The sequence below is a fragment of the Musa acuminata genome, chromosome BXJ2-7, assembly GCF_036884655.1.
Source record: "Musa acuminata AAA Group cultivar baxijiao chromosome BXJ2-7, Cavendish_Baxijiao_AAA, whole genome shotgun sequence".
NCBI classification, from domain to species: domain Eukaryota; kingdom Viridiplantae; phylum Streptophyta; class Magnoliopsida; order Zingiberales; family Musaceae; genus Musa; species Musa acuminata.
The window spans coordinates 27,366,147-27,438,235 of NC_088344.1; the positions used below are offsets into that span (position 1 = coordinate 27,366,147).

General features: G+C 35.7%; 3 protein-coding genes across 12 annotated transcripts; all 3 read left to right on the forward strand.

Moving 5' to 3' along the window:
- The first annotated feature begins 8,416 nt into the window (after nucleotides 1-8,416).
- On the forward strand, nucleotides 8,417-11,721 carry LOC103973505 (uncharacterized). Of its 8 annotated transcripts, none has more exons than XR_010488759.1 (4): nucleotides 8,417-8,762; nucleotides 10,068-10,176; nucleotides 10,252-10,482; nucleotides 10,622-11,642. XR_010488759.1 is itself a non-coding variant. In XM_065117719.1 (4 exons), the coding sequence occupies exons 1-4, from the start codon at nucleotides 8,704-8,706 to the stop codon at nucleotides 11,013-11,015; spliced, it is 582 nt and encodes a 193-aa protein (XP_064973791.1). In that variant the 5' UTR covers nucleotides 8,417-8,703; the 3' UTR covers nucleotides 11,016-11,641. The 8 variants fall into 8 exon arrangements, 4 of the variants coding, with proteins under 4 accessions (XP_064973791.1, XP_064973790.1, XP_009386358.2 ...); XM_065117719.1 differs by lacking the exon at nucleotides 10,068-10,176 and having other exon boundaries at nucleotides 10,622-10,776; nucleotides 10,879-11,641; XM_065117718.1 differs by lacking the exon at nucleotides 10,068-10,176 and having other exon boundaries at nucleotides 10,571-10,776; nucleotides 10,879-11,639.
- Nucleotides 11,722-12,684: 963 nt separating this feature from the next.
- Nucleotides 12,685-32,542, forward strand: LOC103973506 (uncharacterized). 3 transcript variants are annotated; one of them, XM_065117721.1, is made up of 18 exons: nucleotides 12,685-14,551; nucleotides 14,853-14,924; nucleotides 15,023-15,227; nucleotides 15,311-15,425; nucleotides 19,613-19,708; nucleotides 19,827-19,908; nucleotides 19,989-20,048; nucleotides 20,131-20,183; nucleotides 20,375-20,436; nucleotides 22,983-23,193; nucleotides 23,556-23,613; nucleotides 23,724-23,780; nucleotides 23,992-24,237; nucleotides 29,585-29,649; nucleotides 29,732-29,788; nucleotides 29,942-30,035; nucleotides 31,812-31,952; nucleotides 32,031-32,542. In XM_065117721.1, exons 1-18 carry the CDS (start codon nucleotides 12,938-12,940, stop codon nucleotides 32,142-32,144), a joined length of 3,402 nt encoding a protein of 1,133 aa, XP_064973793.1. In that variant the 5' UTR covers nucleotides 12,685-12,937; the 3' UTR covers nucleotides 32,145-32,542. The 3 variants fall into 3 exon arrangements, with proteins under 3 accessions (XP_064973793.1, XP_064973792.1, XP_009386362.2); XM_009388087.3 differs by having other exon boundaries at nucleotides 12,686-14,551; nucleotides 20,270-20,436; XM_065117720.1 differs by lacking the exon at nucleotides 19,613-19,708 and having other exon boundaries at nucleotides 20,270-20,436.
- A 378-nt stretch (nucleotides 32,543-32,920) lies between these two features.
- On the forward strand, nucleotides 32,921-36,046 carry LOC135616376 (4-coumarate--CoA ligase-like 4). Its single transcript, XM_065115563.1, has 4 exons — nucleotides 32,921-34,495; nucleotides 34,572-34,639; nucleotides 34,969-35,071; nucleotides 35,921-36,046. Exons 1-4 carry the CDS (start codon nucleotides 33,104-33,106, stop codon nucleotides 36,044-36,046), a joined length of 1,689 nt encoding a protein of 562 aa, XP_064971635.1. The 5' UTR covers nucleotides 32,921-33,103.
- Nucleotides 36,047-72,089: the final 36,043 nt, after the last annotated feature.

Sequence of the window (72,089 nt, forward strand, 5' to 3'; positions counted from 1 at the left end):
GATATGGAATAAGTTTGATATGGCATAGACTCATGAAAGCTTCATTCAAGAAATACATTAAGTTCGGAAGAAAAAAATAAAATAAAATCATGCATTCGGACAATGTTTTGTCATAGCTTATCATCACTACTTACATGAGGCAAAAACATTAGTACTTTATAGTGCTCAAAGATTAAGAATCCGATGTATGATTAAAACTTCTCAAATCACAATCATGAAAGTATAACATGCTCATCATCATGAAAACTTTTAGCATCAAGGTACAACATTTCCAACATGTTATTGAAGAACACAATCTTATGTAGAATTCGTATCATGAAATTTTCAGCACCGAATCAAGGAAGTCCGAAAATGAAATAAATTCATATATTCAGACAAATCAACATTCCTAATTCTCTTCTAATAAAATTAAATTATTCTTCACTTAAAGGCTTTCTAAAAATATCGGCCAATTAATGTTTTGTATCAATAAACTCTAGGATTACATCATGATTAGTGGCATGATCTCGTATAAAGTGATGCCTAATGTCAATATGTTTTATTCTAGAGTGTTGAATGAGATTCTTTGTTAGACATATTGCACTTGTGTTATCATTTTTAATGGGGATATTTTTAAAATAAATTTTATAATCCTCTAAAGTGTTTTTCATCCACACAACTTATACACAGCATGCACTAGCTGCAATGTACTCAGCTTCGGTTGTAGATAATGCAACCGAGTTTTGTTTCTTGGATGACCAAGAAACAAATGCATGTCCCAAAAATTGACATGTTCCTGATGTGCTTTTTCTATCTAGTCTATATCCAACAAAATCCGCATCAGCATAAGCAATTATCTCAAAATTCTCGGATTTTAAATATCATAATCCTAGATTTGTGGTACCTTTAATGTATCTAAATATCCTCTTAACTGCTTTAAGATGAGATATCTTAGGATTAGATTGAAACCTAGCACAAAGACCTACACTAAACATGATATCCGGTCTTATTGCGATGAGGTATAGTAGACTTCCTATCGTACCCCTATAAGCTTTTTGATCAAAGCTTTCTCCATTTTCATCAATTTATATAACTTAATGAAGGTGCTCATAGGAGTGTTGATATCTTTTGAGCTATCCATATTAAACCTTTTTAGCAAATCTAAAATGTATTTTGTTTGACTAATAAAGATGTCATTACTTAGTTATTTAATTTGTAAGCCCAAAAAGTAAGTTAATTCTCCCATCAAACTCATTTTAAATTCAAGACTCATACTCTTAGCAAATGATTCACAAAGAGATTCATTCGTGAAACCGAAGATAATGTCATCAACATAAATTTGAACAATAAGAAAATTATTTTTAAAATTTTTGATAAATAATGTAGTATCAACATTGCCTTTAGAGAAATTATTTTCAATAAGAAATGAACCAAGTCTCCCATACTAAGCCCTTGGGGCTTATTTTAAACCATAGAGAGCTTTAGTCAATTTAAATACATGATTAGGGAGACTATTATTCTCAAATCTGGGAGGTTGTTCAACATAAACTTCTGCAGAAATAAAGTCATTAAGAAAAGCACTTTTAACATCCATTTGAAACAACTTAAAATTATTACTACTAGCATAGGCAAGGAGCCATAGGAGCGAAGGTTTCTTTGTAATCGATACATTCTTCTTAGTTAAAACCTTTGACTACTGATCTAACCTTGTTTCTAACTACGATACCAGATTCATCTTGCTTGTTTCTAAAGACCCATTTAGTACCAATAACTAAATGGTCATTTGGCCTAGGAACAAGCTTCCACATCTCATTTCTCTCAAATTGATTTTACTAATCTTGCGTTGCGATAATCCATGAATCATCTTTCATGGCTTCGTCAATACATTTAAGTTCAATTTGGGAGAGAAAAGCAGCATTGGCATAAAAATTTTTAAGAGAAGAACATATTTGAACCCCTTTAGATATGTCTCCTATGATTAGCTCCTTAGGATGAGCATCTATATACTTCTAATCCTTGGGTAAGGATATTTTGGAAGTAGATGCATCCAAGTTACTAGTTAGAGAAGGGGTTTCATTTAAATTCAAAGTATCAAAATTAACATCATCATCAAAATCATTTTTCTTAATTTCGAAAATCTCATTAAAAACAACATGAATGGATTCTTCTATAATTAAAGTTCTTTTATTGAAAATATGAAATACTTTAGAAATCGAAGAATAGCCAAGAAAAAAATCCTTCATCGGATTTAGCATCAAATTTTCCTAAGGTATCTTTTTCATTCAAAATAAAACACTTACACCTAAAAACTTTAAAATATGAAACATTGGGTTTTTTGTTGTTCCACAACTCATAAGGAGTTTTGGTGAGTAAGGGTCTTACTAGAATTCTATTCATGACATAGAATGCCGTGTTTACAACTTCGGCCCAAAAATATTTGGTTAGGCTATGTTCATTCAACATGGTTCTTGCCATTTCTTGTAAATTGCTATTCTTTCTTTCTACTACTCCATTTTGTCGAGGATTTCTTGGAGTAGAGAAGTTGTGGTTGTATCCATTTGATTCACAAAATTCTTAGAAATCACGGTTTTGAAATTCACTACCGTGATCACTTCGAATTGACGAAATCATAATCCCTTTTCATTTTGAACACGTTTACAAAACTTAGTGAAATACCTAAAGCATTCACTTTTGTGTGCCAAAAAAAAGTCCATATGTATCTACTATAATCATCTACAATGACAAAAGCGTATTTGCTACCTCCTAGACTTGATGTAGAAATTAGTCCGAACAAGTCCATATGGATCAATCACAAAGGTTTAGAGGTGCTTATTTGAGTCTTAGGTTTGAAGCTACTTTTTATTTATTTTCCTAATTGACAAGCATCACACACATTATCTTTGATGAACTTGATATGAGGAATTCCTCTTACAAGTTCTTTGGATGAAATTTGGGTAATTAGTTTCATGCTAGCATGACCTAATCTCCTATGCCAAAGCCAAGCATCGTCATTCAAAACCGAAAAACACATTTCATTACAAAGATCATTGATGTCAATGGTGTATACGTTATTTTGCTTTAATGTAATCATAGATGTGTTTTTGTGTGGTTTTTCAATAATGCAAGCATTAGATTCGAATTTAACAATATATCCTTTATCACACAATTGACTAATGCTCAAGAGGTTATGTTTTAAACCATCAACTAACAAAACATCTTCAATAAAGAAGTTGGATTTGTTACCTATGGTTCCTTTACTAATGATTTTACTCTTGTTGTTGTCTCCGAAGGTGACATATCCTTCGTCTATGCTAGTGAGCTTAGAGAATTGAGATGGATCTTCAGTCATATGTCTTGAGCATCCACTATCAAGGTACCATCTCTTGCTCCTAGCTTGTGATGGTATATGTTTCTACAAAAGAGGATGATTTTTAGATACCCATTTGATCTTGGGTGCCTCAAAGACCGATCTAAATTGCTTATCATGTTGCATGGAGTTCTTTCTTTAGGAACTCAAATCAATTTGTTTAGACTAACCTTCTTGAATGGACAATGATAAGCTCTATGTCGATGTTTGCAACAAAAGTTACATTGTTTTGGTGTGAAATATACGAGATAGGGCCTTTAATGAATGTGGTTGGATTTTGGTGAGAGCTTTTCACAAATCCAATTCCACTTCTTTTATGATTGTGACCCTTATTGGTAAGGATCATGTTCAAGGATTTGCTACCAACCTCAATTTCTTCAAGGTATCATTGAGTAGCAAGTTATCCTTTTGAATTATTTCTAAATCATGGCATTTCGTACATGGAGGTAAACTATCATTATGCTTAAGTTTTAATTTATCAAAATTACTAACAAGAGAATCGTTCTTCTTTTTTAGTATTTTCATTATATTATTTAAACATGTAATTTTCAAGAAAATTAATTCTATACTAAAAAAGAAAATGTATTATGGAAAGCATCATGTAATTTCGAAATAAATTAAGGGGGTTTTAATTACCTCATCGTTGAATGTTGGTAAGGCGTAGTTTGCCACCTCGCCTTTCTTGATTTTCTCCTCCTTTAGAAGATCTCGATTCATCCCACTTTGTGATCTTCTTGCGTTCAAAGCAAGAAGTTCTATTCTTTTTGTTCTTAAATTTTTGTTTCTTAAATTTTTTAAATTTCTTAGTGAGTAGTTCTTGTTCACCATCACTTGAGCTTATGCTCGAGTGGTCTTCAAATATTCTATGTCTCAAATCCTTCCTGTTCTTTGGAAGGTGATTTTGTTCATCATATTCATCATGTGCATTATGCATCATTTCATATGTCATCAATGAACCGATAAGTTCTTCAAGTGGAAAAATATTTAAATCTTTTGTTTCTTTTATTATCGTTACTTTTGATTCCCAAGCTTTAGAAAGTGATGGTAAAACTTTACTAACAAGTTCAAAATTCGAGAAACATTTTCCAAGAGCTTTTAAACCATTAACGACATCCGTAAAACGGGTGTACATGTCAATAATGGTTTCGCTCGGCTTCATTCGAAAAAGCTCGAAATCATGCATTAAAAAGTTGATTTTCAAATCTTTAACTCTAGAAGTGCCTTCGTGTGATTTCAAAAGTGTGTCATATGTCGAAAGTCGTTTTGATTGAATTCATTTTTATCTAAGGTGCAAATTAAGGCATTCATAGCCTTTGCATTTATAGAAAACGTCTTCTTCTCCAAATCATTCCAATGGTTCATCGGAAGAGAAGACATTTCAAATCCAATTTTGACTATATGCCATAAATCAAGATTCAATAAAAGCAAGAAAACTCTCATTCGAGTTTTTCAATAAGTGTAGTCCGTCCCATTGAAGAAGGGAGGACGAATGAGGGAGTGACCCTCTTGGTTGCCGAAAAGAGTCATTTCTCTTGGGTGTTAATCCAAGTAAGAAATAACGAGGCTTTGATACCAATTGTTAGGATCAAGAGCACTAAGAGGGGGGGGAGGGAGGGGGGGTGAATTAGTGCAGCGAAAAACTTCAACTTCATAAAATCTCTCGTACGTTGAAAATCGATTCCGACGTAAAAGTCGTTTCATGAAGATAATAACTTTGAAAGCTTACGGAAACGTATTTGAAGTAAAGTAAGGAAGGCAGTTTGCAGTTAAGATAAATAGCACAAAGGAAATGCAAACCAGATTTTAGAGTGGTTCGGTCAAACGTGACCTACATTCACTTTCGGCTTCCTCCTATGACGAGGTCACCGGCGTCCACTAGAGGCCTTCCTTCAATAGGCGAAGGCCAACCACGGGCTTAGGAGACAACCCGTACAGAATTTTCACTCCTCTCTTGAATGATCGAAACTTGGAAGAAAAGAGGGAGGAGAACTTTTAGCTTATACAACACTTTTGAGCTCTAAAAATCACAGAGTAAGATTGGATTTTCGGTGCCCTTTCATGTAGGAAAGGGTGGGGTATATATAGGCTCCGAACTGGTTTGAATTTGGAGCTCAAAAATATCATCTCCCGGATTTCCAGGGTCCTGGCGATACTACCGCCAGACTGGGCGATACGATCGCCTAACAGAGCTTGGAGACCGAGCTCTAGCGGTGCCATTGCTTGATTGGGGCGGTTCCACCGCCCAGTCTCGCTCGGAGACTGAGCCCAGGCGGTGCCACCGCCTGACTGGGGTGGCTCCACTGCCTAGTCTCACTCGGAGATTGAGCCTAGGCGGTACCACCGCCTGACAGAGGCGGTACCACCGCCCAGTCTCACTCAGAGATTGAGCTCCTAAGCGGTGCCACTGCCGGCCCTGGTGGTGCCATCGCTTGGCAGGAAATCTGGGTCTGAATGGGCTGATCCATTTGGCCCAATTTGGATCTGTCAAGGGCCCAATTGCCCTCAGATTAAGTTAATGGGATCACCTCTTATTCCTAACTTAATATTCATGCTAACTACGATATTTCTTAAGAAATTTACTGTAACTTGCTCCAGTGCGTCAATTGCTTCTTCCGGCGAGCTTCCGACGAACTTTCGACGAACATCCGACGAACCCTCGACGATGCTCCGGCTGACTTCCAGTAAACTCCTAGACTTGCGACGATCCACTTGATGAGTTCTGATGAGCTTCTTTGGCAAACTCTTGGACTTCTCGGATTTGTTCCCGCAGAACCTCCGACGACCGTCCGGACTTTCGTCGAACTCTCGAACCCCCAACTTGATCATGGTCTTGACTCCGGCGCAACTCCTATTGCACGTCTTACTTCCATCGTAGTTAATCCTGCATATGTAAAACAAACTTCGATCTAGACAATTAATACTAAGCATTAATCAAGTTGTCTGGCATGTCATTGGTCCCTCGACGCTTCGTCCGATTCTTCGGCGCATCATCCTCTCCTGTGGCCTATTGCCCAATCGGCTAGTTGACTCCATAACTCCGATATCCTTGGCACAATACCCGCTCTTCTTGGCCCGATGCCCGAGTCCATGGCCCGAAGCCTTCTATCGATACATCGACTGATTCACCAGTCCGATGTCCAATCTTCTAACATATTCCTCCGGCCCAACATGATTTTTTCTGCTTTAATTGTCTCATCCTGATCGAAGCATCCTTAATCACTCAAAACATATATTAAAACATAAATATAATTATCAATTAGTTTCATCATCAAAATACGAGATTCAACATAAAAAACTGATCCATTTTGCAGCCAATTATCAAACTAATCATGAATTATGAGTTCTTTCACAATTTATATGCAAAGAGATCAAGCATGTAAACTGATGTCAAAGAGCTTGCTTCAAGAACAGCCATATGAGATAATATACAAGTTCTTCAGCATTGCAAGTTCTGTAATCATTTTCTTTAATAACAAAGCAATCATTTCACCCTTGGAGATAATATACAAGTTCTTCAGCATTTCTACAAATCACTGAAATATATTGGCACCAGGGGACTCCCAAGCCAGCATCATATCAAAAGTTAACTGGTGGAATTCCTTATCGGCCAAATAATCTAGACTCTTGATCACCACATGAAAGGTTCTGAAACAGCAATATTCAAATAGGTCTCTTGCATATGTAGTAGGAATCTTGACACGATCAGGGAACTCACTCTCGAAAGATTGTTGCAATTTGCCTCTTGAAATGTGAAGAATCCTGCAATTGCATGGACCATTAGGTGCTTGCTGTTGTTAACATCCAAACAACATATTAACAATATTGATTTACACAATAACTAATAAGTTAATGCTGCCAATGAGTCAGATCCGATATAGATATTGATATAAATGTGACATAGATAATGACACATCTACTTACAGGCCAAAGAGTTTTAAGATTTCATTAGCAGTGGAAGAAAGTTAATCAATAAGACAGAGCATACAAGATTGCTTCTGATCTTGCATTCAAAGATCATATCATTTGATTAAATTATTGCAACGATACATGACTACTTTGAGGAATATAATGGTCAAATTTAGGATGATGGACTAGAGCATCATAAAAAGATAAAATTGTATAATGCTATTCATCGTACACCACTAATGGTTCGAGATAACAGCTTCTGAACTTCTTTTCAATTTTTTCCCATCACCATTCTAATAATACAAAAAGAATTGAAATTATATACGTACAATACTTATCAAAACAAGAAAGTTTTTAATTTTTATCCACAATCAAGTTCTGTAAAGACGGAGGGGAGGTGAGGGGAGGATATCATCAGAACAAGAGATAACATAAAATATATTAAAACAAAAAATTTCTTGATTGTTCCCTTCAAGCAAATTTAGTGTGTTCCCGTTATTCCCTTATAAGAAAGAGAGCTCTATTGATATTGTGACGAGGGAGATCCTTATATTGCATAAGAAACGAGGATAAATCACTGTATTCTTGATTTTTCTATGAAAAAGAGTAAGTTCTTGATACTTACTAAAATAATGGGCGACGATGTAGTTAGCAAAGGAGGAGTAGGCGAATAGATGCGGTGGGTGAACAAATGCGATGTAGTTAACAAGTTGGAATGAAGAGGATCGGAGGACATCGATCCTTTTCATTTTATATAAAATTAATAATTTAAAAAATAAATAAATATATTTTTATCTTTTTTCATTCATATCCTTTTTGTGCGTAATAACGAATGTAATTTTTTTAGAGAATTGAGATTAAATATTTTATTTTTATAAATATAAAATTTTTAATATTATTTTTAAAATATAAAGATCTAAATATTAATCATAATTAACTAAGATGATAACGTGGGAGGTGCAAGAACGACCATCGAGTCAACACTGGGCGATCTTAGTCAATAAGTCAACAATAAGAAAGATAGACTCCACTAATTGCACCAGCTTTTTACGGAAAATTACTAACACGCCTTTAAGCCATCGAGACCGTTCGTTTCGTGTCATTTCCCGTTCCAACGGTTCTGATGCGCGTGAGACGCCGACTTGACGCCCGCGTTTGATGGCGTCTTCCTTTCGAGGTGTTCAGTTCGGCTTCTTTCGAGCCTTTAACCTCGCATTCGCCGTCACTTTTCCAATCCCTTCCGACGGCGATTCGAGGAGCGAATTCCAGGGTTTTGTGATTCTTGTCGGGATTTTGGTTTCTGCGTTGATTTGAGCTGTTCTTATCGGACTTGACAAGTGATCGGCAGGATTTAGCGGAGTTGAGGATAGATTTTGGGAAGAAATTATCTATTCGGATTGAGAAAGAGGAAGAAGAGACGAGGGGAATTCATAATAGCGTGGAGACCGTGAATGCTGTTGCAGCGGTGTTCGTCTCTGCTGAAAGCCGGGTCCAGCAGGTCACGGTTCCGGTGAGTCGTCATACTCCTTTTTTATTCTTGTGCTCCGCGTTTCCGACTTGGCTATTCATTTTGTTTTGCTTATATCTTAGTCAGTTCAGATCTGTGAGGCATTGTTGTATGTTTCAGTTATTTTTCGTATTTTAGTGACTCTTTTGATGTGTGATAAATATTTCAAACTGGGTGATCAGTAATCCCAAAAGCGTAAGCTTTTAGGAAAAAGAGCCCACTGTTCTAACATCGCTCACGTGAAAGTAAACCCAATTGCTTGGCGCAAGCCCAAACGAAGAATGATGATGCATAAATTTTTTTTTTAACTAATTACTTGGTAAACTAAAGTGGGGCAAATACATGTTTCGAACTCAGAAGCTATGATATCATGATAAATATCTTGAATTGGATGACCAATAATTCCAAAAGATTAAGCTTTTAGGAAAGGACCCATTATGTAATAGGTTCTAATAATGTGGTTGCTAGGGTTACTTGAAGGAGAATTGTGAAATGATTTCTTTATTCTATCTTAATTTTGCTTAATTTTAAGATATTTTCATAAACTGCCCAGGGATTTTATTATGCTTTTAATAGCCTCTTCGTAGGGTATTAGTGGTTTATATGCTGTACTCATGCATTTTCCGTGCAATTTGTATTCATCTGTTCATGCACTGATATCATTGGATGGCACCGTCTAACATTGGGCATTATTGTAAGCTTGGGAACTGTCATCTGTGGAGTACATGATTGACCCTCACTCAATCTTCAGGTGGGAAATGATTTCTGTTTGCTATGTTTTGGATGCACTCACTTTTATTGTGTTCCATTTTATGACAACTTATCTTGCAAACATTTGATGGCCGTACTCGTGCTATGTTTTATTGAGTTCAGTTATAGTTATGGATCCCTTCCTGGTATTGAGCTTTGTTAGGGTTGACATCCCTTATATATTCAAGTGACATTAAACTATTTTCTAACAGGTATATATATACTGAATTAGATGGGTATCATTAATGATATGGTAAATGTAAACATTCCAATTTTTGGAAGTTTTACATTAGATTTGAGAACAGCATCTTTGTGATTAGATATGGGGACTAAAAGTCTATTGGAAGAAACAATAGTGATAGTTCATCTATGTTAAGGACGCCTCTAACCAAAACATATTGCAGGCTGTATAAAGCTGGTTCACTAATATTGTTTCTGACAATTAAAAAAAAAAACAGACCAGGAAGGAGAATGTGGGCCTTTGCTCAGTTATAAGACTACTCCAGTTGGAACTTACATGTCATGGGTTTAAGTTTCTTAAAAACAATCTGTGAGCAGGTACAAGGTTGCACATTTTTGATCATAGCCGGATGCGCTGTTTGTGGGAGCCATAAGCACTAAACAACATTTTACAAGTCTAGGAACAGATGAAGCTGAATTTATGCATGTATGTGTATTTATGTTATATAAATATCTCCTCTTTTGGGTGTCATCAACATTTATTTGTTCTTCTAACTTCCAGAGGAGAAGATGAACTGCTTGGCTCAGTGTGTATTGGTGCTTTGGGTCTCATGGAAACGGCAGGCGCATCAACCATACAGTCGTTGTTCCTGAACCTGCATTTTCTTTGTCGGATGCCCCTGCACTCAAAAATGCAAGCCATCCATCTGAACCGAGGCTTCTATATGTTGCACCTCCTTTCTCTCCGGTTTCCTTTCTGCCATCGGGTACTTCATCTGCTGGTCAATCTCCTGTATGTCCTCTATCTCTTTCTGTTCTGTTACCAAGTTTGTATTCTCCCAGCGGCCGAGTTTCACCTCCTGTCGTTTCCACCTTCACAGCCAAACCTTCGACTGCTCACTGTATCCCTCACCAGAACCCTTGCATTGCAGAACACCTTCATCTCCTGAGGTGCCAGTAGCCAAATTGTTGTTTACTTCCCTCGATACCAACTGCAAGAAGAGTGAGGTGTATAAGCTCCAATCCTACCAGTTCTATCCTGGAAGCCCAATAGGTTGCCTCATATCACCAAGCTTGGGTTGTTCAGGTACTTCATCGCCTTTCCCTGATCCCAAATTCTATTCCTGTTCTGGTGGCTACTTCCAATTGTTCCCTATTGGTGGACCACCAAAAATCTTAATTGCTGAAGGGATTGCTGCACGGCAACTTACACCAGCACATACTCAAAATGGTGGGTCACTTTTAGATCGTCGGATATCGGCAGCTGCATCAATAGAGGAGTCTGCTACCATGCCTAAGAATAATGAACACTTGGTGGATCAATGAGCATCATTTGAATAACTACACAAGAGTTTTCGTTCTGGTTGTAAATGAAAGTAGCAGATAGCAGGAGAATCAGCACTGATGATACCTGCCATGACTTGCCTGAGAAAGTACTGGCTTCTGTTTCCCTCTCTCCGGCTAAAAGAGTTCAAATTTGATGGAGGGGGTATTGTCAGAGCCTAATGTTGGTTCAGACTGGTGGGCCAGTGAGAAGGCCGCTACACAGCAACTGAGCATCTGGAAGAGTTGGAAATTCTTCCCAAGAATACATCCAGGTGTAAGCTGAAAGGTCACTTTGCCTTGCTTCATATACGTCAAGGGAGGATCCTATGTCAACTGACCACTGAGTGTCCTCATCTGAAATCCCAACGGCAAGTATCAGAACCACCTTTTAATATCTTTGCTCAAGTTACAGTGAAGCAATTCAATTGGGCTACATGAATTTGACTTTCAGAGATAGTACAGTTCATAAAGATAAGATTTCAAATGTCTCTTGATATGAACTGCATTTCATTGTAACATATTTGGTGGAATCATGGGTTCTGTTCGAGAATTTCCAAGCAGGTACCTCTATATATTTGGTTCTGATTCATCTTCTGTTTACTATTTGCCTTACAACAGCTACTGCTTGGAAATGTGTTGTTGTTTCACTTTCTCACGTTTTCACGACTCCTCCAAGGAATTCATGTTGTTGCATGGACCATACCTATTTCGCTGCCTTTAAATTATGTAAATATGTTAGATCTGTAGGTTTGGTATGTTGAATATAAAAGACATAAAACAAGTCACTTGCAGCTGTCCCACTGTGATTTTGTTATATACGCCAACACTAATGTACATGATGTCGATAAAGATAAGGTTTGATCCTAAAATCTTATTATCAACTATCATATTCTTTACCAATTAATATAGTTCAAATTCTTCCAAATTTGGATGAGTATAACTTCCGGTCCATTATGTTGGTAAATAGGTGTCTAATTTTTAACATTGTGCTTTAATAAAAATCAATATCTTAAAGAAACAATGTGCCCCACCTGGGGGGTATAACTTGGTTCCCAAGTTATAGACGTCCCGAAACGGTGCCCGCCGTGACGCCCGCAATTTGCTTTTGTCCCTCGTATCTGGGTCCCGCATGCCCTCCGTCACTCCTCCAATCGCGTGGTAGGTGGCCCAAGGGGTGAATGCAGATCGAGGAAACGTGTGGTCGATTCGATCTCCGGTTCTCCAAATCAAAAATTCCCGGGCGTTCTTTATATAATAAATATAAATATGTTCTTCCGCTTTCCATTTCAACATTTGCATCTTCCTCGTGACGCCTCCGTCCCAAAACCTTTGTCCGTCTCGTGTTACAATTTAACCCCCCACGAGGCTCCTTTCTTACTACTCATTTATCAAGATACCCACGCGCTTGGGCTCATTTTGCAGCCGGTTCACTGAACCGGCCTTCGATTAGGCTCGGCCATACCCGCAGCCTCGGTGTTGCCGTTTAACAAAACGTGGCCGATCACTTGCCTTTTGACCCGCCCGGTTTGAGCCGGTCCGGTGAGTAGATTAGTCACTCGGTATGTCGACCGGGTTCGTTTTGCCCCTTCCCATTTTATTTCGGCTCCCTGTGTCCTCGCTCCAATTGCTATTGTTATTATTTGAGGCTACTCCTATTATGATTATTATTAATGTTTTTCCTCGCCGTCCCGCTTCGTCTCCCCCCTTCCAGAGAACACGCGGCCCCTCTCTTTTCCCTATCTTCTCCCGTATATAAATCGGGGCCAAACCCTAATTTTCCCAACCCTTTGACTCCCGTTTCCCCCCTCCTCTTCTTCCTCCTCCTCATCGGCCGCCGCCGCACATACCGCCGGTGGCCCCGTGGAACCCCTCGTTTCCGCATGCCATTCCGGTAACCAATTGCCTCCCGTCCGCCGGATCCCATGGACAGCGCCGGCGGGCCCCCCGATTCGGAGGATTTCGTGCTCCGCTCCGCCGTCCGCTCTGGACTGAAGCGGGAGTTCGTCTTTGCCCTCAGGTCCCAGGCCCAGCTTCCGTCTTCCCTCGGCCGTACCCGTTCCGGCAGGTCAGCCGCCGCCCCAGCAGCTTTTCCTCCTAGAGCGACCAAGAAGCGCAGGAAATCTGGTGGGGATCTGCCGTTGAAGACGGCTGCGACCGTGACGGATGTTGTGGATTGTGACGATGAGCCTGTCACGGATGTCGTTTCATCAGCGAACCAGACCCACTTGGAAACCCTTGTGTCGGTCGATGTTTGTGGTGAATCTGCCGCGGAGGCCGCTCTTCCACGGATGAATTCTGTGGCTGCCCCAGTCATTGTGGATGGTGACGATGAGCCCACGGCGGATTTTGTTCCGTCAGCGATTTGGACCCCCTTGGCCACCCTCGTGCCGGTTGATGGTTGTGGTGAATCCGCCGCGGAGGCTGCTCCTCCACAGATAAGCCGCGTTGAAGCCCCAACCGTCGTGGATCGTGACGATGTGCCTACCGCAGATGCTGCTTCTTCTGCGAATGGTCCTGTTTTGGAAACACTAGTGTCTATTGACGGTTGTGGTGAACCTGCAGCGGAGACTGCTCCTCCACAGATGAAGCCCGTCAAAGACCCTACCGTTGTGGATCGTGACGATGAGCCCATATCGGATGCTGTTTCTTTAGCAAATGGTGGTATCTTTGAAAACCCCGTGTTGATCGATAGTAGTGGTGAATCTGCAACGGAGATTGCTGCTCCACAGGTGAAACCTATCAAAGTATTTGTCAGATCTCCCTTGAGGGGCAAAGCTGGTGGTCTGTTGAAATCTCCTAATCGTTGGGTCCAAGCGTTAGCATCTGCTGCTGATGCACCAATTGTTCTTGATGATGTTGCTGCATGCAAATCGAATGGCATCTCCCTTGATAATTGTTGTTCTGTGAAGAACCAGATAGTGATTAATTGTGATGCTGAGTTGAATGTGGATCACTTGGCATCCAAGAATCAATTAGAAAGCTCCAGAGCATCACAAATAGAGGATACAGTACAAGTATCAATTATTGAAAGCCCTCCTCCAGCGTTGACAATGAATAATGAAGAACCTTTACAGGGAACACCAACAGTAATGGACTATCAAGATGGTGGAAAGATGGAAAATAGCCTACCACAGAAGCCTGTGAGGAGGTTTACGAGGTCATTATTGAAGGTTCCTCCTGTAGAAAAGGAAGGTCCAATAGCGATTATCTCTAGTATGGAAAGTGGTCATGACAGCATTATGGATGATGACAAATTTCCAGGGAAGCCCAACAGGAGGTCTGGTATCAAGTCTGAGGAAGAAGATTCTGGATCAGATGTTGGTGCAGGCGCTAGCGGTGAGTCCACTGGATCAGAGGGAACAAAAGGTGGTGAAAACTCTGTTAATGGGTCTTTGAACTCAACCCCAAAGAATAAGATGGAACTGAAGATGTCAAAGAAGATTTCTCTGACAAAGCTACCTGGTAATGTGAGGGAATTGCTGTCAACTGGATTGCTTGAGGGATTGCCTGTCAAGTATATGACATCCAATGGAAAGGTATGCTGCAACCTCCATAAATAGAATTCACAATGTTGTCTTGGTCTTCTTTAATGTTTTTTCTTGCTGAAAGAGATTTGGAATTAATCTTCTGACACCAAAAGAATCTAAAAGCCAAATTGTACTCTTTATTAGTTCAACTGGATCCTTTTGTTCTTTCTGTATGTCTTGTGCTTTATTTTATGGTCGACTTTTTGTCTATGTTACCTTGCTGGTCACTCTATATATAGTTATTCCTGTACATTCTTTATGGACACTATGATTTTGATCAGGAATTGTCTTTATGACATTATTATTACAGCAAATTGAGCTTCACGGTGTGATTAAGGGCAATGGTATATTGTGCTCTTGTGCTACTTGTGATAGCTCGATTGTAAGTATTTTCTCTGTTATAGCTTCGTGCTAGTTAACATCGTGTTAGATCAATTTATTGTTTTTTATTTATTTATTTTTTGGATGTGTGGCATGAAGGTTGTTTCAGCATATGTGTTTGAGCAGCATGCTGGCAGCACAAAAAAGCACCCAGCGGATTTCATTTACCTGCAAAATGGTAATAGCCTCCATGATGTGGTGAAAGCATGCCATGGTGCTCCTTTAGACATGTTGGAGGCTGCAATTCAAGGTGCAATTGGTCCAGTGCCTCCAAAGAAATGCTTTACATGTCAAAAATGCAAAGGTGATGTTTTCTACTTTGAGTTTATGAATTAATTACATTCACTAAGATTATTGACATGGTTGCATGCCACCAATTTTCTGTAGTGTCATTTTCCACTTCGCGTGTTGGGAAATTTGCATGGTTATGTGACTTGTGTCTTGAATTAAAGCAACTTTCGAGAACTCCAAGCCCACTCAATGGAGTGGTCAGCTCTACCAGGTGCTTCCTTTGTCCTGTGTCAAAGATTGGTTTTGTTTCTCTAGCTTTGTCATAAAGGAATCTGATCTATAATGCTTTGGGTATGTTTTGTTAGTTTACCCATCATTTGCTGGTGGTATGTTCTTGTTACTGTTTCTACTGTTGTACAGATCATGCTTTGACATTCTCAGATACTGAACCTGTGCTGGTACCTGGTTAGACCTGTGATGGTATGTCGGCACATGCTGTGGTCCGTGCCACTGACCTAACAGGCTATTGGGCTGGTATGAATCGGTCTGAGTGAAACATAGAACCATGGTATAAACCAGTGATAACACGAGGCTCTCGGGCGTTTGCCTAGGTGCCCAGGTGAGGTGAGTTTCGAGCGCCTCGAACAGGGGTCAAGTTGGCATCTTCGATTGGGTGCTTAGGTGTGCCCCTAGGCATAGGCATAGGCATAGGCATTGGGCGGCCCAAGCATTTGTGTAGCCCGTTGAGCCTCCTCGACACCCCATGCTGCCTCCTCTGTGCTTCTCCTTTTTCCCACCCCTCTCCTTCCTTCCCACTATCTCTCTCCCTCATCCGTAGTTGCCCCGTTGATCCTCCTGTATACCCTCCTCTCTCCTCTTCCTCTGTGCTTCTCCCCCCTCCCCTCTCTCCTTTCCTCTTGTTGTCTCTCCTCTACCATCGCCCCTACTGAGTGTCCCTGACGACACCCTCCCTTTTCCCTCCTTCATGCGCCTCCCTCCTCCCCTCTCTCCTTTAATCCCTCTTTCTTCTTATCCGTCATTGCTCCCAGCCTTCCTGACAGCCTCCCTCCATCTCTCTCCCTCCTCTGTGCTTCTCCCCCGGGTAGGCCTCTGTTGCAATTAGACCATGGCTGTCATCCTCATGCCTCTCTCTACGTCTTCCCAGCAAAGCCGCCGAGCATCCTTTTTCTCTAATTCTTCTTTTTCAGCTTGTTTCTCTCCCCATCAGCCATGATCTCTCTTGAATTTAATGGTAATATTAATTTTTGTTAATTATAGCCTATGAATTTTTTAAAGGATTAAAATTTTCATTACTATTACTGTAGTTTTAACATCTTGAATCATAACAAATTTAGTTTTAGGATTGTTATTCGATTTGAACAGTGTAGTATTTTAGTACTTTAGGGATGGTTAAATGAATTTACTTAGATGTAGTAGTGGTGATATTTTGAATATGAAATAATATTAAACTCATGTATTGTTGAATTTTTATTTTAATATTTTTCCCATAATTATAATTTTTTTATAAATTTTATATTGGAAAACGTCTTGTTTTGCTCAGGTGAGTGCCTAAGCAAACACTTAGCACCTTGAGTGTTTTGGAAGCTAGGAACCTTTTAATGACTGGTGCCTTTGACAACATTGGTATAAACTAAAATATTACTTGTGACTTTTTCTTTTTCCAAATCAAGAAACACAATCAATATATTGTATTGGTATACGAGGCATATTGTGTTCCTGATAATCTTAAGTGGCTCGAGGCAGCAAGTATTTTGGCAGAAAAAATTGAAATACAAATAAGAAACATGGTACTTCAACTTCCTAACTTTTTGTTGATAATGGAGTTGCTTTAATCAACAAGTTCACAGATTTTTTGTTGATAGGCTGATTGCTAGAATTTAAACTTTGGGCAATAACTTCTTCCATTGTAAATTTGTCATATAATTTTATGTTAACTTTTGCCTTTCAATCATCTAATTTTGCTCAATCTTATTCATGAAAGTTCAATTTTGTCTCATCTTCTTTAGCACATCAAAATTTAATTATGCTCGCTTTCTGCTTGATAACATATCAATCAACTTATTTTATGAATTAGAAAACAAAATCTTGGTTTTTTTGTAGGATTTTTATTTTTTTATCTTTAGTTTTATACCTTATTTGGTCTACTTTGTTTAAATTGATGGTTGTTTGGTTTATCATAATAGTTATCACCATCAGTATTGTATACTACTTTAGGCTACTTATTTTGACTGATGGTTGTTTGGTCTGTGCATTGTATGTGTGATTAATCTTCTAATTGACTTAATTCTTAATATGTTAAGAAAAAGTAATGAGATCAATAACTTATGCTATCAACAATGAAATCAGTAGAAGTATGTTAGGAAAAGAACGCCCTTTAATGAAAAGGAAAATTTCCGACAATGATTGCACACATGGAGATAATCTATGTACAAAAGAAAACAAAAATTACAGATAAAAAAGATGGAAGTTCTGCTAATATTTTATAGTGAGTGCTGATTGCGCATGGAAAGACCCTCACATCCTAAGAAGAAAATTAAATCTTTCCTAAAAAATTAAATTGGATTGTGTCAATGGCTTGAATCTGATGCCAGGGTGGCATTGGCATCTGTGTAACTGAGGCTTCTCTCATGAAGCCTCTCATGTTATAAAATAGTATATATGCTGTCTCAAAATATAAAGGTGACATTGATATCTGTGTCACTAAGGCTTCTCCCAAGAGGCCTCTCATGTTATATAATAGTATATAATATATATGCTGCCTCATAATGTAAAGGAATAGAAAATTGATGAAATTTCATGTAAGAAACAATGATGACTCGTATGTTATATACAGTGATTTAAAAAGGCGCTCGGGCGCTCGCTTAGGCGCTCGGGCGAGGCGAGGCCCAAGCGCCTCGCTTCATTTCCAGGCGGAGCGCTTCAAAGAGGCGCCGCCTAGGCGCTCGCTCGAGCCCAGGCGCCGGGCGCTTCGGGTGAGCGCTTGGGTTAAACTAGGCAACCGAACCAGCGGTTTAGGTCTGGTTCGGTCTCCAGTGCTTTAGTTGGTTCAATCGAACTAACTAAAGCACTGATATCAGCGCGACTTCCCCAACCCTAACCCTGCTCGCTGTCATTGTTGCCGCTCGCTGCTCCCGCTCCCGCTGCTCGTTGCTGCCGCTACCGCTGCCACTGTTGCCGCTCGCCGCTCTCGCTACCGCTGCTCACTTTTATCGTTGCCGCTGCCACTGTCGCCGCTCGTCGCTCCCGCTCCCGCAGCCGCTACCGTTGCTCGCTGCTATCGCTACCTCTGTTGTCGCTCGTCACTCCCGCTCCCGCTGCTCGCTGCTACCGTTGCCGCTGCCGCTGCCACTGTCGTCACTCGCCATTGTCGCTACCGCTACCGCTCCCGCTTTTCTCAGCACCCTCGGTCTTCCCTTAACACTTTTCTCCCGCCTTTAACTGTATACTGTTAAAAGTATATAGTATACAGTATATTGTTATACTGTATACTGTTAAACTGTTAACTGTATACAGTATAACACTATTATTTTGATTTTAATACTATTAATTTTAATATTATTAATTTTTAGCTCCTCACTTTGCTCGGGCAAGCGCCTAGCGCCTCGAGCGTTTTTGGACCGTGGCGCCTTTTGGCGCCTAGCGCTTTTTAAATCACTGGTTATATATGTATATTGCTTTGAATCATATCATTTTAAATGTTCTTACTGAACTCATTGTATGTTGTACAGTGTGTTTGATGAAGATGGGTGGCATGGGTTGTAGGACATAGAGAATCCTAAGAACATATTATCAAATGGCACATGAAATGCTACTTATGCTTTCATAAATCGTTAATTCTGTAATAATGAGTTTGGTTGTAGTAATTTGTTTTTATTGGTAGGGAGATTAAGGTGAGGGATGGAGTTTGAATTTTTTTAATTTTATTTTGGGTGCCTATTGTTCCTTGTCCGTGGGTGCAATTTTGATACATGGCATAACAAACAATATGCATGAGCACATAGCTAATATGTTTATTGAATTTGTGCTTGTGTGACACAAAGTGTTTTCTGATTCTGATTCTATAACAGTCTATTCTCCTCGTGAGACAAGTTATTGTATCTTATTTGTTGATCTGAAAATTGTGTTAAGGCTTGCTTAAGCTAGGACTTCAATATAGGGTGTTCTAAGTTTGTGTTATTGTATAATGCTTCTATGAGGTTTGTATGGTTGACTGTGTTTTGTTTGTCTTACATAGACTAGAAAGCTCTGGCCTTGAAAACTAGGAGTGTCTATCTTTCTGTATGAGTTTCCCTCTTTAAGGACGTGACTTCTTCTTTACATTGGTTAGGATAAAGCGTAAAATGTTCTTACATTCCGTACTTGCATTTTGCTCCTGTTTCATCTTTTATTAAACTTCTTTTTGTATATGCTTTTTATATGACTATGGTTGTGGTTCAGGTTATCAAGGACAAGTTCCACACCAGACATGTCCAATAATTCATCTAAGAATTTATTATCAATTAAGAAAAGTAGCCTGGGAAGGTTAACCAGAAAGTTGGTACTTTAACTCCACTGAATATTATAGCTTTACTATTTATTCACAACATTCATATTATGTTTTATGCTCAATTTATGATAGATTTCTTTGTTTTCAATTTCTAATTTTTACTAGGGATCTGGGCTTGCACAAGTTGGTCTTTATGAGTGGCATCTTACCAGAGGGAACTGAAGTTGGATACTATGTTCGTGGAAAGGTTGTGCATTTTAGTGGTTAAATGTTTCTTATTATGATTTATCTAGTTGCTTATGAGGTCTGTTATAACAAATTTTGCAGAGGCTACTTGAAGGCTATATAAAAGATTCCGGAATATACTGTCGATGCTGCAATACTGTGGTTAATTATTTGCACTATCAAATTTACTAACTTCTTGGTCCCTATACTTCAAAGTTTAAACTTTGTTATCCTAACTGTGCAGGTCAGTCCTTCACAGTTTGAAGCCCATGCTGGTAGAGCTGCACGTCGAAAACCGTGAGTCAATGATAGAAGTTCCAAATTTTTTGATTAAACTCCTGCCATTTCTCTCTCCTTTATCATTTTTTATTTTTGTTCTACAGTTACAATAATATATACACTTCCAATGGAGTTTCCCTTCATGAATTGTCAGTTTCACTATCAAAAGATCGGAAATTATCAGCCACTGAGAATGATGACCTTTGCAGCATTTGTGCAGATGGTGGAGACCTACTCCTTTGTGATCTATGTCCCAGGGCCTTCCACACAGGTAGGTATTTGCTTTTGTTGGGATTTTTTAAATATATCTTAATAAGAAATACGTGCCTAAGTTATTTGAACTACAATTGATAGTTAATTAGTTGATTTGGATGATATGTAATGTACTTTGCATGACAACTATGACATCTCAGTTGCTTGGTTGAAATGTTAGGTCAGTTTCCTTTTTTTTTTGCTGGAATTACCTTGTCATGGTTACGGCCTAACATTTTTATAAACCTGGTAGATGTTTTTGAGCAAACTTATCCATACTTTTTTTCTCTTGTCATGGCTAACATTGTGCTTTACTAGGTGGACATGAGAATAGTGCTAATTTTTCAGCAGCTTGGTTGATAAATTACCATTAACTGGTGTGATGCTTCTTTAACTTGGAAGGTTGATCACACAATGTAGTAATTGCACTCAAGTAATAAGCAAGCTGGGTAGCTGTAGATTGTTACATTCAGCTTCAACATGTTATTTAGATTAATCTGATATATTAAGAAATTTGCAAAGGTTGAATTCTTGAGGCTGAATTGTTGACCAGGTTCTGCTTATTTTGATGACATTTATTTATAACATCTTAGTACAGTCCGATGTTTGTATGACCAAAATACATCATTTTATAAATTACTATACAAAATTTCTACATGGCTTGTGTGCTTTGCTTTTTTCTTTTTTACTCATTGATTTAAAAAGGCGTTTGGGTGCTTGCCTAGGTGCTTCGAGTGCCTTGTTTAAGGGCCAGGCGGCGCACTTCAATGAGAGGTGGCGTGCGCTCGAGCCTAGGCGTTGGGCGCTTTGGGCGAGCGCCCGGTTGATATAAGGCGATCGAACTGTTTAAATTTGTATTAGTTGGTTTGATTAAACCAACTAATGCGTGCAGTTTTATTAGCGCACGACCTCGACTTCCAACCCTATGCACGCTTCTCTCTCTGTTTTCGCCACCAATGATTTCTCCCTCTATATTCGCCATAGACGATTTCTCCCTCTGCCTTCACTGTTGACGGTTTCTCTTGCTGCCTTCGAGTCTTCCTCTATCACCGAACGAGTCTTCTCAGCTTCTGCTGTTGTCCGCGACACGACTCCGCTGTTGTTGCCTCCAACTGTCTACGACTCCACAGCTTCCGCTGTTGTCCACTGCTTGTGACTTAGCTTTCACTGTGACTTATCGTCGACTTCTCACTGCGACGACTTCTCACTGCGACTTCTTCGGTCTCTACTCTTCCTTATTGTTGTTAATGGTAAATATACTATTAACAGTAGATTATTAATTACTGTTCAAAATAATCTTTATTTATTAGATTAATAATATACTATTTGGATTTTAACACTGCTAATATTTGTTTTTAATTTAATATCATATTTTATTTAAATAATTATATTTATTAATTATATTATATATATTTTTTTAATTTTTTTTTTAATATTTTAGAGCATTTCGCTTCGCTGAGACGAGCGCCTAGCGCCTCGAGCGTTTTGGGACCTTAGCGCCTTTTAAATCACTGTTCTTACTAAAACTAAAAATAATTGATTGGAAAAATAGTTGATTGTTCCAAGAAAACACTGGATGGTATGATTTTGAAATGAAAAATCTTGTTAGTCTTCTAGAAGTTTCCATGTGTATCTGATTTGTTCTTGTTTGCTTCTTTCTGTCACATGCTGGCTTCATAACTAAAGTGGAAACAAGGGGGAAAGTTGGATGGTTTATGGACATCTCACAAATCTTTGTATTTTATAAAAGAAAATTTTGTATCCTTTGTTTTGATTTATATGGTTATTTATGTTATGGTGGTATCAAGGTGTCTCCTGCGACTGGTGGTTCATTCCATGCCACTGGAATAGGAGTAATGAAGAAAAATAAACAAACAATCAAACGAATAAGCCAGAAAAATATGAAATACTGTTATGGTCGTTAGAGGGAAATGAAATACTGTCATCTCTCCACGCTCCCAAGGTCTCTTGCATGTCTCTAGATCTTTTCTCTAGATCTTGTGGCAATTGGTTTTAAGTGGTCGGTGAGCGGTCATTAGAGGGAAATGAAGGGTCCTAAGTGGGGGGTCTCGTGTCTCTGTTAGTGAAGGGTTTCCAAACTTTAATCCTTAGAACCAAAGACTTGACAGTTTGATATACTGTTATGGTCAGGTTCTTGGCATATGATGTCCTGGCCTGGTCTATGTTGTGACCCCCAGTGTCGAGCCTAGGTTGTGGATCTGCTCAGTCTGTATTTCCCACTACAAACTTTGCAGGGCAACACTAGAAACCTTTATAGGATTATATTGATGTATAGTATCTTGGTACTAAACCTTTCTGCCTCAGTTAACAATATTAAGTTATTGTATTCATGCTTATTATTAACTTGTATGCTGTGAAAAGATTAAAGTAACTGAGTAATTGTTTTCCGTTTGCGTTGTATTTAAAGGGATATCAATGGTTGTTAATTAATAGGAGTTTGATTTGTGGGAATGATATCTTGCATGCAGTGATTTTTGTGCATATTTGGTTAACTAATATGGTTATGGTGTCATGCAGTTTTGATCCTTTTTATGCTTGTTGCAGGTTGTGTGGGTTTGCCTAGCATACCAGTGGGAGATTGGTACTGCCAGTATTGTATAAACCTCCATCAAAGAGAAAGGAGTGTCGCATGTAATGATAATGCAATTGCTGCTGGAAGAGTTGCTGGAGTTGATCCCATCGAGCAGATATTTAAACGAAGTATACGTATTGTCACAACATCGCAGACTGATGCTGGTGGTTGTGCATTTTGCAGGTTTGCTTTTCCACTAGACCTACTTTCCTGCTCCTTCGGCATTTTTAGACTTGCAATATCTTCTTAGTTCATAACAAACTAAGAAGATAGAAGATAGCTTTAATGCTCATATAGCTTTGTAGTTAAGGAATCAGGATTGCTGTGTTTGTGTTGGATCTGAACCGAATTTTATATGCAACAAATGTAAAGAGATTATTTCTTTCTGACTCTATCATTGTTATGCAATTACATCCATTCCTGTTGTGCTTTTGGATGTAAATTTTGTATGGGGTCAATCATGAAATAGTCAGTTACATAATTTTGATATTCTGACACATGCTTCTTTTTATTCTTCCTTTCCTAATTCTCTTTATGTTCTGCAGGAGCCATGATTTCAGTAAATCTAGATTTGATGATCGAACAGTTATGATTTGTGATCAAGTATGATTATGACTTCTTACAAAAATTTATTTTAGTATATTGTTTATTGTTCCATCTGTTCTGATTCAACTTATTTATTGAGTCCTGACTGACATTTGTAACATGTTCAGTGCGAGAAGGAATATCATGTGGGTTGTTTGAGGGAGCAAATGATGGCTGATCTGAAGGTGACACTTGGTCTTTCCCCCATACAAGGCATTTGTAGTCTTGTGATTTTAAAAGTTTAAGTAAAATATTTGACTGCCTATGGTGCCAATTGCATGATAGACAAAATAGTTATGGCATCATGTTGATGCCTAGGCCAAAAGAATGTCAGTTTTTGGCCTATTGCAGAATATACCAAAGCTGACTAGAATCAAACTTTGTCATTGATTGCAGGAACTGCCTGAAGGGGAGTGGTTCTGCTGCGATGACTGCAGTAGAATCTGGAACTCTTTGCAAGAGTTTCTTTTCCGTGGAACCCAACCGCTTCCAGAATTGAATACTGATATCATAAAGAAGAAATTGGAGAACAAGGGTGTAAATGGAGATGCTGATGTTGATATCAGATGGAGACTTTTAAGTGGAAAAACTGACACAGCAGATAGTAAACTATTACTATCAAGAGCAGTTGCCATTTTCCATGTAAGTGACCAAATGCTACTATAAATTGATACTTATTTTATTATTCGTGCCACCATATCTCCTCTTCGTAAAAGTTTAATCATGTTGAATAATATGATCTTACTAGTCTCTGAAACTCTTAGAGCTTAATACCAAGATGGTTTAAAGCAAGGTCTGCAATTTCGTATCATACCGGAGTTTCGACGTTCGTTCGGTACAGTACGAAACTGTATATCGAGCGGTATACCACTCGGTATATATATATATATATATATATATATATATATATATATAAAACTCGACGACGTCGTCTCATATATATATATATATATATATATATATATAAATTAATATATATAAAAGATTATATATATATTTATATATATATATATTTTTTAAAGGCGATGTCGCATCGCCTCATATATATATATATATATATATATATATATATATATATATATATATATATAATCCGAAAAAGGCGACGTCGTGTCGCCTCGACGACGTCGCCTTTTTCTAAAATATTTATATGTAAATATAAATAAATATATATATATATATATTATTTTATTTTATTATTATTTTTCGTTCCACTCGGTAGCGGGTGGTCCATGTATCGGTATGCCATCGGACCGGTACGTACCGTCCGTACCGGGCGGTATCATTCGGTATTGCCTACCTTGGTTTAAAGAATTGATTACTAGTTCATGTCTTGAACCCATTTTGGTAGTATGTAACTGTTGGTATGATAAGTTTGATGCCCAACACACCAAAAAATAGAAATATAAAATATACCAGCATTCCCAAGCTCTTATTTGGTATAAGGATTAGAAAGCCAAGGATCTTTGTTCAGAAGTGTTCCAGATCCTAGTTTTAGTGGGGATTGAAGTTCCACTAGAAATACATATTTTGCATTTGTTATACTTTTGAAATTCTAATCTGGGATTTTAATGTTCCATATTGTTTTTGTGTTTCAATGGGGGATTTATTGCATAATTTTTGTTTATTCTGGAATTTCCTAGCCCCTTATGCCTAGGATTTCCAAGTTCCAAGGGTATTCTTGGTACACAAAATCCCATGTTCAGATTGGCCATTATTTTTTAAATGCCTATTTCAATGTGGGGTTAAAATTGTTTTTGAGTGAGATTCTGAGATTTTGAGGAAATACTTCATTAAATTCCCAATACTAAATAGGATCTTAAAGTGAACCTGTGGAGCCTTACAGAAATTGAATTGTCCCTGATATATTTAGTGCGGTTCATCCTTTCTTGAAGAAAAGGCAGAAACATGGTAGCTCCATCCCCTTTATGATGCACCGTATTTAGTGGATTCCCTTTTATTTGCAAGTGTCATCTATTGTTATCCATTTTTTATCTTCTTTGCCATTTACCCATCTACACTAGTATATGACTTTTTTCTCTCATATAAAGAGCAACCATTATTCATCTTGTCTATTGTTTATCGGCACTAACATGTTTGGTAAGTCAAGTTAGACCACCCTTAACAGAGATTGATATTTGCTCTAATTAGTGGGTGTTTTAATCACATATTTTCACCTTCTTTGCCCACAATTTGTTTTTATATTATTCACTTTTTCATTACTGTTTCATTTTGAAAACTCATTTTCTCTCTCTTGCTATATAATGAATCCTAGGGTCTGCAAAGTGAACATTATATGAAGGCAGCTGAAATATTGTAGATTTCGTGTGGTATGTGAATGCAGGCATGTTTGTTGGTTTGCATTTGTGAAGTATAAAAGATTGTGAAACTAGCAACTTTAAAATTATCTATAACAAAATTGAAAGCAAGCTATTTAGCTATTATACTAGCTACGATATGGTAAATGGTGAACATAGGTAGATAAGTAGAAATATAGGAAAGAGTTCACGCAAGAGATTAGGTAATGAAGCAAGGAGCAAAAAAATAATGGGAAGATGAAGCCTGAGAGGAACGGGAACAAAGGTGCGGTGTTGCAGGAGCTTGAATAATTTAAAAAGAAAATAATTAAAATCTATAAGCAATGTAGTTTGGATAGAGGATGTGGAAGTAGGTGGGAAGGTGTACAGAAGATAGAATGTGTGACAGAATATGCTTCTCCATTGGGATCGGAACTATTTAGGGTTGGCTACATGGATCTTTTGTTGCTATTAGGATCAGTAAAAAGTCATATTTTTAATTAAATTTAAAATACCTAAGTTTCTATTTATAGTTTCTATTAAAGGGTTTCCTCTATCGCTCTTTGTATTACTAACATTTATTATTTTACCTCTTCTGACTACTACATCTGGAGGTCTTCTCAGCATATTCCCATACCATTTTAAATGATTTTATCTCATCTTATTCTCTTTCGAAGCGATACCTAGTTGTTCATGAATAAAAGTATTTCTTTTCCTATTTTTCTTAGTAACTCTATACATCCATCTCAATGTTTTCATCTGCACAAATATTTTTTATATGTTTTTTCTTAACTGCCCAATACTTAAATCCATAAAGTAATGCTGGTCTCACAATTGTCTTATAAAATTTTTGTTTTTAATTTTAAAGGTATTTGATGATCACACGACTCCTGATGTATTTCGCCATTTTAACCATTTTGTTTTTACTTTATGAATAATATGTTTATCGGTCTCCCTATTTTGTTTAATAATTGAATACTAAAAGCTTTTACTTAATGGGACTTCTTGTTCATCCAATTTAATTATATTCTTTTGTTTATTTCTAGAATCACTAAAATTACATTTTATATATTTAGTTTTAGTCCTACTTATTTTAAAATCTTTAGTTTTTAAGGCTTGCCTCAATAGCTCAAGTTTATCATGTAAACGATTAGTAAAGATGTCTATCATGTAAGGGACTAGTAAATTCATTTATTATTTATGTAAAAATATAGTGACTTAATATGAATTATTAGTGTAATCCTATGCTAATATGAAACTCATTAGACACTCTTTATAGTTCTAACACTAATAGCTACATTATCATACATATCTTTAATAACATCAATATAATTAGTGGATACATTTTTTATAGAAATCACCATATAAATCTTTAGGTACTTTATCATAGACTTTCTCTAAGTCAATAAAAACTATATGCAAATTTTTTTTCTCTTTGTACATTTTCATTAATTATCTTAATAAATAAATAGTTTCTATGGTTCATCTTCCAAGCATGAAACCAAATTTATTTTCGAAGATATTTGGTTCAACCTTTATCCTACTTTCGAAGTTTCGGTAACTCTTTTTTAAAATTTTGTAGTATGACTTATGATTTAATTAATCTATAATTTGAATATTTTTTTATGTCATCATTATTTTTGTAAATTGGCACTAAAAAAATTCTTTCTCTATTCATCAGGATCCTTTTGAATCTCATGGTTTTGTTAGATAAGTTAGTTAACCAAGTTACTCCCTTATCCTATAAACTTTTTAGACCTTAATAGGGATATCATTAAGCCCCACACTCTTAGCTATTTTCATCTTCTTTAATGCGTTTGTTGCTTCAGTAGTTTTAATTTTACAAATAAATATATGATTATTAAATTTACCACTATTATTTATGTTAAATCTAAGTCTTGTGTGGAATATTCATTAAATAATTTATAAAAATAATTTTTTATATTTCCTTAATCTCATTTTCATTAGCTAGTATTCTTTGATTTTCGTCTTTAATACATCTAAAATAACTTAAATCCTTATATTTTTCTTTTCATAGTGTTAGCAATTCGATATATATTTTTTTCGCATCTTTAGTACCTAATTTATTATAAAAATTATCATAAGTTTTTTTTCTTGTCATACCAACAACGTTTTTAGCCTTTTTGATAGATTTTTTATATCTTTTAAATTTTTTCTCATTTTTATAATTTTGTTAATTTTTAAATCATGATTTGTTTAGTAAAAAATATTTTTTAAACTTCCTTCAATTGCCACCAATGCTCTCTTAAGGTTGTACCTGTACTTTTAGTTTCACCAAGAATCTTTTTTGCTAAGCTTCTAGTCTTATTAGGCGTAGTTCAAATAATATTAATATTATCTTCATTTAAGTTCTAAGTCATCTATCTGTTTATCTTATTCTTAAAAGTGTGTATATTATCATCTTTAAAATTTCACCATCTAGACTAAGCAGTTGTTTTACTATTTTTTTCTTCTTCCATTTTTTATAGTAAATATCTAATACCATTAACCTATGTTGATTCGTCAAATTTTCGCTAGGTAAAACTTTACAATTCTTACAAATAACTTTATCTATCTTTCTAGTGAAAAAAAAATCTATTTAATTATAGTTGTGACCACTCTTGTAAGTAATTAAATGTTTATCTCTCTTTTTAAAGTGAGTATTTACAATTATAAGATCACAAAATCCAAAATCATACCAGCATCTTAATTTCTCTCCCCATAATCAAATTTCCCATGTACTTTATATTCATCATATGTTTTCCCTATATGACCATTCAAATTTTCTTCAATTATAAGTTTTTCGATTATAAGCATTCATTGAATGATATCATATAAGCTTTCCCAAGATTATTTTTTAGTTTCATCATCCAATTCGACTTGTGGGGCATAAACACTAATGACATTCAAAACATCTCATCTTTTCATAAATTTTAGAACTATAATTCTATTTTCAAATCTTTTTGCATCTACAACATTATTATTAAGATCCTTATCAACAACAATTCTACACCATTTCTGTGTTTAACTTTTTCAATGCACTAAATTTTAAATCTTGTACTATCAATCTCTCTATATTTTTTTCCTATTCACTTAGTCTTTTGTAAGTAAATAATATTTATTCTTCTTTTGATCATAGTGTCTATCAATTTTAATCCTTTCCTTGAAGGTGTTATTATATTCCAAGTTCCTAACTTAACTCGTTAATCTTGGACTAACTTCTTTATTCTCATTGGTCCAAAGTAAACTGAGAGAACACTTGCCTAGTTGTCACCACATCCGGGTTCTGATATTCGGGCGGCACCGTTTGCAATTCCGAACACCTAGGCGATGAAGGTTCCTCGCATCACTTGTGTGACAACCTAACTTTATATTGAAATCAGTTAAGATCCATGATCATGAGATCTGACATAGTTTTACGTTGCTTATTAGTGACCCAATGGAACCTTCCACCTTCTTCATCCAGGCTTGGGACTGACATTGACAGTGTTGATGAAAAATATTTGTTATATGATTAAAAATGACCAGCTTTCCGCTTGCATGATCTATGCTTCTACACAAGTAGTAATTGCTAGTTCAATATTGTTTCTGCTGTAGTTTTCATTGTTTTGTTTGCCTTTTTAGGTGATTTTTTCTGCACAAGAGTACAATGAAAAATATTGTTAAAATTGTTGCAATTATTTTTTCTGTAGGAGTCGTTTGATCCAATTATTGAGGCTACAACAGGTCGAGATCTTATTCCCTCCATGGTTTATGGGTATGATATTTAACTGTTTTGTTCTAATTCTGTTTTCTTAATTTCTTCTCCCTGCTAAATTTTATTGATTTCTATCTGATAGGAGAACAGTGAGAGACCAGGATTTTGGAGGAATGTTCTGCGCCGTTTTAACTGTTGGGTAAGTGTCATTTCTCTAATCTGTAATATTATAACTTTATGTTAACTAATCTGTAATATTATAGCTAATATTATAACTTACCTGAGTCATTTCTGGAGGAATGGTCTTTGTTAACTAATCTGTAATGTTATAACTTTATGTTAATTGGTGCAGGTCATCTGTTGTGTCAGCAGGAATTTTACGTGTTTTGGGAAGTGAGATTGCAGAACTACCGTTGGTTGCAACAAGCAGGGAACACCAAGGACAGGTGAGTGGATGCCACTTAAGTGCCTTTCTTTTATCTGAAAGCCTTGTAACTTGTATCTTTGATAATTTTTTAACCACTAACTTGGGGCAGTGAATCCTATCATGGATTGGAATAAATTCAAATGCTGATACTATTTTCAATTTTGAGGGGTGCTTATTGTGAGATCAGTTGTTTCAGTTAGTTGATTATGCTGCTGTTTATATTTGTGCTAATAGGTATTGTTGGTTTGCCAGGAACCAAGTACAACGTCCAGCTAATTTTTTCCGTATAGGCATTGAGGCATCTAGTGTTCTAGGATCCTGTTTCAGAAATCTACTGTTGTAGAACTACTTGAAGAAACATAAGTTTTTGGACATTTTTATAGGTGATCATTAGGGTACCAAATGCATATATTATGTGAGTGAAAGATGAACTATAAGAGAAAGCCACGGGGAAGGAGCTTGATGCACTATGCTTTATGCTCTAATCTAATCTTTAGGGTTAATATACATTTAGTAGCAATATGATGTGATAAACAACCAAAATAGATTTTACTTTCTAATGTATTTAAAAACACTTCTAAATTCGCTGGTACAATGTATTTTTAACTTAAAAACACTTTCAGGTACAATGTATTTAACTACTAAATACACAAATAAAAACTGATAATAAGCTAATAAAAACCTTTACAGTGTAGCAGAAGAAAGATGGGAACAACTTAAAAGTGCCAACTAGAACTTAATTTCTTATTCTGAATCTAGAAGCATCAATTTGCTTTTGCAGCATCATGCTCCGTATCTTCTTTGTTGGAAAGTTTTAATTGATTGACCTATAACATTCTCTATCTGGTGTACTTCAACCTCATTCAAGTAATCATTTTCCAAGTTTCTCATTTTTCACATTCGACATTGAACTTGTTATATCCCTCACAACATTTATTAGAAGGAAGATGAAAATTTTGAAGTTTTGAAGTGAATTTCAAGTTATAAAGAAACTGATAGCAGGCAATATTTTCCTCCCCGGGAATACAAAGTGTGAGAGATGAGAATGATGGTGGGAAAGAGATAGAAGTTACACATAGGAAGAAAACAGAAGATAATGAGGCCTTTTACTCTATGATTTATTATCTACTTAACTGACCTTTTCCAGTTCCAACTAGTTGCCATTCCTACCTAACTGGGACTTCTCAAAGAACATTTGCCTGACAACCTAAGGGCACATTCAAGTATGTTGAACTGACTCTATAAACATTAGACAGAAATCTGTATCATGATACCTGAAAATCTTAAAATAATTGGATAAAAATAATTGTACAAACACAGAAATTCTTTGTAGTAAAAAAATAATTGTAGAAACACAAATACTTTGTAGTCAATTAATTGTAAAATCCTAATTTAGAATACACCTAGTTGTAATTTGACTGAAACTTAACAAGAGAAATACTTTGTAATTAAATATCACTACAAACACAGTATGTTTTAATTGTATCCAAAATTGTATGGAATTAGCTCCCAGTTTTTTGTTAGTTTTTTGGGTCCATCGGGTAGCACTTCTGTCATTGTAAATATGATACCAGTGCCATGGGTCCAATTGTTATGATTTGGATTGTGTTACATGGTGTATCATGAGGCTTGCTTGTTTTGCATGGAACTTTTTGTAGCATACAAGATTTCAAGGGCATGGAAAAAGAATCTTCCCTTGCTTTTTTTTTGTATATGCAAACTTCTGAGGTCCTATGGTGCTCTTTACATGCCTTTAGAAACATTGAAATCTGACTAATTTATGTTCATCATGTAGGGTTACTTCCAGTCACTTTTTTCGTGCATCGAGAGACTGCTGGGATCTCTGAATGTGAAGCATTTTCTGCTCCCTGCAGCAGACGAGGCTGAATCCATTTGGACCAAAAAATTTGGGTTTACAAAAATAACCTTGGACCAGGTAGGTGATCGATCTCTGGTAGTAGCATGTGGAGATTTTTGGAAATAAATAACCTGTAGATGTTGATTTGCCCTGCAGCTGCATAAGTTTTTAAATGGTGCTCGAACAACAGTCTTCGAAGGGACATCTATGCTTCACAAGTCAATTCCAGCTATCCCGGTTTCCTCACAGGTGGAGCCAGCAGTGAACTGAAGGCAGTGCTGAAGCATGCAAGGCTATTTTTTGTTTGGTCATGCTGGAAAAGCCGTGGCTTTCTGCACTGTCTTTTCATATTTTTATGTACATACACAGGGTCTCCTATGTACAGGAAGGGCCACCCTTGAGCAAATTTTGAGCTGGATCAATCTTCGTATGCAAGTTCAATAGGAACCATAGGATTCCTTGAAAGGAGTAGTGAAATTTACTGCACATACGTAGAGGAAGATGATATTGAAGTGTTCCGGCATATCTTATTCTGAGTAATGTTTCTTTCTTCTTTTTTTTTTTTTTTTCCATCTCCCTCTTCCTCTCTTTCCTTCCCCTCAAGTCCTAGATTCATGTACTGTAATTGTGAGAATGTAAATTCCCAAGGGTTTTGTTATTACCACTCAGGAGAACATTTCCCACTCACAATCTGGTTTCCCATTCAAGGTGGTGAGATGGGTACGTGACTCCCCTGTCATCTGGAACGGAAATTCTATTTGGGAGTCCTGCACAGGGTGACCTTCACGGATTGCGTGTGATGGAAACATGCTGCTACCTGGTGTTTCGTGGTCTTCATGTTGACCTTCGACCTTAAACCAATATTTGGGTCATGCGGGCTTTCAGATTACTTTTTCTTCGCTGTTTGATCATTCAGATTCACTGGATTGACATGTACGCGACATGTGTGACGTCCGTGAAGCATTGATCGAATTGTTTAGATGATGGAATTAAGTTGACGCTCGAGTGAATGTTGAAAAATAAGCTTAATGCGAGATGATGGGCCACCTGCAATTTCTTGGTTCTATCGGCCGGCATAAGCAGACAGCCATAGGTCCTCAGGGCCACCTGCAACGGTTTTAACGCCCAGCTCATGTCTTCTTGTTCGATCCAAAATTCCAAATACAAACACTGGAAACATGGAGAAGACTTCTCGATAGCTAAACCTCCGCTTGTCACCAACAACAACGATGGACGCGCCTACGCTGGTCGAGCACTTGAAGCACGAGGAGGAGGATACCCGGAGCGGCTTCTGCCCTCGTTCAGGCATCTTTCGCTCCCTCCACCGCCTCGCCCCCCGCCATCGCCCTCCCTCCGACCCCTCCCTCGACGCTGCCTCCTTCGTATTCTCCCTCCTCCCCTCTCATGAATCGACCCGCCCCGTCCTCCTCGACTCCACCACTGGCCGTCGCCTCACCTTCTCCGACCTCCGCCGCTCCGCCCTCTCCCTCGCCGCTGCCCTCCACCACGCCTTCGGCCTCCGCCCTGGCGACGTCGTCCTCCTCCTCTCCCCCAACACCGTTCTATACCCCGTCATTGTCCTCGCCGTCCTTGCCACCGGCGCCGTCCTCTGCCCCGCCAGCCCCCTCCACACCCCCGCTGAGGTCGCTCGCCAGGCCCTCGACGCCGGCGCCACGCTCGCCATCGCCGCTCCCGAGGAGGCCCACAAGGCCGCCGCCGCCATCGGGGTCCCCACCCTCCTCACCGAACGGGAGCCAGGGGACCCCGACGGGCCGCCGTCCGCGGAGGAGATGATGGAGTGGGGCGACCCCTTGGAGGCGCCGCCCCCCGCTCGCGGGCAGTCCGACGTGGCGGTCGTTCTGTATTCTTCGGGTACGACGGGAGCGCCCAAGGGGGTGATGTTGACCCACGGGAACCTTATCGCGATAGTGTCGCTGCTGCGGTGGTCGGCGGAGGTGAGCGGGTCGGAGGGTGACGTCTACCTGGCTTTCGTTCCGATGTCCCACGTGTACGGCATGGCGTTCTTCGCTCTGGGGCTGCCTGCGGCGGGGGCCACCACGGTGGTAATGCGGCGCTTCGAGATGGGGGCGGCGATGCAGGCGGTGGCGCGGCACGGGGTGACGAACATCCCGGCTGTGCCACCGGTGGTGGCGGCCTTGGCGAAGTTCTCCGGCGGGTGGGACCTGTCGGGTCTGCGGAGGGTGGCGACGGGCGCGGCTGCGGTAGGGGCGGAGGCGGCGAGCGGGTTCCGGCGGCGGTACCCGTGGGTGGAGCTAAGGGAGGGGTACGGGCTGACAGAGAGCGGCGGGGCGGCGACGTTCTCGGTGGCGGCGTCGAGGCGGCCGGAGGGGAGGGGAGTGGGACAGCTGCTGCCGGGCTTCGAGGCGCGGGTGGTGGCGGCGGAGGCGGGGGAGAGGGCGGTGGGGCCCGGTGGGGTCGGGGAGCTTTGGCTGAAGGGGCCCACGGTAATGAAGGGCTACCTGGGGGACGAGGCTGCCACGGCGGAGGCGTTGCCTGGCGGTGGGTGGCTGCGCACGGGTGACTTGGTGCGCTTCGATGAGGATGGCTTCTTGTTCGTGGTGGACCGCATCAAAGAGCTCATCAAGCACAAAGGGTACCAGGTAATTGCATCGCCATGAACAGTGCGCGCGCACACACACACAAGGAACGGAAGCTGATGCATGGAATGGATTGCAGGTGACTCCATCAGAGCTGGAAGCCGTGCTTCTCGCCCATCCTCACATACTTGACGCTGCAGTAGTGCCGTGAGTCTCACACTCTTTGGTCGTAGCTATCATCGACTCTGCGGTGATCCATCATAAAACACAGATGTCCTCATAATCAGGGTCTGTCGTACCGAATCATACCGCCCAGTATGAGTGGTACGTACCGGTCTGATAGGTTATCGGTACGCGGACCATCTAGTATCGGTCCGAGTGCACTGTAACATTGTAGCAGTGCTACAATACTCGGCACACCTGGGTGTACCGCTCGTTATACCGTACCATATCGGTACCGAGCCCAGATCAAAATACTGGTATGATACGATATTGCAAACCTTGCTCATAATAGTTGTTGTTGGAGTACATTGCAGGCTGGAGGACGAAGATGTAGGTGAAGTGCCCATGGCTTATGTGGTGAGATCACCTGAGAGCCAATTGACAAGTGAGGAGATCATCCAGTTTGTGGCAGCTCAGGTTCAACTCTCTCTCTCTCTCTCTCTCTCAACATTATTAGGTCTGCAGTAATTTGGATAGATCCTGGAAGCACTTCTCCATTGACAATATAACATAACACAAATATCATCCAAGAGTGACTGCTGTAATGTCATCAGCTTCGTTTATTCTTCCTGCATTAGATGAAATCCATACTATCTCAGACCACGAAAGACTGTTGATCTCCCAGGAAAATGGAAAGCTTGTAGCCTCACTTATCATTAGATCTGAGGCTCTGGCCAGTTTCTATTTGTTGTCATTTATTTTTGCTCGTCTCCGTGTGTTCATCCACTGGAAACCAGTCACTCTTAACATTCGAGTTTCACCACGAGATCTTAAGGGTTCATTTGTCAGATTTTACAGCTTGATATCTTGCTAACATGTGACATTATAAACCAAATCGCTATGACACTGAATCAACATAGCAGCTTCATAAGGAATCATCAACACTGTTTCTTGGATGGATCTATAATTCATTCGACGATTGGTCTCTCTGTTCTTGCTGCATGTTCAACAAACAATTCCATTTGTCACTCTGAACTTGTTAGAATGCAAAATGATAAAAACTAGCTCATTTGATTATTGATATCTCTGTTCCAAGTATAATTCTCCATTATCTAAATTTCTCATCTCTCAGCTAAGCTTCTTGATGAAGTGGCTTAAGTCCCACATATAATGATGAATAATCTAAGAATGTCTTATCTTATTATCTTTAGCTTTTAGATGAGACTAAAATTTAACAACAAAACTGCACACAAATGATGAGTAAATTTGGTGCATGTTAAACTGTGGCTTCTTCTATCATGGATTGACTGTCCAAAATTTGATCAGGTGGCACCCTACAAAAAGATCAGAAGAGTTGCTTTCATAAGCACCATTCCAAGATCACCTGCAGGCAAGATCTTAAGAAAACAGTTGATGGATAAAACCCACCCTGCCATCTTGCCAAAACTGTAGCAGCTTTCTTCTTTCAGGTACAACTTCTATCTACTGCAAGCTCAGTTGAATACAAGTCTCCAACTGCTGGCATATATGATTCTTTCAAACATGACGGGCAATATCTATCGTATCGACTATTTTGGTATTCACGTATTGCGTTTGTGTTTGCTGTACTTGCCGTAAGGTAAACTTAAAAAATTAAATGATGGCTTATTCATGTTCTAAATATTTAATATATTTACAAGTCTAGAAGATATAAGTGGAACATCACAATGAGGTTATTTTTACTTTAATCCACTGAATAGATTCACAATGGTGCAATGGATTCTAAATTTCTGATAGGAGGTTACTGCTACAGGACAACCCTCAAAAATCAGAAACACTTTGCTGAAAATTCTTGCTATTAGCAGTGCCAAAGTATTAAATGACCAAAGATAACTTCAAGATCATGCAGAAGTTTTGTCCTTCGTAGTTCATGAACTGCTCCAGTAATGCAAATGCAGACATATCTTAGTTGTGCAATTGAGATTTGCCATATTCCTTAAATGTGTTGTCACCTCAGTTATTATGTATTCTTCACCAAAACACTTTCTGGTTGCCGAAGATGAACTACTTACTCTCAATTGATTACAGAACAATCATGAAATCTAGATCAAATGCTATACGGTATAAGGTCAATTAATTCGTCTTAGTTCATTTCTGAATAATTACAATTCATTACCTTTAACTTTAGCCTCAGAATCTAAAATAGCAAGCTTGGTGCATTGCTTATCACTGTAACAAAAAATTAGAGGTGCCGACTTTTGGATTTTGCGACTTGAATCTGAAGCAAACCTTCTGCACTCTGACCAGAGCTTAGAAATTTCAAGTAGTTTCTTTTCTCAGAGAGAACTTTGCTTCACAATTCCATACCCTATACCCTTCTTATGGTCAAAGAATAATACACGTGTTAGAGAAGGTGGCAGTAGTGGACTCTTGCAAATTCTGTGACATTAATGCGTAATCGACACGTTATTTATTGATTCTGTAAGCATAAAGCTATAAAGCTATATATAATGTGAAATTTTTTTGATTAAAATTAAATAATAATAAATCAGATTTATGATGTGCATCGATATCATCTAGAAATAACTTTATCAGATGTATAGGAGGGGTATCATTTTCGGATCTGAAAAACCACTATTGATTTGCAAGAAGAGCTAGAGTTTCTTTCTTCTTGTTCCTATATTTTTATAGTACCACTTTGATTGATTGATTAGAGATAAGGAGAATGAGAGAGGAACTGTAATCTCTCAATGACTGTCATGTATTTACGTCCGTCATATATCATGTGTCGAACATCATATATTGTTTAGTCTCTAGAGGTCATGTCTCTATATAGGCGAGAACAAAGGGTCTAAAATAAGTAATTAGAAAAGTTTCTCCCATCAAAAACATCTTCTAAGGAATCCTATCTTAATATGAACTTTCTTTCTATTGGCTATAACTTTCATCAAAATTTAATTAGTCTATAATATATCTTATCAATTAAACAAAGCATATAGTCTAACATTCTCGGTCCATTAATTGATAAGATATAAAAAAAATTTAAAATTAAAATAAATAAAATAAAATTTGTTTGAAAATAATTTTACCTAATTTGATTCTAAAAATTTTAAAAAGCATTTTATACATGATCATGAATTTTAAAAATTAGTCAATAAATCTAATAAACATAATAATACTATATTAAGTTCAACTATCAATATGAGTTATAATGGTTATATGTCATCGATATTATACTCCCTTCTATGTACTATAACATTGTTAATCTTTCCTAATATAGTCCATAATGACCCTTGTAATTTATCTTCTTAAGACAATCCTATTATTACATTCAACTATAATATACATAAATATAAACATAAATGTAAACAAGTTAGTAAAAATAAATAATTTTAATTAAGCAAAACAAATATCAATAATAGTAGCCACATAATATGTATCACCGTATCTTTTTTGGCTTGCTCACAAGTCTTATTCTAAGAACATATTCTATATATATTTTAGACTATAAAGCTTTAGTAAATATATCAGTAATCATCATGGCGGTGCTCAGGTTCTTAATTGGTACTTGTTGTTTTTGGACTCTTTCTCTAACTATCAAATACTTTATCTCGATGTGCTTAGAATCATTAGAGTACTTACCATTCTTAAAGTAGAAAACTATTGCTGTATTATCACAAAATATCTTCAACGGTATGACAATTGAGTCGATTACAGCCAAGTCTTGAGATAAAATTTCATAGCCACAAAGCTTGATTTATGGCCTTCAAGCATGTCATAAATTCAGCTTCCATTGTTGATGACGCAATAAGCGATTATTTTATACTTTTTCAAAAAACTATCCCTCCAACTAACATGAATATAAATCCTGAAGTAGACTTCCTACCGTTGAGGTAATTTACAAAATATCCTATCACTTCAAGTTGATATGATCTCCTGTATGTGAGTATATAATCTTTTATCCAATACAGATATCTTATTACTTTTTTTTTGTAGCTTTCCAATATTCTATTTTTGGGTTGCTTTGGAATCTACCTAGTATTACAATTACAAAACTGATATTTAATCTTAGACAGGTTTAAGTATATAATGGACTTCCAATTGTGTATGCATAAGGAATATCATTCATTTGATTCTTTTCTAAGTTATTTTTCGGGCACTGGTTTTGACTGAATTTTTCACATATAGTAATAGGTGTATTATTAGCTGAATAAAGCTACATATTAAATCTCTTCAAGTCTTACTCAATATATCCTTTCTGAGATAGTCCTAATAATTCTTGAGATCTATCCTTGAACATCTTAATGCCAATAATATAGATTGCCTCATTCATATCAATCATCTTAAAATTTTTGTTGAGAAACATCTTGGTTTCATGTAATAAACCAAGATCACTATTAGCAAACAAAATATCATTCACATAAGACTAATATAACAAACTTTCTTTCACTAACCTTTAGATATATGTACTAATCAATAGTATTTTCTTTAAATCCGAAGGAAGTAATAGTATCATAAAATTTTATATATAATTGGTTATCCAAATAATTCATATAATATGCCTCTAAAATTCTACCAGAATCGAGCTTTGGTCAATTTTGCCTATTCTTTTTTCATCCCTTCGGAAATTGATTTCAGCCAACATCCTTACTTCAGTTGAGCTTTACATTATTGCTTGAAATTCTTATATATTCTTGTCCTTCAATTATTTGTATACTTGCATCTATCATGTAAAGTTCATGTTTGTATCGCAATGTTTCATATAGGCACATGCATTCCGTTGATCCGCATGTGTTTCCGATATGTGTCAACTTTATTATTCACAATGCCCCTTTTGTACTCTGGTGTTTGTGAGATTATTTGGACCTTTGCCAGAAATGGTAAAAGGATTATCTAGACCTTTACCAAAAATGGAAAAGGGTATATGCTTAGAGCCCGCGATGCTTTGCTGGCCCCCACTGGCTTCATCCAGATGTGGATGGATGACGCTCCCAAACATGGGAGATTATGTTTGGGATCCCACTTCACCTTCTATCTATTTGATATGATATCCAGAGCTTTAGTTATACTATTCTATGTGTGCTTTGGATAATAATGAAAAGTATGCAATGTCAATGCGATGTTGAGCTTCGATTTTGCATTTGTTCTTTGATATGTTCCGAAATGTTTTAGTTGTTATTGATATACTCCGAAATGTTTCATATGTCATTGATATCCAAAATGCTCCTTACATCTTTGATATGCTTTAAAATATTTCATATGTCATGGATATGCTTCTTATGCCAATGATATGCTCAAATTAGCCCTTACTCTATTGTTATGAACAAAACATGCTTCGAACGATACAACATTATAATTCTACATTCGTCGAGTGGTTATCTTCGAACTCTTGTATCTCTGCCTTGTATTTTGAAACCTTATTTGTTCGAAAATGTCCTCTTTGCCACGGATATGTTAGTCACTTGCTGAGGTTTATATGCTCACTCTACTGTTATATTTTTTTTTTTAGGATAGCTTGTTGCTCGCTAAAATGTTTAAATTGGGCTAAGGCAGTGGAAAGCTAGAAGACTTTGGGTAAACCTTTATTGGACAATATGTTTTTGTTGTATAAGTGTACTTGGTATCTAATAGAATGTTTATCCTAAATATGAACTTATGAGTTTTGTAAAATTGTTAAAATTATGTAATGATATAAACATGTGGTTCATGTTGGTTTTGTGATTGTATAAATTCCTACAACTATGGATTTATGATGTGGTTATGGTTTAGTTGAGTAGCTTTGGATTTTATGAATCATTAAGTGATATGATGTATGATTATAAAATGCACAAGTTTTGTGAATTGTGGATTGTAAAGGTAAATTCTGACTTGAATGTTTTCTTAGTATCCTCAAATGTGTGTTTGGATCTTGGATTGTTTGTTGAATTCTAATATTATCAATTTTGAGTTAGGTTCACACCTCCTGAATGAGAATTAAATTCAGGGGGCGTAACACTTACTACTCTCACTATGCTTACGAATGTGCTCTCTAAGTTTAAACACTTTTCGATACGATTTCATCGAACAAAATTTTTAAATCGACGTAATTTTTATAAAAACACTAATTCACACCCCCCCCCCCCTTCTTAGTGCCGATATGATCCTAATAAGTGGCCGCATGTAGCACTATTGCTATAGTCGGTGCTGCTCAACCACCACCATTGCCTCGCGATCATCAAAGATCACGATACAAACAATCTCACATCACCCGCAAGTAGGTGACAAGATGGACCAGATAGGAAGTTAGATCGATAATATACATAGATCATTCTAGCATTATAAATATTTTTTTTTTTAAGAAACTAGGCTCTAATACTAATTGTAAGCATAAAATCTGTAATATACTACTATATATAACGTGAAAAAAATTTTATGCCAGGATTGAAATCAAATAACAATAGATCAAATTTTTGACACATACCTTTCGATGCCATTTAGAAAGAACTTTATCAGATCTGCAGGGGCACCATCTTTAGATTCAAAAAATTATTATCAATCTGTAAGGAGAATTAGTCTCTTCTTTTCTTCTCTTTCTATCTTTTTATAATACTTGTTAGGATTAAGAACGACACAAAAAGGGGGGGTGAATTAGTGCAGCAGATAAAAACAACAAATTTAAACAACTTTGGAAAACTTCGTGCGATGAAACTCTTAGTTCGACGAAAACATTTTGAAAAGATGTTTGACTCGAATAAATTTGTAAGTGAGTAGAGAGGAGGAGATTAGACAATTTGCAACAAAGTAAAGTAGAATGCAGCAAAAGTAAAATACGCACCAAGAAGAGAACACATCAATTTTATAGTGGTTCGATCATCCAACCTACATCCACTACCGACACCTCCTCCAATGAGATCATCGATTTCCACTATTGATCTTTCTTGAAGGGTAAAGATCAATCACCCATTTATAGAACTTTTACAAGTGGCTCACTCTCCTTTTACAAACTTTCACACTTAGAAACGATGGAGGTGAACTTTCAACTTTTGTAAGTTGTTTCACTATAGTTTCGGTTCAGTTCCGCGCGTTGATGCGGCCGAGGTTGATTGTAAGCTGTTTCACTAGAGTTGGCGAAACTCTGGAGCATCAGCCTATTATAGTTTTGATTGATACTGGTAGCACTAACAATTCTATGGACAGTGAGACTGTTGACCGATTGGCCCACCACATTGAAGACTATGACAGATTCGAAGTAAAGATCATTGATGGATAGATTTTCACTTGTGATAGCAAAGGTTCCAAGATAAAATTGATTATACAGGGCCAGAAGTTTCATGCAACGATTACTACACTAAAAGACCGACCTGTTGCTTACACTATCAAAAAGTGAAGACCATACTTACTTGATCAACGGGTTGTAATGCGTTGCAGATAGTCTATGGCTAAAGTGCTGAAAGAGAAGCTCCCCGAGATTGATGCTGCTCAGCCTTGAGGACAAGGCTGATTTGAAGAGGGAGGAACTGTTAGGACCCTTTTTCTGAGCTTTTGAATAATGTTTATTGAGTCTGTTTAGTCCAGTTGTTTATTGAGTCAGTTTGGTTCAGTTAGAGTCAAGTAGAGGTTTATTTAATATTTATTTATTATTAGAGTTCAAGTCCTGATGGACTTTGGGTGGAACTCTATAAATAGGGATGTAACTACTTCTTTTCAGTAATCTATGAAAAATACTATTCTATCTTTTGACAAACCCTAGGAGGCCGATCCCCTCAAAGTGATCAAGGAGGGCCGATTCCCTCGAAGCGATCAAGGAGGCCGATCCCCTCGAAGCGATCATTATCATCCCCATTTCTTCCGTTTCTTTGACGATAAGACTTTAGGGTCTTATCATTTGGTATCAGAGCCTACGATAAGACTTTAGGGTCTTATCATTTGGTATTAGAGCGACGATAAGACTTTAGGGTCTTATCACATTTATTTAAAAAACTCAATTTAAGGTAAAAAGTACTGATTTAGATTTAACCTTTTTTAAAATTCTTATCATATCTATTTGTCTATCTATCAATTTGAAGTTAAAATGTCCAGTGAGAGTAATCACAAGGGCACATGTATGGTTTCAAGTTCTGCACGAAATAATTGAAATGCGCAAGCTAGTAAATTCTTTGCTTCCGTTTCAAGAAACATGCAAGTTGGTAATTGTTCTTTACAATGTTGTAATTTTTTTTCCTTTACATCAATTTCTATATCATGATAAAAGATAAAGTAGCAATCTTCTTTCAATATAAAAAATTCAAATAAGATATCATTTTAGAAAAATATAGTTGTTGACTTTCACATCGTTTCATAAAAAAAATCATGAGTATTGCATGAATCATTCTAAATCATAAATATTTTAAATAATGATAGTATTAAATATCAAATTACATTACATCCTATCATGCATGATCTTTGTTAGACCTAAATTGATTGACCAATAATTTCATTTGCAAAGTATTGATTTGAGTTTTTTTTTGTGTGATTAATCAATTTGAACCGAACAAAATCAGTTTTAATTTAGAAAATATTAATTTGGTTAAGTTAAACTGATTAACTAATTCATTGAACCAGATTAATTGATTTTGAATCCGTTAAAATCAGTTTTAATTCGAGCTAAAAAATGATTTGGACTGATTGAAGTACCCTTATTATTAATTTTTTATCATTATTTTAATTTAATTTAAATTTTATTAAAATTAAATATAATTAATTATGCTTTAATCGAAACTATGGTTGTTCAAATAAAATTAGAAAATCAAATTAAATCATAACATAATTTACTTCAATTTTCAAATATATAAACGGTTTTGATTTTGATATATTTTTTGCTTAATTAATCAATTTGAATCGAACTAAATTAGTTTTAATTTAGAAGATATTAATTTGATTAAGTTCAACTAATTAACTGAATCATGTTTGAATCGATATCTATTAGATCTGTAATCGAATGTTTTATCATTAAGCTATGAACCTAAACATTTAATATTCTTTTAATTTTAATTTGAAATCTAAATTTAATTTAATTTTAAAATTTGTTAAATTTGTTTATGTTAGTCTTTCACTAACCTGATAAATGTTCAAATCGAATTAAAAAATAAAATTGAATTAAAACTAAATTTGGACCAATTTAAAGTTGATTAATCAATTTAAATCGAACTAAATTAGTTTTAATTTAGAAGATATTAATTCGATTGAGTTCAGTAGATTACTTGAAGTAGATTAAATTATTTTGAATCTATTTAAAATATTTTTTGATTTAAATTAAAAAAATAATTTTAACTAATTTTGACACCCCTACCTAAAACTAAGATTGAAGTAACCTAATTTTGATTTAAATTAAAAAGTTAATTTGAACTGATTTTAATACCCCTACCTAAAACTAAGATTGAAGTAATCTAATTTTTATTTTTATCAATATTTTAATTTTAATTTTATTAAAATTAAAAATATAATTAATTATGATTTAATCAAAACTATGAGTGTTCAAAACTGAATTTGAACCATTTGAAAGTTGATTCGATCTAAATTTATTCACTAATAGTTTGATTTTAAATGCTATAGAAATAATCTGATTAATCAATTTTAAATTTGTAACTTGATTTTGATAGATATATAAATAATTTGATTAATCAATAGTTTCGATTTTAGTATCTTTTTAAATTAATTAATTAATTTTTAAAAAAACTTAACTAGTTTTAATTGAGAAGATATTAATTCGATTGAGTTCAACTAATTAATTGAAGTATATTAATTGTTAGGATCAAGAGCACTAAGAGGGGAAGGGGGGGGGTGAATTAGTGCAGTGGAAAACTTTTGACGATTTAAAACGACGTTCGTACGATAAAAACGATTTCGATGCAAAAGTCAATTCGGAAAGTACTTCAACTTAAGATTAAGCGAAAGTAGAGTTGAAGTAAAGTAATAGAGGCAGTTTGCAGATTAAGATAGAGAACAGAATGTAAATGCAAATCGAGATTTAGAGTGGTTCGGTCAATCTTGACCTACATTCACTTTTGGCTTCCTCCTCCGATGAGGTCATCGATGTCCACTATAGGCCTTCCTTCAATAGGCGAAGGCCAATCACCTTTTACACCCATCTTCTCCTTTTACCGGGTTTAGGAGATAACCCTTACAAGAACTCACTCACTCCTCTCTAAACAGAAATCTACGTTTAAACTAGAGGAGGGATTTCTCAAGAGATTGCAGCAGCAATTCTTCACTTTTAAACTCTCTGTGCTTGTGTGCTTCAACCAGGGATTGGAGGGGTATTTATAGGCTTCAAGTTGATTCAAACTTGGAGCCTAAATTTTTTCCATCCCGGGTTCCCCGGGCACGGGCGATACCACCACCCAGTGTTAGTTTTGACTAACACTACCCTAGGCGGTACCACTGCCAAGGTCTGGTGGTACCATTGTCTGGGGGCCAGTGCTGGGCGATACCACCGCCCAGATTGGCGGTACCATCGCCTGACACAGTCTCGAAGACTATGCCACGACGATGAGTCATCTTGGGGCACTGTTTGAGCCTCTTATTGGGCCCAACATAGTTCTTACATGGACCTAGCTGGCCCCTAATTGGGTTGGCCCAAATCCAATCCCAATTACATGCTAACTACGATTCCTAAGACATATTCTAAGCTAAATAAATCCCTATGAGAATTCTTCCGATGAGCTTCCGACGATCTTCCGACGAACTCTCGGCAATGTTCCGGCGGACTCCCGCCAAGCTCTTGGACTTCACAATGATCTTCTTGGCGAGTTCAGATGAGATTCTCTGGCAAGCTCCGCGACTTCTCGGCTGGTTCCTGCAAAACTTCCAACAAACTGTCGAACTCCCAATGAGATCTCGATCTTGACTTTGGGACTTCATTTTGCTTCATGTCTTGCTATCATAGTTAATCCTGCACATATAAAACACACTTCGATATAGACAATTAATCCTAAGCATCTAATCAAGTTGTCTGGCATGTCATTGGTCCCTCGACGCTTCGTCTGATTCTTCGACGCATCGTCCTCTCTTACGGCCTATTGCCCAATCGGCCAGTTGACTCCGCAACTCTGATATCCTTGGCACAATCTCCGCTCTTCTTGGCCCGATGCCTGAATCCATGGCCCAAAGCCTTCTATCGATACGTTGACCATTCCTTCGGCCCGACGTCCAATCTTCTAACATGTTCCTCTAGCACAACATGATTCTTCTGCTTTAATTGTCTCATCCTGATCGAAGCATCCTGCGTCACTCAAAACATAGATTAAAATATAAACACATATCAAGTGGTTTCATCATCAAAATATGAGATTCAATATTAATTTATTTTAAATCCATTTAAAATAGAAATTGGAATATGAGATTTCATCATCAAAATGTGTCACTCAAATAGAAAAGTTGGAGCGCTGAATTCTTTTCTTTTTGGAATATGAGATTTACAAATTGTGTGAATGATTGTTTGAAGAATTGATGACATCTTGATTTTTTCTTGCTTTGATTGAAAATAATTCTATTCTGTCGGTTGGGGTTGAATTTTTAAAATTTACTATGGCTGTGGATGGGTAGTGTTGTGAATGGGCTACTTCCTATGATGCAAATTGCGGCGGTAAATTACTCGAAACGTTTTATCTTTTGTTGCTCGAATCTTTATTGTTTTGTTGTGAAATCATTTAGTTCCATCGGTTGGGGTTGATTAATTGAAATCATGCACAGTGGATTTGGATGGGTTTTGGTGTGGATGGGCTATAGTCTATGTTCAAATTTGTGGCTAGAGATTTCTTAAAACCTTTTTATCTTTTATTACCTCAGAATTTAACAAGTTGTTTTGATTTTTTAGTCTTATAATTTTACATCTTTTACCAGTTTTTTGTGGACCTTGCTAATTAAGATTCTATATGGGTGCTCTCTCGATTTTAGTAGTCTAATTATTGTTCATTTACAAATCAAAATAATATAATCATGTTCTAATTTACAAATTCTTGCTTGAGGTAAAGCTATAGAAAAAAGACTTACTTCCATCACAGTCTCCTAATTAGTTAATGTGGGTAGTAGCAATATTCAGCATGTTATTGGGCATATCTAAATTTATTCACCAATAGTTCAATTTTCAAACAAGAGTGGTTGGTGTAACACCTAAAGCCCACGTACTACTTGGACCTACTATGCTCGATGGGATACAACTCGACTCAGCTTGCCAACTTCACCGACCCGCCCTACGTGTGCCCTAAGCAAAAGATCAAGAGCAAGCCTATGTTATCCTCCTCTCGTCGGAGTCCCTCTCGGTTGCTGGTCGGAGAGCGGTAAAGCTGAGCCTCCCGGCACTGCAATCCACAATGAAGTGCGACCCCAAATGGTACGAGCCGAAGCTCCAACTCCACTACCACCACTTCGAGTCCTCCCTCCACCTCTTTTGCCACCAGTCCGCCCTCAGGCCCACCTCTGACCTCTCCCTAGCCAAAGATGTCGGGGACTTGGCAATGTTCCTCACCCATGTCACCCCTTTCTACCTAGATAAGCCTGCAAACTTCCCCCGACAGATGGTCAACTTTCTTATGATTTAAATTTAATTTAAATTTAATTTAAATTTAAAATTTGTTAAAATTTTTTATGCTAATCTATCGTTGAAACTATGAGTGTTCAGATCAAATTAGAAAATGAAATTAAATCAAAACTAAATTTGATACCATTCAAAGTTGGTTCGATCTTAATTGATTCACCAATAATTTCATTTGTAAAGTGTTGATTTTGTTGAATCTCGTATTTTGATGATAAAACTACTTGATATATGTTTATAATTTAATCTGCGTTTTGAGTGACACAGGATGCTTTGATCAGGATGAGACAATTAAAGCAGGAAAATCATGTTGTGCAGGAGGAACATGTCAGAAGATTGGACGTCGGGCCGGTGGATCGGTCGACGTATCGACAGAAGGCTTCGGACCGTGGACTCGGGCATCGGACCAAAAAGAGCGGGTATTGTGCCAAGGATATCGGAGTTGCGAAGTCAACTAGCCGATTGGGCAATAGGCTGCAGGAGAGGACGATGCGCCGAAGAATCGGACGAAGCATCGAGGGACCAATGACAGCTTAGGATTAATTGTCTCGATCGAAGTTTTGTTTTAAGTATGCAGGATTAACTACGATGGAAGAAAGACATGCAGCAGAAGTTGCGCCGGAGTCAAGACAATGATCACGTTGGGAGTTCGAGAGTTCGACGGAAGTTCGGACAATCGTCGGAGGTTCTGTGGGAACAAATCCGAGAAGTCCATGAGCTTGCCAAAGAAGCTCGTCGGAACTCGCCAAGTGGATCGTCGCAAGTCCAGGAGTTTGCCGGAAGTCCGCAGGAGCATCACCGACGGTTCATCGGATGATCGACGGAAGTTCGCCGGAAGCTCGCCGGAAGAAGCGATTGACGCACCGGAGCAAGTTACAGTAAATGTCTTAGGGAATATCGTAGTTAGCACAATGATTAAGTTGGAAATGGGAGGTGATCCCATTAACTTAATCTTGGGGCAATTGGTCTCCTGAAAAACCCAAATTGGGCCGAATGGATCAACCCATTTGTACCCTGATTTCTGTTGGGAGGTGCAACCGCCCTAGCCAGGAGGTAGCACCGCCTAGGCTAAGTCTCCCAGCGAGACTGGGCGGTGCAACCGCCCCAGCCAGGAGGTAGCACCGCCTGGGGCCAGTCTCCGAGCGAGACTGGGCGGTGCAACCTCCCCTGATAGGAGGTAGCACCACCTGAGCTCGGTCTTCGGGCTCTGGCAGGAGGTGCAACCGCCTCAGTCAGGCGGTGGCACCGCCTGAGCTTGGTCTTCGAGCTCTGGCAGGAGGTGCAACTGCCCCTGACAGGAGGTAGCACCGCCCAGAGGCTCAGTCTTCGAGCTCTGCCAGGCGGTGCAACCGCTCCAGTCAGGAGGTGCAACCGCCTGATCTTGGAATTCCGGGAATTGACAGTTTTAAGCTCCAAATTTGAACTGGGTTGGGGCCTATAAATACCCCACCCATTCAGCACTAAAAAAGCATAGAATACACACCAAAATCTTGATCTTTTTCTGTGATTCTTAGAGCTCAAAATTGTTGTAAAGGCCAAAAGTTCTTCTCCCTCTATTCTTCCAAGTTCTGAGTTGTAAAGAGAGGAGAGAAAATTCTGTAAGGGTTGTCTCCTAAGCCCGTCAAAAGGAGTGATACTGTAAAAGGGTGGTTGGCCTTCGCCTATTGAAGGAAGGCCTCTAGTTGACGTCGGTGACCTCGTCGGTGGAGGAAGCCAAAAGTGGAGTAGGTCAAGATTGACCGAACCACTCTAAATCTCGATTTGCATTTATTTTAAGCATATTATCTTTACTGCAAACCTCCTCTAAAGCTTACTGCTTTCTGCGCATATACGATCGGGTTTCAAGCTTTGCACTTTCCGAATCAATGTTTAGACGTAAATCTATTTTTTCGTACGATCATCATATTTCAGTTTGCGTTTACGTTTTGATTTCAATCATAACTGCAAACTGCCTTTATATCCTTGCTTAACTGCATCTCGCCTAATCAAGTGATTTACGAATCAGCATTTAGACGTAAATCAGCTTCTTCATACGAACGTCGTATTTCAGTTTGTGCTTATATTATGGTTTTCATCATAACTGTAAACTGCCTTCATAGATTGATTTTAACGTCGTCTCACTTGATCTTAAGTTAAAGTAATCTTAGAATCGGCTTTCACATCGAAATCGTTTTTATCGTTGAAAGATTTCCGCTGCACTAATTCACCCCCCCCCTCTTAGTGCTCTTGATCCTAACAATTGGTATCAGAGTGGGGTTTTTCCCATTTCGGATTTACACACGAGAGAAATGGCTCTTCATGGCTTTCAAGAGGGCTTATCAATTGTTCGTCCACCGTTGTTTAACGGATTGGACTACACTTATTGGAAAACTCGAATGAGAGTTTTCTTGATTTCTATGAATTTGGATTTATGGAATATCATTGAAAACGGTTTTCAACTTCCCTCTAAACCAATGAACGAATGGTAGGATTTGGAGAAGAAGTATTTTTCTTTAAACGCAAAGGCTATGAATGCCTTATTTTGCGCTTTGGACAAAAATGAGTTCAATCGGATTTCTACGTGCGAAACGGCTTTTGACATTTGGCGAACACTTGAAATCACGCACGAGGGAACTAGTAGAGTCAAAGACTCGAAAGTTAACATTTTATTGCATGATTTTGAGCTTTTTCGAATGCAACCAAGCGAGACTATAGGCGACATGTACACCCGTTTCACGGATGTCGTCAATAGTTTAAGAGCTCTTGGAAAATGTTTTTCGGATTTTGAACTCGTAAACAAGATTTTGCGTTCTCTTTCTAAGAAGTGGGATTCAAAAGTAACTACAATACAAGAAGCTAAAAACCTAAACAACTTACCACTTGAAGAACTAATTGGTTCGTTGATGACATATGAAATGGTGCACAATGCACATGATGAACATGATGAACAAAATCACCTTTCAAAGAATAGGAAGGATTTGGAACTCCGGACAAATGAATACCACTTGAGCGATGACTCAAGTGATGAGGATAATGATGAACTTGAACTTCGAACACTAAATCTTAATAAGTTTATTAAACAAAAATCTAAAATAAACAATAAACTTGAACGAAGGAAGAGGCCAAAGAAGAAGAACACAAAGTGGGATGAATCGAGCTCCTCTGAAGACGAGAAGAAAATCAAGACGAGGTGGCAAACTACGCCTTAATCGCTTTCAATGATGAGGTAATCGAAATCCCCCTAATTTATTTTGAAATTACTTGATGCTTTCATGATGTATTTTCTCTTTTAGTTTAGAATTAATTTTCTTAAAAATTACATGTTTTAAAAAAAATTATGTTCATGCTAAGTAATTTCAAAAATGATAATATTGTATATTTTATGATAAACAAATAAAATGATCTTGATTGAAAATATGAAATCATGGTTAAGAAGTAATAATGTGTATTACGCTGATTTCCATTGTTATTTCTTGATTTTGATTAAAAAAATCATGTTTGATTTGAAGAAATGCATAATGATGAAATTAAATATTTTGATTAACAATTTTATGCCTAAGATTTTAAGCTATACATGATGATAAGTATGTGTTATTTTCATGAGTGTATTTAAAAAACTATGGCAAAAATGTGCTCGAATGCATGAACTTGTTAAGATTATTTTTCGGACTTTCTTGATTCAATGTTCAAATCACTTAATTGCCATGATAATTTTACACTATTACATGCCTTAATAACATGTTAGAAATTATGTGTTTTTATTATCATGAGCATGTTTTATCTTCATGATTGAACTTGAAAATCTATAGCAAAATCTTGTCCGAATGCATGAAAGTGTTAATTTCATTTTCGGATTCGCTTAACAATTGGTATCCTAACAATCGGATTTTCTCATACACTTATGAAAAATATTTTTCTGAAATGGATTTGATGAAATGATTCCTGCTTATAAATTCCATCTTGAAATATGGATGATAGTGTTTTTTTTTTTGTAAAGATTTGTTTCACATACATATCTCCTATGATTCATGTGTAGAGAAAGAATTTATAAATCATAATACAATGAGATTTCTTATGCAAAAAATAAAGTGCTTTTGTGATTCTTTGCATTGTTGTCTTGTATGCTTCATGTGATAATATGAATACATGAAACACTTATGATATGATTTTTATGCAATTCCTTGTATTCATGAAATGTTTATCTTATCACCTAATAATTCTTCTTGATATTCCTTATGTGATGATAAGAATACATGAAATATTCATTAATTTGTTTTGATACAAATAAGAAGTTTCGATCATGTATGGTAGGATGTAATTTAACAAATTTGGTACCATTATGTTACAAAATAAATGATGATTAGGAATCATGCATTAATGATGATTGTATATTTTATAATTTGGCATGATGCATGCAATGATGAAATATTCATGAATTTGAAATGATGCATGCAATACTTATGACAATGATGTACATGATGTATTACATATGAAATGTATCATGAATGCTTTAAATGATGAATGTTTGGTATCATGATCAACATGTTGATAAATGCTTAAAAATTTTAATGTTTGAGTATCATGTATGATATACCCATTAATGATGATTGATTTTTCGGTATCATGCATGAAAAATAAGGTTTTTGAAATTGTGTATGTTTTAATTTGAATATATAATGATGCACAAATAAAATTGATACTTACCTTTGTCATAATCTGAAAATTAAAAGAAAAAAGGGTCTTCCCTTCTTTTTGACAATGACAAAGGGGGAGCAAGAATTTCTAGCGTGGATATCATGAAAAGAGGCAAACTAGCTAGCTTACACAATTCAAGATGAAAGCAAAAATTACACTCCTCTAAAGAGAAGATGCAAATGTAACACTTGCCAAATTGTTTGCTTGCCTCATGTAAAACATTATCTCTTGCTAGTTTGGCATTTTGCTAGCTTGCACTTTGCAAAGAAAGCAAAGATGACACTTCTCAAAAGAGAAGGAAGAGCTTGTTATCTTGAACATCACAAGCTTGCCAAACAAAAATTGTAAAAGTGCTATCTTGCCTTTCTCAAGAAGCAAAACATGCTAAACTTACACCTTGCAATGGAAGCAAAATTGCGAGCTCAAACATTGCAAAGGAAGCAAAAATTTGCTAGCTTGCAACTTGCATATTTCAAGAAGCAAGAGTTGCCTTCTTGAACATCTCTAAATTGCTAGCTTGCAAGTTCTAAAATGTTGTAACATTGCTAGCTTGCATGTTCTAAAAGTGCTATCTTGTATGCTGTAAAACTTGCATATCTAAAACTTGATAGCTTGAATGTTCTAAGCATGATGTAACATTTGCTAAATTTTCTGGCTTCAAAACTGCATGATGATAAAACTTGATATTATGTTTTTCATGCAATAAGTTAAACTAATATTCCAAACACAAGAATAGTTGGACTTCTCCTTTTTGTTGATGACAAAGGGGGAGAAGTATGATGTTATGCATAAGTTTATGCATAAGTTCATGATGACGTGTTGCAAGTATTCATGATGAATATTACAATGACTTGAATTCAGTTTGAATTCAAGGTTCTATCAATATGGCATATTGATAGGGGGAGTTTGTTTAAACTCCGGGAGTTAAGTTTAACTCCGTCATCAAGTGGTTGTCATCATCAAAAAGGGGGAGTGTTGAATCTCGTATTTTGATGATGAAACTACTTGATATATGTTTATGATTTAATCTGCGTTTTGAGTGACGTAGGATGCTTTGATCAGGATGAGACAATTAAAGCAGGAAAATCATGTTGTGCCGGAGGAACATGTCAGAAGATTGGACGTCGGGCCGGTGGATCGGTCGACGTATCGACAGAAGGCTTCGGACCGTGGACTCGAGCATCGGGCCAAGAAGAGCGGGTATTGTGCCAAGGATATCGGAGTTGCGGAGTCAACTGACCGATTGGGCAATAGTCTGCAAAGAGGACGATGCGCCGAAGAATCGGACGAAGCATCGAGGGACCAATGACATGCCGGACAACTTGGTTAATTGCTTAGGATTAATTGTCTCGATCGAAGTTTTGTTTTAAGTATGCAGGATTAACTACGATGGAAGAAAGACATGCAACGGAAGTTGCGTCGGAGTCAAGACAATGATCACGTTGGGAGTTCGAGAGTTCGACGGAAGTTCGGATAGTCATCGGAGGTTCTGCGGGAACAAATCCGAGAAGTCCATGAGCTTGCCAAAGAAGCTCGTCGGAACTTGCCAAGTGGATCGTCGCAAGTCCAGGAGTTTGCCGGAAGTTCGCAGGAGCATCACCGAGGGTTCATTGGATGATCGACGGAAGTTCGCCGGAAGCTCGCCGGAAGAAGCGATTGACGCACCGGAGCAAGTTGCAGTAAATGTCTTAGGGAATATCGTAGTTAGCACAATGATTAAGTTGGAAATGGGAGGTGATCCCATTAACTTAATCTTGGGGCAATTGGGCCCCTGAAAAACCCAAATTGGGCCGAATGGATCAACCCATTCGGACCCTGATTTCTGCTGGGAGGTGCAACCGCCCCAGCCAGGAGGTAGCACCGCCTAGGCTAAGTCTCCGAGCGAGACTGGGCGGTGCAACCGCCCCAGCCAGGAGGTAGCACCGCCTGGGCTCAATCTCCGAGCGAGATTGGGCGGTGCAACCTCCCCTGACAGGAGGTAGCACCACCAGAGCTCGGTCTTCGAGCTCTGGCAGGAGGTGCAACCGCCTCAGTCAGACCGTGGCACCGCCTGAGCTCAGTCTTCGAGCTCTGGCAGGAGGTGCAACCACCCCTGATAGGAGGTAGCACTGCCTAGAGGCTCAGTCTTCGAGCTCTGCCAGGCGATGCAACTGCTCCAGTCAGGAGGTGCAACCGCCTGATCCCGAAATTCCGGGAATTGACAGTTTTGAGCTCCAAATTTGAACTAGGTTGGGGCCTATAAATACCCCACCCATTCAGCACTAAAAAAGCACAGAATACACACCGAAATCTTGATCTTTTTCTGTGATTCTTAGAGCTCAAAATTGTTGTAAAGGCCAAAAGTTCTTCTCCCTATGTTCTTCCAAGTTCTGAGTTGTAAAGAGAGGAGAGAAAATTCTGTAAGGGTTGTCTCCTAAGCCCGTCAAAAGGAGTGATACTGTAAAAGGGTGGTTGGCCTTCGCCTATTGAAGGAAGGCCTCTAGTTGACGTCGGTGGAGGAAGCCAAAAGTGGAGTAGGTCAAGATTGACCGAACCACTCTAAATCTCGGTTTGCATTTACTTTGAGCATATTATCTTTACTGCAAACCTCCTCTAAAGCTTACTGCTTTTTACGCATATACGATCGGGTTTCAAGCTTTGCACTTTCCGAATCAGCGTTTAGACGTAAATCTATTTTTTCGTACGATCATCATATTTTAGTTTGCGTTTACATTTTGATTTCAATCATAACTGTAAACTACCTTTATATCCTTGCTTAAACTGCATCTCGCCTAATCAAATGATTTACAAATCAGCATTTAGACGTAAATCAACTTCTTCGTACGAACGTCGTATTTCAGTTTGCTCTTATATTCTGGTTTTCATCATAACTGCAAACTTCCTTCATAGATTGATTTTAATGTCATCTCGCTTGATCTTAAGTTAAAGTAATCTTAGAATCGGCTTTCACACTGAAATCGTTTTTATTGTTCGAACGTGTTTTATCGTTGAAAGATTTCTACTACACTAATTCACTCCCCCCCCCCCCCTCTTAGTGCTCTTGATCCTAACAGATTTGGAGTTTTTTTTTGTGTGTGATTAATCAATTTAAACCGAACAAAATCAGTTTTAATTTAGAAAATATTAATTTGATTAAGTTAAACTAATTAACTAATTCATTGAACATTAATTGATTTTGAATCAATTAAAATCAACTTTAATTTGAGCTAAAAAATGATTTGGACTCATTGAAGTACCCTAATTATTAAATTTTTATCATTATTTTAATTTAATTTAAAGTTTATTAAAATTAAAATATAATTAATTATGCTTTAATTAAAACTATGGTTGTTCAAATAAAATTAGAAAATCAAATTAAATCATAACATAATTTAAACCATTTCAAAGTATATAAATTTATTCAACAATAGTTCATCAAATATATAAACGGTTTTGATTTTGATATATTTTTTGCTTAATTAATCAATTTGAATCGAACTAAATTAGTTTTAATTTAGAAGATATTAATTTGATTAAGTTCAACTAATTAACTGAATCATGTTTGAATCGATAACTATTAAATCTGCAATCGAATGCTTTACTATTAAGATATGAACCAAAACATTTAATATATTTTTTATTTTAATTTAAAATTTAAATTTAATTTAATTTTAAAATTTGTTAAATTTGTTTATGTTAGTCTTTCACTAACCTGATAAATGTTCAAATCGAATTAAAAAACAAAATTGAATTAAAACTAAATTTGAACCAATTTAAAGTTGATTAATCAATTTAAATCGAACTAAATTAGTTTTAATTTAGAAGATATGAATTCGATTGAGTTCAGTAGATTACTTGAAGCAGATTAATTTATTTTGAATCCATTTAAAATATTTTTTGATTAAATAGAAAAAATAATTTTAATTAATTTTAACACCCCTACCTAAAACTACGATTGAACCTGATTTTGATTTAAATTAAAAAGTTAATTTGAACTGATTTTAATACCCCTACCTAATACTAAGATTGAAGTAATCTAATTTTTATTTTTATCAATATTTTAATTTTAATTTTATTAAAATTAAAAGTATAATTAATTATGATTTAATCAAAATTATGGGTGTTCAAAACTAAATTTGCACCATTTGAAAGTTGATTCGATCTGAATTTATTCACTAATAGTTTGATTTTAAATGCTATGGAAATAATTTGATTAATCAATTTTAAATTTGTAAGTTGATTTTGATAGATATAGAAATAATTTGATTAATCAAAAGTTTCGATTTTAGTATCTTTTTAAATTAATTAATTAATTTTAAAAAAACTAAACTAGTTATAATTTAGAAGATATTAATTCTATTGAGTTCAACTAATTAATTGAAGTATATTAATTTAATTTGAATTCATTTAAAATAATGTTGATTCAAATTAAAAAATAATTTGAACACTCCTACCTAAAATTATCATTAAAGTAGCTAATTATCAACCTTTTCTCATTATTAATTTTAATGAGAATATAATTAATTTTAAATCTATTAAAGTTTTGATAAGAACTAAAAATAATTTTAATTGATTGGAATACACTACCTTAAATTAAGATTGAAGTAACCTCATTATAAATTTTTTTCTCATGATTTTTATTTCAGTTTATATTTTATTAAAATTAAAAAATAAATAATTAAGGGTCCAATCAAATTTAAACTAATAAACATTTGATCTATAATCAAATGCTCTACTAGTGAGCTATAGACCCAACTCAATTTTATGATTTTAAATTCAAATTCAAATCTAATTTTAATTTAAAATTTATCAAAATTATTTATGTTGGTATATCACTAAATTAAAAGGGTGGATGTTAAAATCAAATTGATCAAAACATAATTTGAATCAATTCAAAATCAATCTGATCCAAATTGATTCACCAATACTTTCATTTTAAAAGCTATAAACAATTTTGATTTAGATATCTTTTTTTTTATTGATCAATTTGAATCGAATTAAATTAGTTCTAATTTAAAATATATTAATTTGATTAATTTCAATTGATTAACTTGTTACTCAACTAGATTAATTAATTTTGAATCAATTTAAATTGGTTTTAATTCGAAATAAAAAAATATTTTAACTTATTTAAACACCTTGCCTAAAACTAAGATTGAACTAACTTAATTAATAACTTTATCTGATTATTTTAATTTTAATTTTCATTTTTGATTGATTAATCAATTTAAATCAAATTTAATTAGTTTTAGTTAAAAGATATTAATTTAATTGAGTTCAACTAAATAACTAGTTAACTAAATAAATATGAACAACCTTGCCTAAAACTAATATTTAAGTAACCTAATTATCAACTTTTACTCATGATTTAAATTTAAATTTTAACCTAAATATCAATTTAAATTTTTTGTTTGATTAATCAATTTAAAATCAAACTAAATAAGTTTTAATTTATAATATATTAATTTAATTGAGTTCAACTAATTTAATAGTTAACTAAACTAGATTAATTGATTTTGAATCAATTTAAATCAGTTTTGAATGGAATAAAAAATAATTTAAACTGATTTGATTACCTTTGCCAAAAATTAGCAAAAGAGTGAAATTGAAGTGACCTACCTATTAACTTTTTCTAATGAGTTAAATTTAAATTTAAATTTTATTAAAATTAAAATAAAATTAATTAAGAGCCTAACTTGATTCAACAATGGCAGTATTTCCATTCCACTATCATATCAACTCGTCAATTTGGTGTCGGAGGTCATCGCATGAGTAATTAGAGGAAAGTAGATTACCCATTTGGGATGAATGTTCAAAAAAAATAAGGAAGAATCAATTTGATTATTTATAAATAAGAAAAATATTTTTTTATCATTTTCTTTTTTATAAGTTAATTATACATAAAAATAGCTTTAATAGACAAAAACATTATTTAGTATATTTATTTTTGTGGGAGAAAGACTGCTTTAAATGGTAGTGACCGATAACTGCTTAGGGATTTTGGGGCGGAGCGCGGGCTACTTCGATCTCTCCTTCTAGGGTTTCCAAGATGTCAATGTTGGCCACTGCTTCCGCTATCCTCCTCTCACCGGAGTTCCTCTTGGCTATCGGCCGGACAGCGAAAAAGCTAAGCCTACTGGTGCTGCAGTCCAAGATGAAGTCCCTCTCGGCTGCTGGTCGGACAGCAGTAAAGCTAAGCCTCCCGGCACTACAATCCAAGATAATGTGCGACCCCAAGTGGTACGAGCCGGAGCTCCAACTCCTCTACCACCACTTCGAGTCCTCCCTCCACCTCTTCTACCACCAGTCCGCACTCAGGCCACCTCTGACCTCTCCCTAGCTAAGGATCTCGGGGACTTGGCCATGTTCCTCAACCATGTCACCCCTTTCTACCCAGATAAGCCTGCAAACTTCCCCCGACAGATGACCGACTTTCTTGTAATTTAAATTAAATTTAAATTTAAAATTTGTTAAAATTATTTATGCTAATCTATCATCGAAACTATGCGTGTTCATATCAAATTAGAAAATGAAATTAAATCAAAGCTAAATTTGATACCATTCAAAGTTGGTTCGATCTAAATTGATTCACCAATGATTTCATTTGCAAAGTATTGATTTGAGTTTTTTTTTATGGGATTAATCAATTTGAACCGAACAAAATCAGTTTTAATTTAGAAAATATTAATTTGATTAAGTTAAACTGATTAACTAATTCATTGAACCAGATTAATTGATTTTGAATCAATTAAAATCGGCTTTAATTCGAGCTAAAAAATGATTTGGACGGATTGAAGTACCCTAATTATTAAATTTTTATCATTATTTTAATTTAATTTAAATAAACAAGGATAAAGGTTATTTTATTTTGCAAAATATTAGGTCAACATAGATTTTACTATTCATCAAAATATTACACTTAAATTATATATTTTGAACATGTTTGATATTTTAATTAAAGAAAAAAATTGAAGCTTTGTTTAAGATAATATTATTATCGATTTACTTGGATTGATAAAATTTGAGTATGAAATATATTAATATGATGTCTTCATCTATACATATCAATAGTACTTAATGCATTGTAAAATATTCCAATAGTACTTAATGCATTGTAAAATATTCCAATAATAGTCGAAAAAAATATTTTAATAATTTAAAAAAGTGTTTAAAAGGTAGTTAGTATATTTAAAAAAATTGAAACAATTTTATATTTATTTTTGAATTAAATATATTAGTATCTGATAAATTTTTATAAGATATTTTTTTATCATTTTCTTTTTTAAAGTTAATTATACATAAAAATAGCTTTAATAGACAAAAACATTATTTAGTACTTTTATTTTTGTGGGAGAAAGACCGCTTTAAATGGTAGTGACCGGAAATTGCTTAGGATTTTTGGGGCGGAGAGCGAGCTACTTCGATCTCTCCTTCTAGGGTGTCCAAGATGCCGATGCTGGCCGTTGCTTCCGCTATCCTCCACTCGTCGGAGTTCCTCTCGGCTGCCAGTTGGACAGCGGAAAAGTTGAGCCTCCCGACGCTACAATCCAAGATGAAGTGCGACCTCAAGGGGTACGAGGTGGAGCTCCAACTCCTCTACCGCCACTTTGAGTCCTCCCTCCACCTCTTCCACCACCAGTCCGCCCTCAAGCCCTCCTCTGACCTCTCCCTGGCCAAGGATCTCGGGGACTTTGCCTTGTTCCTCGCCCATGTCACCCCTTTCTACCTAGAGAAGATTGTAAACTTCCCCTGACAGCTGATCGACCTCCTTCGTATCGACTCCCAGGCCACCGACTACTTGGACCTACTATGCTTGGTGTACCACATAAAGCCCACGGACTACATAGACCTACTGTGCTCGATGGGCTACAACTCGACTCAGCTCGACAACTTCACCAACCTGCCCTACGTGTGCCTTAAGCAAAAGATCGAGGAGCACAACCTGAACTACCCCATGATAGCCTCTGCTATCCTCCTCTTGTCGGAGTCCCTTTCGGCTGTTGGTTGGACAGCGGTAAAGCTGAGCCTCCCGGCACTACAGTTCAAGATGAAGTGCGACCCCAAGTGGTACAAACTAGAGCTCCAACTCCTCTACCACCACTTCGAGTCCTCCCTCCACCTCTTCTGCCACTAGTCCGCCCTCAGGCCCATCTCTGACCTCTCCCTAGCCAAGGATCTTGGGGACTTGGCCATGTTTCTCAACCATGTCATCTCTTTCTACCCGGATAAGCCTGTAAACTTCCCCTGACAGATGGTCGACTTTCTTATGATTTAAATTTAATTTAAATTTAAAATTTGTTAAAATTAATTATGCTAATCTATCATTGAAACTATGAGTGTTTAGATCAAATTAGAAAATGAAATTAAATCAAAACTAAATTTGATACCATTCAAAGTTGGTTCAATCTAAATTGATTCACTAATAATTTTATTTGCAAAGTGTTGATTTGAGTTTTTTTTTTTGTGTGATTAATCAATTTAAACCGAATAAAATCAGTTTTAATTTATAAAATATTAATTTGATTAAGTTAAACTGATTGACTAATTTATTGAACCAGATTAATTGATTTTGAATCAATTAAAATCAGATTTAATTCGAGCTAAAAAATGAATTGGACTCATTGAAGTACCCTAATTATTAAATTTTTATCATTATTTTAATTTAATTTATATTTTATTAAAATTAAAATATAATTAATTATGCTTTAATCAAAACTATGGTTGTTCAAATAAAATTAGAAAATTGAATTAAATCATAACTTAATTTAAACCATTTCAAAGTATATAAATTTATTCACCAATAGTTCAATTTTCAAATATATAAACGGTTTTGATTTAGATATATTTTTTATTTAATTAATCAATTTGAATCGAACTAAATTAGTTTTAATTTAGAAGATATTAATTCGATTAAATTACACTAATTGACTAACTCATTGAACCAGATTAATTGATTTTGAATCAATTAAAATCAGCTTTAATTTGAGCTAAAAAATGATTTGGATTGATTGAAGTACCCAAATTATTAAATTTTTATCAATTTTTTTAATTTAATTTAAATTTTACTAAAATTAAAATATAATTAATTATGCTTTAATCAAAACTATGGTTGTTCAAATAAAATTAGAAAATCAAATTAAATCATAACATAATTTAAACCATTTCAAAGTATCTAAATTTATTCACCAATAGTTCAATTTTCAAATATATATGGTTTTGATTTTGATATATTTTTTGCTTAATTAATCAATTTGAATCGAACTAAATTAGTTTTAATTTTGAAGATATTAATTTGATTAAATTCAACTAATTAACTGAATCAAGTTTGAGTCGATAACTATTAGATCTACAATCGAATGCTTTACTATTAAGCTATAAACCTAAACATTTAATATTTTTTTTAATTAGAAATTTAAATTTAATTGAATTTTAAAATTTGTTAAATTTGTTTATATTAGTCTTTAACTAACCTAATAAATGTTCAAATCGAATTAAAAAATTAAATTAAATTAAAACTAAATTTGAACCAATTTAAAGTTGATTAATCAATTTGAATCGAACTAAATTAGTTTTAATTTAGAAGTTATGAATTCAATTGAGTTCAGTAGATTACTTGAAGTAGATTAATTTATTTTGAATCTATTTAAAATATTTTTTGATTTAAATTAAAAAAAAATAATTTTTACTAATTTTAACACCCCTACCTAAAACTACGATTGAAGTAACCTAATTTTGATTTAAATTAAAAAGTTAATTTGAACTAATTTTAATACCCCTACCTAAAACTAAGATTTAAGTAATCTAATTTTAATTTTTATCAATATTTTAATTTTAATTTTTATCATATTAAAATTAAAAATATAATTAATTATGATTTAATCAAAACTATGGGCGTTCAAAACTGAATTTGAACTATTTGAAAGTCGATTTGATCTGAATTTATTCACTAATAGTTTGATTTTAAATGCTATGGAAATAATTTGATTAATCAATTTTAAATTTGTAACTTGATTTTGATAGATATAGAAATAATTTGATTAATCAATAGTTTCAATTTTAGTATCTTTTTAAATTAATTAATTAATTTTAAAAAAACAAACTAGTTTTAATTGAGAAGATATTAATTCGATTGAGTTCAACTAATTAATTAAAGTATATTAATTTATTTTGAATCCATTTAAAATAATTTTGATTCAAATTAATTTGAACACCCCTACCTAAATTTATCATTAAAGTAGCTAATTATCAAACATTTCTCATTATTAATTTTAATGAGAAAATAATTAATTTTAAATCTATTAAAGTTTTGATACGAACTAAAAATAATTTTAATCGATTGGAATACCCTACCTAAAACTAAGATTGAAGTAACCTCATTATCAATTTTTTTCCCATGATTTTTATTTCAGTTTTGTATTTTATTAAAATTAAAAAATAAATAATTAAAGACCCAATCAAATTTAAACTAATAAACATTTGATCTGTAATAAAATGCTCTACTAGTGAGCTATAGACGAAACTCAATTTTATGAATTTAAATTCAAATTCAAATCTAATTTTAATTTAAAATTTATCAAAATTATTTATGTTGATATATCACTAAATTAAAAGTGTGGATATTAAAATCAAATTGAATCAATTTAAAATCAATCTGATCCAAATTGATTCACCGATACTTTGATTTTAAAAGCTATAAACAATTTTGATTTAGATATCTTTTTTATTTGATTGATCAATTTGAATCGAATTAAATTAGTTCTAATTTAAAATATATTAATTTGATTAAATTTAATTGATTAACTTGTTACTCAACTAGATTAAATAATTTTGAATCAATTTAAATTGGTTATAATTTAAAATAAAAAAATATTTTAACTGATTTAAACACCTTGCCAAAAACTAGGATTGAACTAACTTAATTAATAACTTTATCTAATTATTTTAATTTTAATTTTAATTTTTGATTGATTAATCAATTTAAATCAAATTTAATTAGTTTTAGTTTAAAAGATATTAATTTAATTGAGTTCAAATAAATAACTAGTTAACTAAATAAAATTAATTAATTTTAAATTTTATTTAAAATAGTTTTGATTCAAATTAAAAAAAATGATTTGAATGGATTTCAAACTAACCGTTTCATTAACCAAAAATTAAGATTTAAGTATAATTAACTATACATTAATCGAAACTATAGGCGTTCAAATTGAATTGAAAATATAATCAGATTAAATTGAAGTTGAATTTTAACTATTTCAAAGTCGCTAATTGATTCATTAATAATTTTATTTTGAAAGCTAATAATTCTAATTAGTTATCTTTTTTTATTTGATTAATCAATTTAAATTGAACTAAATCATTTTCAAATTAGAAGATATTAATTCGATTAAGTTCAACTAGTTAATTGAACTAGATTAATTGATTTTAAATCGATTCAAATAATTTTCTATTCGAACTAAAAAAATATTTAAATAAATATGAACAACCTTGCCTAAAACTAATATTTAAGTAACCTAATTATCAACTTTTACTCATGATTTCAATTTAAATTTAAATTTTTACCTAAATATCAATTAAAATTTTTTGTTTGATTAATCAATTTGAATCAAACTAAATAAGTTTTAATTTATAATATATTAATTTAATTGAGTTCAACTAATTTACTGGTTAACTAAACTAGATTAATTGATTTTGAATCGATTTAAATAAGTTTTGAATTGAATAAAAAATAATTTAAACTTGTTTGGTCACCTTTGCCAAAAATTACCAAAAGATTAAAATTAAAGTGACCTACCTATCAACTTTTTCTAATGAGTTAAATTTAAATTTAAATTTTATTAAAATTAAAATAAAATTAATTAAGAGCATAACTTGATTCAAACTTATGACCATTCAATGTGATTTTAGTTTTAAATATAAATTTAAAATTTATTAAAATTATTTATTCAGCAATGGCAGTATTTTCATTCCACTATCATATCAACTTGTCAATTTGGTGTCGAAGGTGATCGCATGAGTAATTAGATGTCAGTAGAGTACCCATTTGGGATGAATGTTCAAAAGAAATAAGGAAGAATGGATTTGATTATTTATAAACAAGGATAAAAGTTATTGTATTTTGTAAAACATTAGGTCAACTCAGATTTTACTGTTCATCAAAATATTCCACTTAAATTATATATTTTGAACATGTTTGATATTTTAATTAAGGAAAAAAATGTAAGCTTTGTTTAAGATTATCTTGTTATCGACTGACTTGGATTGATTAAATTTGAGTACGGAATATATTAATATGACGTCTTCATCTATACATATAAATAGTACTTAATGCATTGCAAAATATTCCAATAATATGTAAGTCTTTATGAAATAAAAATAGTTAGAAAAAAATTTTAATAATTCAAAAAAGTGTTTAAAAGGTAGTCTGTATATTTAAAACAATTGTAACAATTTTATATTTATTTTTAAATTAAATTTATTAGTATCTGATAAATTTTTATAAGACATTTTTTTATCATTTTCTTTTTTATAAATTAATTATACATAAAAATAGCTTTAATAGATAAAAACATTATGTAGTATATTTATTTTTGTGGGAGAAAGATCGTTTTACATGGTAGTGACCGGTAAATGCTTAGGGTTTTTGAGGCGGAGTACGGGCTATTTCGATCTCTTCTTCTAGGGTGTCGAAGATGCCAACACTGGCCGCTGCTTCTGCTATCCTCCGCTCGCCGGAGTTCCTCTTGGTTGCCGACCGGACAGCGGAAAAGCTGAGCCTCCCGGCGCTACAGTCCAAGATGAAGTGCGACCCCGAGGGGTACAAGGCGGAGCTCCAACTCCTCTACCGCCACTTTGAGTCCCCCCTCCACCTCTTCCACCGCCAGTCCGCCCTCAGGCCCTCCCCTGACCTCTCCCTAGCCAAGGATCTCGGGGAATTTGCCTTGTTCCTCGCCCATGTCACCCTTTCTACCCATAGAAGATTGCAAACTTCCCCTGACAGATGGCCGACCACCTTCGTGTTGACTCCAAGGCCCTTCCGTCGTCGTTGAGGTTCCATCTTGCGCAAGTCATGATCCTCCTCGTCAATAGAAAGGTTAGACTGTTGAATTCTTTTTCTTTTTGGAATATGAGATTTACAAATTGTGTGAATGATTGTTTGAAAAATTGATGACATCTTGAAATTTTCTTGTTTTGATTGGAAATAATTCTATTCTGTTAGTTGGGGTTGAATTTTTGAAATATACTGTGGTTGTGGATGGGTAGTGTTGTGAATGAGTTACTTCCTATGACGTAAATTGTGGCTGTAAATTACTCGAAACGTTTTGTCTTTTGTTGCTCGAATCTTTATTGTTTTGTTGTGAAATCGTTTAGTTCCATTGGTTGGGGTTGATTAATTGAAATCATGCACTATGGATTTGGATGGGTTTTGGTGTGGATGGGCTATAGTCTATGATCAAATTTGTGGCTGGAGATTTCTTGAAACCTTTTTATTTTTTATTACCTCAAAATTCAACAAGTTGTTTTGATTTTTTAGTCTTATAATTTTACATCTATTACTAGTTTTTTGTGGACCTTGCTTATTAAGATTGTATATGAGTGCTCTCTCTATTTTAACAGTCTAATTATTGTTCATTTACAGATCGAAATAATAGAATCATGTTCTAATTTACAAATTCTCGCTTGAGGTAAAGATGTAGATAAAAAGACTTATTTCCATCATAGTTGTTAGGATCGGAGCGGCACTAAGAGGGGGGGGGGTGAATTAGTGCAGCGGATTAAAACTTCGATTTTAACAAAATCTTTCGTACGTTAAGAACGAAACTTGAGAAATTTAACTTGAAGGCGTATTCTTAAAGTTGCGCAGCAAGAGTAATAAGGAACTAAAGCAGTAAGAAGATTTGCAGTAATGTAAATGACAATAATAAAAAGCAAACCAGAGATTACGTCGACTTTTAGAGTGGTTCGGTCAAATGACCTACTCCATTTGCGAGGCCCCTCTTCGATGAGGCGCCCACCTTTCACTAGCAAGTCTCTTGAAATGGAAGGGTAAACACCCCTCTTACAACCTTTTACAAGCAGCTCAACCTCTTACAAATTTTCAATAAGAAAGAAGGAGGAGAACTCTCTAGCAAATTGAAAACAAGACTTGCTAAGACTTTCTAAGACTTTTCTCTCAATCAAAATGCTTCTCAAAAGTTGTAACCTCAGCTGAGATTTGAGGGGTATTTATAGGCCTCAAGAGGATTCAAATTTTGGGCTCCAAAATTTGAATTCTCTTAGGGTTCCCGGTGCTGGCGGTTCCACCGCCCAGCGCTCGGGTGCTGGGCGGTGCAACCGCCCAACCAAGGAGGTGTCACCGCCCAGCCAGGCGGTGCCACCGCTTGGCTCTCCAATTCATTTGTTTGGCTTAATTTTAGCCCAAACCAAATCTGACTTTGGGCCCAGTTAGCCCCTAACCAGGATATAGGATTATTTCTTAATCATAATCCTAATTACAGGTGAACTACATAACACAAAAAAAACATCCTAAGCAAGTTTTTTTAACCGCGAACGTCGAGTCTTGTTCCGACGAGCTTTCCGACGAACTTCTTCCGACGGACTCCCTGCAAGCTCCCAATCTTTGTGATGACTTTAACGAGTAGCCGAGCCTTCTTGGTGATCTCCGCGAGCCTCCGACGATTTCTTCGGCGAACTTCCGACATGTTCCCGATTTCTTCTCGGATGGTTCCAGCAGCATCTCCGATGATTCTTCGGTCTCTTAAACGTCCATCGAGCTCGACTCCGGTATCCTTGCTTTATGTTTTCTGGTTATCGTAGTTAATCCTGCACACTTAACTCAATAATATGGATTAGATCAATTAACCCACCAATTGATTACATCATCAAAATCCGAGATTCAACAATCTCCCCCTTTTTGATGATGACAATCAATTGATGACGGAGTTAAACGTAACTCCCCCTATCTATATGCCATATTATGAGAAGATAAAACACTTGAATTTCATCATTGAATTCAAGTACAAACCGATAAGCTCTAACCATAGAACTTATCGTTATTCTCATTAAGCATAATGTAAATGCGAAACTTTGATGAAAATCTTTTTCAAGTCGAAAGATAAGAGACAAATTTTACTATGACAAGAGATAAAGATTTTCAACTTGAATTGCATGATTATACATTTTAGACATGCATTCAATATGATCAATCAATCTTACGATATTTTCAAGGATTTTGCAAGGCATATAAGATAATCATCGATCGATCACTTTTCTCAAGGATTTTGCAATTCATATTTTGTCATGCTATTAAGAATGATATAAGTCATCACTTTTCTCCCCCTTTGTCATCAACAAAAAGGAAAGTGAGACTTGAAGCACATATTTTGTCATACAACGATTTTATCATTGAAAATTAAGTATGCAAAAATATTTACGCAGAGTTCATTTTAGAGGAAAATTCAGCATGCATTCATATTATCTAATATCTTCTTTCTATGAATAACAGAAATTGTAGATGTATAAGAGAGAGATTGGGATAAAAAAATTCAAGTAGTAATTTCACGAAGTCAAGATCATAATTCGAATACAAACTCATTCAAATCGTCAAATTAATGAAAATCTCAACATTACTTTTTAATCATCACATAAGGCATTTAAAGAATTTTTGAAACATAGGAGAATGATTAATTTAAGCATACAATGTTTCAATCAAATTCAAGTCATGAATGCCAATACTTTCATATTTGTAAGTATCAATTCATGAATGCCAAAAGATATTATTTGTGATTCCAATTTTGTAAGATCAAGATTATGATTTAGATAAAACTTATTTAAATCAAATCGCTAACTTGAAATTCATAATCAAGTCATCAAAGTCGATTTCGAGATTTCACAACATGTCATATAGAATTTGAAGGAGAATGAGAGATGGAAAGAAGATGAAAAACTTTATGGAAAATCCAATCAAACAAGTTTATTGTTTAGGGACAATTTAACATACCTAATTCCCTTCTAATGAATTCAAATTGGTCTTCATTCAAGGCTTTTGTGAATATATATGCTAATTGATGCTTTGTGTCAATGAATTCTAGAACAACATTATTGTTAAGGACATGATCGCGTATGAAATGATGCCTAACGTCGATGTGCTTAGTTCTAGAATGCTGAATTGGATTTTTAGTAAGACATATGACACTTATCACATTTTATGGGAATATTTTTAAAGTGAATTCCATAGTCTTCTAATGTATTTTTCATCCAAATGACTTGTGCACAACATGCACTTGCAGCTATGTATTCGGCTTCCGCCGTAGATAGTGCGACTGAATTTTGTTTCTTGGAAGTCCAAGAAACAAGTGCATGTCCTAAAAATTGGCATGTTCCGGATGTACTTTTTCTATCTATCCTGCATCCGCCAAAATCGGCATCTGCATAAGCTATTAGATCGAATTTTTCAGATTTTGGATACCACAATCCTAAATTTGGAGTTCCTTTAAGATATCTAAATATTCTTTTAACACTCTTAAGATGACATAATTTAGGATTAGATTGAAACCTAGCGCAAAGTCCTACACTAAACATAATATCCGGTCTAGTCGCGGTAAGGTAGAGTAGACTACCTATCATTCCCCTATATGTTTTTTGATCAAAATTTTCACTATTTTCATCCATATCTAACTTAGTCGCAGTACTTATAGGGGTGTTTATTGCTTTTGAATTATCCATGTTAAATCGTTTTAACAATTCTAATGTGTATTTAGATTGGTTAATAAATATACCATCCTTAAGTTGTTTGATTTGTAATCCTAAAAAGAAAGTTAATTCCCCCATTAAACTCATTTCGAATTCATGACTCATAGATTTGGCAAATGATTCACATAGTGATTCATCCGAAGAGCCAAAAATAATATCGTCAACATAAATTTGCACAATAAGAAAATTATTTTCAAAATGTTTAATAAACAATGTAGTATCAACCTTGCCTTTGGTAAAATTATTTAAAATAAGAAAGGAACTAAGCCTTTCATACCAAGCTCTAGGAGCTTGTTTCAAGCCATAGAGAGCCTTAGTCAATTTGAATACATGATTAGGAAAAAGAGTATTTTCAAATCCGGGAGGTTGTTCGACATATACTTCTTCGGAAATAAAACCATTTAAGAAGGCACTTTTAACATCCATTTGAAATAGTTTAAAATTATTACTACTAGCATAGGCAAGGAGCATCCTTATGGCTTCTAATCGAGCCACGGGAGCGAAGGTTTCTTCGTAATCGATACCTTCTTCTTGGTTGAAACCTTTGGCCACTAATCTAGCCTTGTTTCTAACCACGATACCATTTTCGTCTTGCTTGTTTCTAAAGACCCACTTAGTACCTATGACTAAGTGGTCACTTGGTCTAGGAACAAGCTTCCATACCTCATTCCTCTCAAATTGGTTCAATTCTTCTTACATTGCAATGATCCAAAAATCATCTTTTAAGGCTTCGTCAATGCATTTAGGTTCAATTTGAGAAAGGAAAGCGGCGTTAGCACAGAGATTTTTGAAAGAAGAACGAGTTTGAACCCCTTTTGATGTATCTCCTATAATTTGCTCTTTTGGATGAGCATCTACATACTTCCATTCTTTTGGTAAAGAAATTTCGGAAGAAGATGCATTCAAATGGCTATTTTGAGGAGAGGGTTCATTTAAATTCAAATTATCAAAACCAAGATCATCATCAAAATCATTTTTCTTTAAATCAGAAATTTCATTAAAAACTACATGAATAGACTCTTCAATTACTAAAGTTCTTTTATTAAAAACCCGAAAAGCTTTAGAAACGGAAGAGTAACCAAGAAAGATGCCTTCATCGGATTTAGCATCAAATTTTCCTAAAGCATCCCTTTCATTTAAAATAAAGCATTTACAACCAAAAACTTTAAAATAAGAGATGTTTGGTTTTTTGTTATTCCATAATTCATAGGGAGTTTTGGATAAGGATGGTCTTATTAGAACTCTATTCATGATGTAGCAAGCCGTATTTACGGCTTCAGCCCAAAAGTACTTAGGTAAACTATGTTCATTCAACATAGTTCTTGCCATTTCTTGTAGGTTTCTATTTTTCCTTTCAACTACTCCATTTTGTTGAGGATTTCTTGGAGTTGAGAAGTTGTGATTGTACCCATTACTTTCGCAAAAATTTTGAAAGTCACGATTTTGGAATTCACCACCGTGATCACTCCGAATTGATGAAATCATGAAGCCTTTTTCGTTTTGAGTGAGTTTACAAAATTTAGAGAAACACTTGAAGCAATCACTTTTGTGAGCTAAGAAATAGGTCCAAGTGTATCTAGAGTAGTCATCCATAATCACAAAAGCATATTTGCTTCCACCTAGACTTGTTGTATCAATTGGTCCAAATAAGTCCAAATGGATCAATTGTAATGGTCTAGTAGTACTAATTTGATTTTTTGGTTTGAAGCTTGTTTTTATTTGTTTGCCTAGTTGACATGCATCGCATACTTTGTCCTTAATAAACTTTATATTTGGAATTCCTCGTACTAATTCTTGAGATGAGATCTTAGATATTGTTTTCACGCTTGCATTGCCTAATCTCCTATGCCAAAGCCAAGCATCATCATTTACGACGGAGAAGCACATTTCATTACTTAGTTCATCAAGATTGATGGTATAGACATTATTTTGTTTTAAAGCAATCATAGTCATGTTATGATTTGGTTTTTCAATAATGCACATATTTGATTCAAATCTAACGATGTAACCTTTATCGCATAGTTGACTAATACTCAAGAGATTATGTTTCAATCCATCAACTAGTAAGACATCATCAATGGAAAAATTAAATTTGTTACCAATAGTTCCCTTGCCAATGATTTTGCCCTTGTTGTTGTCTCCGAAGGTAACGTACCCTTCTTCTTTGCTAGTGAGCATAGAGAAATGAGATGGATCTCCAGTCATATGTCTTGAGCATCCACTATCGAGATACCATCTCTTGCTCCTAGCTTGTGGGTTTGTCTACAAAAGAGGATGATTTTTAGGTACCCATTTGATTTTGGGTGCCTCAAAAATTGACCCACTAACTTTGTTATTTATGATTGAATTCTTTATAGTTCCTTTAGGAACCCATATTAATTTTTGTGAACTAATTTTCCTAAATGGGCATTTGTAGGCAATGTGTCCGGATTTGCAACAAAAGTTGCATTTCATATAAGAGGAAACATGTAATGTAGGTCCTTTTATGAAAGTGGTAGGATTTTGATGTAATCCTTTTACAAATCCAATTCCATTTCTATTTGCGATGTGACCCTTGTGTGCAAGGATCATATCTAATCCTTTGCTATCAACCTTAAACTTGTTTAAGGTTTCCTTAAGAAGCAAATTTTCATTTTTTATTGCTTCTAAGTGCTCACACTTAGAGCATGGAGGAGTTTGAAGACTATCAAACTTATCTTGTAGCAAAGCATGCTCTTTCTTTAAGATACTTAACTTCTTGCTAACAGTTCTACATTCATCAAATAATTCATGAAAAGCGATAGATAGTTCTTCAAAAGATAAGTCTTCATTAAATAAATCACATACCTCTTCTCCTAACGCCATTAGCGCGTAATGAGCAACTTGCTCGGTGTTGGACTCTTCTTCTTCGGATGCGCTTGAATCATCCCACGTTGCCTTGAATGCCTTCTTCTTTGATGTTCCTTTTTTGGCTTGAGGACAATCGTTCTTATAGTGTCCCGGTTTTTTGCATTCATAGCAAATCACTTGGTCCTTCTTTTGTTCAAATTTATTTTTTGTATTATTTTTAAATCTGTTCTTTCTTAAATATTTTTTAAACTTTTGAGTCAAAAGTGCAATGTCATTGTCACTGTCCTCATCACTTGATGTTCCTTTCAAGTGGTCTTCTTGTGATTTGAGTGCCATATCCTTCCTGTTCTTTGGAAGGGGGTTCTCGAGTTCGTCATGAGCTTGACATGTCATTTCGTAGGTCATTAGAGACCCAATGAGTTCTTCAAGAGGGAATGCTTTAAGGTCTTTGGCCTCTTGAATGGCCGTAACTTTTGGATCCCAACTTTTAGGGAGGGATCTTAAGATTTTAGTTACTAGTTCAAAGTTAGTAAAATCTTTACCAAGAGCTTTGAGTCCATTGATGACATCCGTAAACCGGGTGTACATGTCTCCGATGGACTCACTTGGTTTCATTCGGAAAAGTTCGTAAGAGTGCACAAGGATGTTGATTTTAGACTCTTTCACTCGGCTAGTGCCTTCATGAGTGACCTCAAGAGTTCTCCAAATATCAAAAGCCGAATCACACATTGA

Excerpts from the sequence above, each read along its gene's own strand:
- LOC135616376 (XM_065115563.1), top strand. The coding sequence starts at position 33,104 with ATGGACGCGCCTACGCTGGTCGAGCACTTGAAGCACGAGGAGGAGGAT. Across the intron at positions 34,496-34,571 it reads TCAAGCACAAAGGGTACCAG|GTGACTCCATCAGAGCTGGA; the intron begins GTAATTGCATCG and ends AATGGATTGCAG. Across the intron at positions 34,640-34,968 it reads CTTGACGCTGCAGTAGTGCC|GCTGGAGGACGAAGATGTAG; the intron begins GTGAGTCTCACA and ends AGTACATTGCAG.
- LOC103973506 (XM_009388087.3), top strand. The coding sequence starts at position 12,938 with ATGGACAGCGCCGGCGGGCCCCCCGATTCGGAGGATTTCGTGCTCCGC. Across the intron at positions 14,552-14,852 it reads ATATGACATCCAATGGAAAG|CAAATTGAGCTTCACGGTGT; the intron begins GTATGCTGCAAC and ends TTATTATTACAG. Across the intron at positions 23,194-23,555 it reads GGTGGTTGTGCATTTTGCAG|GAGCCATGATTTCAGTAAAT; the intron begins GTTTGCTTTTCC and ends TATGTTCTGCAG.
- LOC103973505 (XM_018821437.2), top strand. The coding sequence starts at position 8,704 with ATGCTGTTGCAGCGGTGTTCGTCTCTGCTGAAAGCCGGGTCCAGCAGG. Across the intron at positions 8,763-10,251 it reads TCCAGCAGGTCACGGTTCCG|AGGAGAAGATGAACTGCTTG; the intron begins GTGAGTCGTCAT and ends TCTAACTTCCAG. Across the intron at positions 10,483-10,570 it reads CATCTGCTGGTCAATCTCCT|CCAAACCTTCGACTGCTCAC; the intron begins GTATGTCCTCTA and ends CCACCTTCACAG.